Source organism: Nipponia nippon, unplaced genomic scaffold (assembly GCF_047370975.1).
Source record: "Nipponia nippon isolate SJK-2023a ecotype South Korea unplaced genomic scaffold, ASM4737097v1 scaffold_1, whole genome shotgun sequence".
In the NCBI taxonomy this organism is placed as follows: domain Eukaryota; kingdom Metazoa; phylum Chordata; class Aves; order Pelecaniformes; family Threskiornithidae; genus Nipponia; species Nipponia nippon.
The window spans coordinates 49,078,435-49,150,523 of NW_028262290.1; positions in this window are offsets into that span (position 1 = coordinate 49,078,435).

Genomic DNA, 72,089 nt, shown 5'->3' on the forward strand with positions numbered 1-72,089 from the left:
AGATATTGTTTCAAATTAATTTTTGGTGTCCACTTCTCTTTAATGTCTAAAAAAATATTTGGAAACACTCTTTGTTATGAAAATCACTACTTGATATATGCCTAGGAAAAAGGAATCTGTGTTGAGAACTGTTTCTGACATAGAATTTTTTTTCTTTGTGGTTTTTATTGAAGTCATACACATACATTGGGGTGCAGATCATAATAATGTATATTTACAAAACACATTCATCAGATGCACTGGAATCTTCTCCTGTCTTTCATAGCAGACTGAACCTGGCCCTGACTCGGAATGCTTCCAGATATTAATATGGATTCTGAATGCAAGTCCAGCCTTTGAGTTTCATTCTATTATTGTTTAATTTGGGGACCTGTGTTGAATTTATACCCAGCTAGCTTTAAAGTCATATATAAAAATTATTTAAATGATTTAATTTCAGGGTTTTTTCACAGTCTTGTTAAAATGTTAGTACAGAAAAATGAAAGCCAATATTTTTTGTTTAGAGAGGTTCAAATGAGCCCGCTCTGCTGTTTCAGTTCATGGGTGTTCACTTCACCTGAATTTCACATCACAGCCTGAAACTCAAAAATCTAAAAGCCAAAACAAAATCAGAAAAAATCTTTATCCAAATTGGGACTGTAACATATGAAATCTCATGGAATAAGTACAGTGAGAAAGACAAGGTTCTTAATATGATAATGTCACTGTGCAATACTAAGCAGTTAACTCTGATGTTTTTTATACAGAGACCTCAGCTTGCTTCACCTCATGAAAACAATGAGCACAAGAAATTTTAAACCACTTTTAAGCAATACAACAAAAAATGGTTAAAGCTGTTTACCCTGAATGTAAAGAATTAAGCATTTGATGCTTGGAATTAAGAACTGGCTGCTCACAGCTTGGATAAGCTCACTCTGCGCTGGGTTAAAAACTGGCTGGATGGCCAAGCCCAGAGTGGTGGTGAATGGAGTCAAATCCAGTTGGTGGCCGGTCATGAGTGGTGTTCCCCAGGGCTCAGTGTTGGGTCCGGTCCTGTTCAATATCTTCACTGATGATCTGGATGAGGGGATTGAGTGCACCCTCAGTAAGTGTGCAGATGACACCAAGTTGGGTGGAAGTGTCAATCTGCTGGAGGGCAGGAAGGCCCTGCAGAGGGACCTGGACAGGCTGGATTGTTGGGCCAGGGCCAACTGCATGAGATTCAACAAGGCCAAGCAACCCCATGCAACACTACAGGCTGGGGGAGGAGTGGCTGGAGAGCTGTCGGGCAGAAAAGGACCTGGGAGTGTTGGTTGACAGCTGCCTGAACATGAGCCAGCAGTGTGCTCAGGTGGCCAAGGAGGCCAATGGCATCCTGGCTTGTATCAGGAATAGTGTGGCCAGCAGGACCAGGGAGGTGATAGTGCCCCTGTATTCGGCACTGGTGAGGCCGCACCTCAAGTACTGTGTTCAGTTTTGGGCCCCTCACTACAAGAAGGACATCAAGGTGCTGGAGCGTGTCCAGAGAAGGGCAACAAAGTTGGTCAAGGGTCTAGAGCACAAGTCTTATGAGGAGAGGCTGAGGGAACTGGGGTTGTTTAGTCTGGAGAAGAGGAGGCTGAAGGGAGAACTTACTGCTCTCTACAACTACCTGAAAGGGGGTTGTAGTGAGTTTGGGGGTCAGTCTCTTCTCCCAAGTAACAAGTGATAGGATGAGAGGAAATGGCCTCAAGCTGCGCCAGGGGAAGTTTAGGTTGGATATTAGGAAAAACTTCTTCCCCGAAAGGGTAGTCAGGCACTGGACCAGGCTGCCCAGGGAAGTGGTTGAGTCTCCATCCCTGGAGGTATTTAAAAGACGGGTAGACGTGGTGCTTGAGGACATGGTTTAGTGGTGGACTTCGCAGTGATAGGTTAATGTTTGGACTCAATGATCTTAAGGGTCTTTTCCAACCTCAACAATTCTATGATTCTATGATTATAAGCAGAGATTTCACTCCATTCCTTTTTCCATTCAGTGATATATTTTTATAAAAAATCCTTACTCTATTTGACAGTCTTATAGATGGTATTAATGTCAGTAAGTATTATCCTTTCTTGGAAAGGAAGAGAAATTTATTGAGAAAGGCTTGAGCAGTTGTTCTTCTTGGAATTCAATCTTATGTCCTGAAAACAAAGAAAGAAACCAAGGACAAAAGAGAAAAAGGGGGGGGAGGGGGGGAGAAAAGGAAAAAAAAAAGTAGAAACATCTTCAGCTTTGGTCCTTGATTCTTACTTACATGGTTGCTGCTAGAAAAAAAAAACAAAACAAAACACCAAAAAAAACCAGGCATAGGATGTGGTTTTATCAGCTGTTCCAAGATCTGGCAAACTTGTGTCAATGTCATAGCATTTAAGGCATTGCTTTCAACTTCTTTTTTGGTCCCAGGCTCACAGCAATACTGCAAAAAAATCTGTCTTGGCTGGCAAAGTCAGACTGTTTTCAAACAGAAAGCAGGAAACAGAGATAGGAAAGGAACAACTCAATAGAGAAGAAAAAAAGATAAATTAGAATGGATGTGAATTAGAAAAATAAAACAAAAGAACAAAGTAGTAATTCCAATCACAGTGCCCAGGATAGCATCGAGGGTTTAACCAAGGCAAGTATAGGTATCATAACCTTTGGTTTCCTTTCATTCCCTTTCATCTTATTTCTAAATATTGGGGTGGTGGAGGCTTATGATGTTTGGAGACAACTGTTGTGATGCCAGGAAGTGATGGCAGAGAAAGACTGGCATGTAGTTGGCACAGTGGCATAGCCCACCTCTTCCTGTGCATTAATTCTCTCCAAATCAGTCAAATTGTGAGTTGTCAAAGGGTTTAAACAATACTCCAGTCTCCTCCATTACTTTGTTTATCATTAAAGTCTAAACTTTAGACTGTCTGATTTTGTCCACTGTTTTCTGGTCCCCTCTTTCTCTTATTTACTAATACTGACCAGTATAAATTATCCCTGAAACTATGAGCCATTAGATTAATTCAGTGTTTTAGGTACTCCAACAATTTTTGTCTTTCAAAAACAATGTGATGGGTAAGATTGAATTTGAACTTTTTTACCTTGAGCAATTTAGAATATAGACCTAAGGCAGCTGAAATTAGGACAAGTCCTTCACTTTCCAAGTATTTTACACTGAATAAGACACAGCTTTTGCTTTGGTCCTAAAAACTGAAAATTGGCCAATTTCTCCTGAATTTTGTGTTTTATTAAGAAGTTTCATACATCTGTAGTCACCAATTTCAAAAAGGAGGTGACTGTTCACTGCAGTAAGGGAATGAATGAAGAAGGCGTAATTGGCTCTGACAACATAGTCACTAACAGAGATAGTTATTGCAATATACTTTGTCTTGCTGGTAAAATCCCATACATTTCTAGTGCAGAAAAAAAAAAAAAATAATCCCCCCAAAACTCAGAGTGTTCTCAGGACCTAAAGGAAAAGTCCTTATAGGGGGTATGTAGGTCACTTGGCATTTTTTCCTTTTTTCAAATAAGCATACGTGACCAGTTAATGGCCATTAAAAACTCACACTGTCTCATTGCAGGCACTATTCTTTAAATTATTTTCCATCATTGAAATCACAGACGACTAACATGGAACCACTGTTCTTCAGAGAACCTAAGGATGAATGTCAATAATCTAGGGAAGCCACTGAAAAGGCAAGAAACTGAATACTGTCTTTTCTTAACTTATCCCACCCATGAGACAAGTTACTGGTAACTGGATGCCTCCAGTTATAAACAATATTTATTGTATCACTATGATATATCACAGCTACTAATAAAACCTGGGATAAAACTGTAAGGTAAAGTCTACCTCCTGAAATGGTTCATGATCTGAATGAAAACCTGCTTTATAAACAGAAGCTGAAAGTGCCAGAAAGGTATAAGGTGCCTGCTGGAGTACTGCTGATTTGGTGGAAAATTGCTTCAAAGAATGAGCTAAAATGAATATGTTCAAAGTAATCTAAGATGCAAATGTAATGCATTGCTCCAGGAACTCTCTACTTGTTTTTCAGCGTGACAGTTCACTGAACTGTACTGAGTGGTAGTCAGAAAATGAACAGATCTATTTTACCTTCAAGCAGATCTCAATGGCTGCAACTGGCAAAAAGATGATTCTTAGCAGTTGGAGGCAATGTCCTCCTCCTTTGCTTCAGTAAAGCAGAAAGGATTTGGAAAGCAAAAGTAGACCTCACTATATGTATCAGACATGCAAACAGAAGTAATGGGGAAAGCTTTAATCTAGAAGAAATGTTAAAAAGAATGACTTGCCATAAAACTTTGCTGGTTAATGCTGAAAAAAAAAAACAAACCCCATACATTTTTAAACACAGAAGTTGTGACTTTAAAACACAGAATATCATTAATCTTCCATTGAAACAACAACAAAAAAATGAAATACAGACACTTTCTCATTAACAGAAAAATAACGAAATAGTCACATTATGCTTTCGTTTTGAAATAGATTCTTGATACTTTTATCTATTTTCAAAGTACTTATGAAGCTGGTGGAAACAGCAATTGAATATAGTACTAGTTAATGCATGTAAAGACATCATAATGTATCTCATAAAATACACATAGTAGTGAAAATACATCACTTTCAACAGCTACTGTATATGACTCCAATTATATTGGAAATACAACCTCATTTCATTGACACCTTTAGGACATATTATCAGAGTTTCTTAAAAATCTCCATCTGGAATATTATCAAATCTCGATCTTTTCATTTTATAGCAGCTTGTAGCCAAGTAAAAGGCTGTTAGGTCAGTTTTGTTCACAGTAGGAGTCACAAAATAACAAAGGACTGGATTTACAATTATGAAGGAGAAAATATCAAAAGATGGAATCATTAGAAAAAATCAGAATACACAATACATGAATTTCAACATTGTGTTTTATCTGGGCACTTTATAATTAAAAGACAGAGTTTTTTCAGCTTTAAAAGACTGATCTAACATTCTGTAAAGAGGTAACATTTTAAGATTGTTCAGGAAATATTTCATGTGAAGATCACGTTTTATATAATTTGCCAAATATTTTTATACTTACTCTCTAACTTCTAGAGAGCATTCTAGTTCTCAGATTCCCTTGATTCCTATAAATCCAGTTTTACAACAAAGAACAGTTTCTGACCTTCATCAGTTTTGCTGATTACTTAATAATTATTACTTAATAATGTCCATGCTTAAAATTCATCAGCTGATTTTCCTACTATTGACTAAATCCTGTTAAAATATATGGAGAAGCCACTGTAGGTTTTCATGTATATGAAAATGTACTAAAAATCTGTCTTGTCTGAGCTTTGTGGCGTAGTTGGCTAATACCCTGGAACTGAATAAGAGAGATATCTAAAGAAGGTGCAACAGAAGAGTGAAGTCTTGCAATGAGACTGGAGAAAACAATATAGGAGAGAGGATCAGCTACTTCACCTGGAAGATTTTGCCTGCTATTTTAGACTTTGTTTTAGAGCATGATGACTTCACTGGACCTTCAGTTTCTGATTGTGCATTCCAGGTAGCAACAGTAACTTAACTGTGCATGCTAGCAACAACACCTGGCCTGAACATTTATTTGTGATATATGTCTTTATAGGTACAGCAGGTATTATATATGATGTCTCACCTTCAACTTAATAATGTCTTTTTAAAGTCCATTTAAAAATCTTGTGCTAACTTGAGAGAAAGGAATACAATCTTCTTACATATCACTTTTTCCGAACAATTTTTTTTTGCTTGAAAATATTCAGGCAAGTAGGGTTTTACAGTAGGTATATGAAATACTGTTTGCTATACAAGGGTGGGGGAACTTCTCCCACAGAGACAATTAAATGAGCCAGACAAGGATCAGGCTGTCATCTTTATAGATAGGACAACATATAAACTCTCACATTTAATTGGTGAGAATGTGACAAGAGAAAGCTGAACATAAGGTCTCTAGACAGCCAATAAATCTGGCTTGTGTCTTTCTCCCTCAATCAAAGACAGAAACTGGCTATTTTTATATCTTGTGTTCATGTACAATATTTTTTTGTGTGTGCAAAAGAGAGCAAGAAAGAAAGCTTTTAACTGGTCAAAAATGCCATAAACTTGCTTGTATTCCTCTAATGCCCAAAATATTCTCTGAATCCAAGGTCCTTCTGAATGGATCAAAACTGCTGTGATTTTTGTTTGATTTTTAAAATCTCCTCCTGTTTATTAATTCTAGGTCAGACAGGCCAGAAATTTATCATTCTACAGACATTTCATTATTCATTTTTTGTCTTCTGTTAGGCACTGTACATCTCTAAGATAATATATGGTCTCTAAAGAGGCATAACATACATAGAGCAGAAGGGCAAATGAAGGCACATACCCAAAGAACAACCTGCCCAAGGTCAAAGAGTGGTTGCTACTGACAGAGGAAGAAATAAATCCCAGCTGCCCTGTGTTCCAGGCCAGAACCAGGACACTGAATGTATCACTTCTTTATCTGATAAGGCCATGATAAAATTTAAGGAAGCGTGGGAGCAGAAGAAATGCTGAATTTTTGTGTTTTGACATGGCTTTGTCTCTCAGCCTTTTCCAAACAGCTCATACAAATCACGTTCATGATTAAGAAGTGCCCACTAGATGAATTCCTGTTGATTCATGGTCTGTCCGCTCCTACAATGCCCCATAAGAGTGTGTCATATTCCCTGTGTGTAGAGTAGCCTATATGGGGTATCCTCCATGGACACCACAAGATCTTTCAGCAGTCAATGTAGAGTGGAATAAGAGATAGAAAACTCGGGGTCACCAACATCATCACGGGAAATAAAATAAACCATCTGTAGAAGTGATACTTTAAGTAATACGTCATATAATACTCTATATAGCTCTATAATAAAGCTATCTTCAGTAAGTTTGGCATTTTGTCTCTCAGCTTAATACACACTAGCTGAAACATTTGGGTTAAGAGTCTTTGAAGTTCAGCGGCAGTAATGTAGAAATGGAAGCAAACCATTTTCACTTTGAACTTGCTCTCCTAGGTTCAGATTTCAGTGTCCTTCCATTCAAATTTCTCATTTCTTCCCATGGGATGAAATGCCAATGAAAGGAAATGGAAATGGAAGAAATGGAAAAAGCGACTTAGTCTGGTGATAAGAGGGAGATCAGAAAAGTTTCTGTTCAGGATGACGTAGGAAATGGGGTAAGATACCCTGTACATGAATTTTGGCAGCAAAATGACCTTTGAATGTACCTAGATTTCTGGATAGCTGTATTTTAAATATTTCAAAATAAATAAAGGTCAATAATTCATAAGGAATAGAAGCAATTTCTGTTAATCTTCTATTAATTATTTAAGTATGCCACCTTCTTTTAAAGTGTTTCTGACAATCCTTTCTGTGAGCTAAACAGTACATTTGAAAAATGAGCCTTGAACAAACCCAGTAATTTTCATAATATTCTTTTATTCTACATGCACTCCTAATTCCTGTGATGAATGGGAAGTTTTGTAGTGTTAAAAATCATTATGTGAGGTAATAACTGTGAATACATACTGATATTTTCCTATTTGATAGTCATATCTGCAGCAACCATTCCATAAACCACAAAAACTAGAAGGCAGAACTTAGTTCAAGCTGGTAACTGAGCAAACAGAAATACTATTTTTCAGAAATCTTTGACTTAACTATTTCACCACTGAAAAGAATTTCAAGCTAAATACTAGTCTTGTATTGTAGTAAGGACACCTTAATCTATTTTTCCTTCGCTGTCCAGTCAGCATAGAAGTCACTTGACACTATAATTTCTGTAGCCTTGCAATACTACTTCAGTTGCTCAACTCCTGCATAACATGCAATAACAGATGGAAAAATTGCTTCTTGCTATGGATGGACTGAAAACTTTAGCCTTTGTATTCTCCTTAGAATGAAGGATGCTCTTGTGAATTAGGCAGGTCTCTTAACTTTGATAACCTTCTTAGACATAACATAGCAACTTTCATTCTCCTGCCAGAGAAGGGAGAATATTAAGAAGGGGAGTTGCCTTCATCACGTCTGGGTTGCCATCATCATGTCTGGGTGCTGTGGAATGGAATTCTTATGGAATACTGACACATACTTAAAATTTGGTTATCTTTGGAAATGGCGAAAAGAAATCATTGGAATTTTTACTTACATACTCTCACGCCTGTAAATCAATACCCTCTTATCACATCTTCACTCTCCTGAAAGAGTGAAATTGGCAGTAAAAAATAAACACAGGATGTTCAGAATAAATGACAAACAAAAAATAAACAAAAATGTTCAGATCTTTCTCAGCAGGAGGCTGTGTGAAACTAGACATTTGGCCTAAGTTTCCTAGAATAGAAGAAAAAAAGTAAAGGAAGAAAATAAGGTAAAAAGTAGAACAAGCAAGCAAACTAACAAGCACTGCTTCAATCCAGTGCTATTAGAGAGCCTGAGAGACAGAAAGGAATAGGCTGGTATGATTTATACACTTAATATTTTTCCATGGATAAGGTATTTCGTGGCAGCATGTGCATTATCAATAAGCAGAAAAGTATCTAAAATCCATATTATCTCCACTTCACAGGGAATGTAGTTATGAGGTCTCACACTATAAAGGTACTTTGACTTTTCAAGAACTTATGTTAGCATTTACGATTTCTGTGAGTCTTCAGCTGCTTATTTGTTGTTTGCACATGCACTTGATAATAAGTGATGACTCTGCCAGTATAAATTAATAAGGTTTTACTGTATTTTACTGCTTTTTCTTCCACATTAAGTTTTAACTGTGATCACATAATCAGAAAATTAGAATGTATTCAGATTTAGTTACTTTTTTTACCATTTTTATACTGGTTCTTGGAACACTTTATTAAATAAAAAAAAGTCAGAGTAAGATAAAATATGGACAGCTGAAAAATCTTAATGGATGGCTTGGCCTTGACATTCTGCTAAGCTCAACCTCTACTAAAGCTGCAAGTTTTGCATTAAAAGCAGTGAAGAAAGCTTTGCAGTCCAAGAAATGAAATTGTAACAAGGATATCTCGTATCTGAGGTACTGTTTCAGCATGATAAAATGGGTATAGTGCAAAAATAAAGCAAAAGGATTCCAAGAGGACAAATATTTTTTTTTTAATTTTATTCCATCTTTCCATGCCTCATCAAAAGGTAAGATTGACATGCATTTTGACAATTATATTTTAGAAAGCTAAATTTACTTCAATAGAATCAACCTCTAAACCCAAAAACTAGTTAGAAGCAATGGATACATTCTTTATTGTAATAGTTTTATTTGGTCACTGTTTGTATAATATCAGCTTTTCAATAAGGATTCTGAGTTACAAGAAAAAAACTGGAGGATGAAAAGGTAGTAACGTATCTTTGCAGGGTGGTAGGTCATTAAACTCCTAGAAGCTAACCTCCCTGCACCATTAATACACTTTTTCCAGTTTATGTCATTTTGTTCAGAGTTTTGTAAGGTGGATCTCACTGAAATATAAATTTCTTATTCAGTGGGACTCAAATACAGTCATTGAGGATGGTTTTCAAGACAGATTAAATCTCAGAACTAGGATCATCAAAAACCTGAAGAACTAGGTACTCTGGGTGTGAGGTGAGATGTGGATTCCAGCTCATGACACAAAATGTAAATTTCAGCCTATTTCTTACCTCCAGAATACACTCTGTTGCTTTGGAATGTCTCAAGTCATGACGGAGCTGTATTCAGAGCACCTCAGAAATACCTGGTCTCACTCAATATACAGGTGTAGCAGTAAAGTGAATTAGAGAGTAAAATGGATATTTCTTCTGCAATGCCAATGATTTTTGTGCAAACACAAGACACCAGAAAAAAGAAATCATACTTTTACTCAAATGTTATGAGTATGAACAGTTGGCTACCTGTCAAGCTGTATGAGCATTTACATGATATTATTTATGCTGGCCTATAGACCTGCAGGTGTCCTATGGAGACAGGAGGAAGCAATTAGAAATTTTGATAATTTCTTAGTACCTAATTTACCTACAGAGTTATCACGTATCTCTTAAGAATCTAGGCCTAAGAATATGCAATCTGTTTTGAAATGGAGTTCACATTTTTCAAGAAGAATATCCATAATCTGAGATTTCAAAATACCACAAATTCAGACTAGCTTTCTACAATACCTACATTATTTTGAAAATCCTATTTCTGAGTTATGTGCTTGTATAGAATATACTAAGTGAGAAATGTTTTCCAGTACTGCTGTTTGTACAGAAGACTAAATAATTATATTCCCCCAATACTGCAATGAATATTTTCTGTTTACTCAACCTAGGGGCTGCTCTAGTGCTTCTCACTTAAGCAACGTGCAAGATTTCGGTGACTGAATATATATGCAAAACAAAATAGTGGGAAGCAAAGATCAGGAAAATGTCATGATTTCGTTTTTCTTAGAGAGGTAACAACTTTTAATGTTTTGAAAGGCTGTCAAACTGATATTTTGGTAGCTGATTCATCCACTGACTCCTGGCTTTAACACTTCTTCCACCACCAAAGGCTGAAAATTCCTCATTAACACTACTGTGACAGATCATCATACCAGGTGGTACCACTAAACAATTAGGAACTCATTCAAAGACTGTTATTTATAATTTATTTCATTAAAATCAAAGTTTCCTTTCAGATTATGCAAACCATAGTAATTTCCACTGATGTTCTATTCTGGAAAATACGAAATATGTGCAACCATTACACAACCAAGAACACTTACAAATGGGCAGAAATATAAATATAAAGAGGCATTAACAGCAGAAAACACAATGTATAATAAATAGAGCATGTAAGTATTTAATGAGTCAAGTCTTGCTATGAATTAGTGACTAAGTCTATTACTGAGTAAAACGGATATTTCTTCTGCAACACAAATACTTTATGTGCAAACAAAAGACATCAAATACAAGAAATCTAATCTTTATTCAAATCAAGCTGAAGTCTGGTCTTACTCTTAAGTTCAAATATTTTACCAAAGCTATCAGTTTTCTGACTTTGAGGTTTATTGCTTCTACAGTGGACAAATAATTTCTTCTAAACATAAGATCTATGTGCAGGGTGAGAAGGGACTGTGTCTTTATTTTCAGTATCACATATCTCCTTCTCAAAGAGGACTTTTAAAGGCTTTTATGAAAGCAATGTTTTATAAAGTGAGAGTGTGAGCATATTCTTACTATTTTGGTAGTGTTTATGGGGACTGGGAAGTAGAAAAAGCAGAACATTAGGAAATATACATGTTTCATAGTTAAGTGAGGAAATTAGGGTTATATAATGGAATTGATTTTGCAGACATTTAGATTTGTCTACAATGGAGACGTCTTTGCTTAAGCATGCTGTCCAAATGCGCTTATAATCGATAGAGAGAAGAGGTTTTGTAAGCATGGTTCATCTGACCCATTCTACACACACTAATCTTTGAATAAAACAAATTTTTCTCTGGAAATCTCTGCTTTCCTCTCAAACAAAGAGAGGCTAAATAAAGAGTTCAGATGTAGTCATATACTTTGCAGTCATGTAGAGAGAGGAATCCACCCAAAGTTTTGGGTATGGTGAAAGAGGGGCTTTTGGGTATAGGAACAGAGAAGGTAGAGACACGTCAAGAGCAAAAAGACAGAGAGAGAGGAGAGTTATTTTAGCTACTATATAGCAGATGTGTGGCACAAACCTGTGGGAGCAACATGCCCAGTTGTCATGTCTTGCTGCCAGTAGCTGTACTGCTCTTGGGACTGAGTTACAGCCTTCAGATGGTGCTGCAGCCTCTTGTGTAGGTACCACAACTCCTTCAAGGATCTCTAGCATGATAATTCACAGAGGGACACAGGGAGATTTCACAGTGGGAACCAATGAGCATTTGAATCTGGTGCCAAAGTACAGTTGCTGCAGAAAGATGACTGCCATGAGCTTGTGGGTGTGCTGCTGCATATGCTCTTGAGCTGACAGCAGGTGTTCAGCAGAAGGCAGAACATTCTGCCTGACTCATATATACTTTTCTTGGAGGAAAAAATCCTGGAAGAGACACTGCAGAGGTAGCATGGGTGGATATTTCTACTTCTCAGTAGAAATAATGGGCCTGTATACAGTGACGGTTAGCATCTATATCAATGAAAAATGTGTCAATATATGAGCAGATGCTAGAAATTCATATGAGAATCATCCTGCAAAGGTGAAAAGCCTCCATACCAGGACTGTGTGACAGAGAACTCAGGAAGAACATGATAGCCACCAAAACCTATGTAATTTCTTACTCCTTAGAAAGGTTCAAGCTGTTAAATATCTCCTGGATGCAACATAGAGTGCAGCTTCAATGAACTGTCTGGTTTGTACCTCACATGTACAGCTGGTTTCTGGCACTAACTTTTGGACCAAGTAAAGAAAGATCTGGAACAAGATCCTTGCCAAGTAAAAACTGAGTTGTTTTTTTTTTTTGAAGGTTAAATCCACTTGCAACATGTGCACAATCCATCTTTCTGCTAGCATTAGTTGCACAAGTACTAGCTCCACCACAAGACCCTGAGCCAGTATTAGAATGGAATCGTCAACAGGGGGTTGTTACAGGATTGTAGCAGCAAGCAGAAAAAAATCCCGTGATGACATTTGGCTTACTACTGAATCAGAGAAAAAAGAAAAACTCTTTTGAGAAATACCTCTTCACAGAAACTCATCTGGAGGAAAAATTCTTCTGGGAAATGCATCTCAAGACATCCTTGTGAAAAAAATGTTTGGGGGAGAAAGAAATGCAAAGAAAATTTTTTTTTTTATATAAATCTAAGCACAATAGACATACTGAAAAATAATTGAAGTTGAATAGCCCTAAGAATGTGTATTCATAATAAACTCAAAAGCTGGGCAAACTAATGAACGATTGAGTGATATTATGCATCAAAACTTCATCTGTTACAATTGACTGACTCATGTGAGCTGCAAATCCAGCCACATGAACTTCATTTCTATGTTTTGTTTTTCATCTCTTAAGTGCATATTTCCCACTTGAAATTTGTTTTCTGGAAACACTGGTTACAATTTGCTATTTTCACAATAAAGTATTAATGGCTATGCTTGATGAAATACCTTTACAAAGTAAACACTAAATTGTAAGTGAAACAAATCTGTAATTTTTATGTAAATACAGTTTTTGCAAAGACTTGCGTATGTATCAGTAATTATACTGAAACTATGGGCATGTAGAAAACAGACTATATCAGGTTTTCTTTAAAAAATCAGAAAATTTTACTCAGAAAAATATGGGGTTTAAGTTCTGCATAAACTATTGAGGCTATAGTTTTCACTTTCAGAAAGAACTGTTGACAGTTAACAACACCACTTGCTTGAATCTGATTTATTTTGAATACCTGATCATATAATATTATATTAATCAAAAGAAAAGCCATAAACCTAAAAAATTACCAATTAAGAATCAAGTTATTAACAAAATGCTGGCAGAATGCTTAATCTAAATGACAACCCTGCAGACACCAATGTCAATAAATATATTTGAGTTTTAATGGCAGGTACTCACTCATCAAATAGCTATGTCTATGCATGATATAAAACATTTATATACAATTGCGTTTGCAACCCATACAGACTGTTGCATCTCATTCTACATTACTGCTTGTGAAAAATGATCTTTAAATATCACTGACATAAAAGCTTTTGATAATTTTGGTTTTTTATGAATAACATTATTGTAAATTTAGGCTGTTTACCAGGCATGTTTATATATTTGCTATAGCCTTGCAATGGTATTGAACTTTTTATCATGAAGAAACAAATAAGATAAAATTGTATGTATAAATGTTCTTATATTTCAAAGGGACAGCAGGCAATGACAAGTATTTTTTACCATTACTATTGTGTCTGGGAGCCTTAGACAAATAGCCTGTTGTGCTAAGCACTGTATAAAGACACAACAAAATACAGCCTCCATCCCAAGGAACTGATAACATCAATAATACATAATATTAAAAGATTAAATGGGAAACAGAAAGAAGAAATATATGAGATTCATAAAAAAACATATTTCAACAGACCATCAAATTATTGTAGGTATGTCTCCTGGTTTTTCCATACAGGCAAGTTTTCATAGATTACATATTGTCATTATGCTTTCAAGTAGTAACAAGGAGTCATGGAGACATCAGAAGATGAACAGACAAATAAAGTCTTCAAATTGCTCATTAAAAATGTATTATGAAGAAATTGCACCACACGTATTCAAAAGCTTGCAGAAGAGCAACAATATTGACTTTTATCTGACTCTTTCACTGCAAGTAAAATTGCATAATTTCTACATGGTAGGTGATGCTGGATATTAATTCCTGTACATCACTTAGAACTTTTATCTCTAGGCTTTTCCCCCTAAATTAATTTGAGAAGTAGTGATACTTTTATCATCTTAATCACCTTTTTTTTTTCTTTCTGCAGAAGAGATTATATTATTTTTTTTAATCTATCAGCCTTCTCCCCTGAAAAAATATCTCTATATCTTTGCCAAAGCCACCTGGAAAACCAGACACTAGTGGAACTGATCTAAAAATGAAAACTCAGTCTTCAGAAATAACTAAAAATACTAGACTTTGTTTCAATTGTCTCGCAATGGATACATTTTCAGCCCATAATTTAATTTAATTTCCTCCCCCAATGTCACTGTTTTATTGAGAAAATTGTCATTTAGTGAAAGCCAGGACTTTTTTTACAGGAAAAAAAAAATGTTCAGTGATGATTTGATAACTTTTAATCAAGTAGTTCTTAATAAAAAAAAAAATCATCACTGAAGCTATTATTTTACATGGAAAAAAGGTCCAAAAAGGACCTTTGTTTTTGGAAAACAAAAAATAATTAACCAGAATGTTGACAACAGTTTCAAAAGCTATTAGTACTTTTATGTTTATATTATTTTAGATTAAAAAAAGGAAAATGAGCTTTAACACTATTCTGCCTTAATGGATGTACTTGTACTTGCATGTCCTACTACATGCAAGTAGCAACATCAGAAGACTGGCCAACATAGAATCATAGGATCGTTTAGGTTGGAAAAGACTTTAAGATCATCAAGTCCAACTGTTAACCTAGCACTGTCAAGTCCACCACTAAACCATGTCCCTAAGCACCATATCTACACGTCTTTTAAATACCTCCAGGGATAGGGACTCAACCACTTCCCTGGGCAGCCTGGTCCAATGCTTGACAACCCTTTTGGGGAAAAAGTTTTTCCTAATATCCAATCTAAACCTCCCTTGGCACAGCTTGAGGCCATTTCCTGTCGTCCTATCACTTGTTACTTGCGAGAAGAGACCGACCCCCACCTCACTACAACATCTTTTCATGTAGTTATAGAAAGCAATAATGTCTCCCCTGAGCCTTCTTTTCTCCAGGCTAAACAACCCCAGTTCCCTCAGCCACTCCTTGTAAGACTTGTTCTCTAGACCCTTCACCAGCTTCCTTGTCCTTCTTTGGACATGCAAAGCTATATCAATATATACCAAACAATAACAGTTGCATTTCTGTTATGGAAGGATATTTTACATGTAAGAGTAATTTTCCCTCTATTCTGATGATACTTTTATTCAAAGACTAGACAAAAAGGACAAAAAGAATCAGTTCTAGACATGATGGCCATAAATACTTCAAATTATTTCCACGTCAGTTACTTCCTGGCTTTAGTTATTCTTTCCACTTACTGTGTGTTTTGCAAATGTTTGAAAAAAAAGGTTGTATAAGTTTGGAGGCCTAGTCCCCTGAAATACTCTGTAGCCCAGGAAACTGTAGTACATGAATACATGCATACACACACCCATGCACATATACATACATTTAGATAATGTTACAGTATGTTACACATTCGATCCAGGGCAAGTCCTGCATAAACTAGAAATTGACTCTACAATTCCAGTCAAGTAAAGTTCTTAAAAAAAAAAATCTAACACACAAAAGATCTGCCATAACAACCACAAAGAGTGCTTTTCAGGTTGAGAGAAAGGGTTATGGATATGAGAATGAAAAAAAAGTGTGGAATTTATTGTAATTTGCATTTATGATGTGACTGCCTCCAGTACAGATTAAAATCAGAACCCCTACTAACAGTCACTTTCTTAAAGCAGCTTGTGGTATCAGGAAAATGTCTTCTCTTCTGATCCCTACCTATTGAAAGAATACACAGAATACACAGAGCTCAGGATTCAGTGTCAATTAGAGAGCAACTCTCTTCAGTTTACCCCTGTAGTAGATGTCAAGCAATGAAAGGTTATCAGCTGGCTTTGCAAGAAAAGAGAATAATATGTTAATAGGGAAATGTGTCTGCTGTTTAGTCTTATTCTATATTTAATGAGATTATTGTAATGTGGTTGCTATCTCAGGCTCATAAGAACACCGAAGGAATATCTTCCCAGAAGCTTTTCTTTTCATGGAGGAGGAAATGCTGACTCTCCATAAAACACCATTTACCCTCTGTAACAATAACACAACTGCCTCAGAGTTTCAGTGTCATCTTGATAGAAGTCTAGAATTTGATATTCTGCAGTGGTGCGATACCACCTTACATTGTGCTGGAAAAACACCACCCTGAAATGAGAGAGAAGGAAGCCAAGTAACAAAACTTTGAAGCTTTATAGCTTCAAAAGAATGGTTAAAAATGTGAAACATGCCAAATCTTTTTGTTTGTTTCTTAAATATGTAGAAATTAGAGATGACCTCTCTAAATCACACAATTTTTATTTAATTCATTTTTGGATCTGTTCTCTGACTTACTTCAATTATTTCATGATCCCTAATGTACTTGTGCTGTACACATGGCCATGATAAACCGTAGTTAAGGGCTAACAGCTGAAGCACATTAGATGAATATCCTTGGAATTCAAACACTGCTACTTGTAAAGTCAGAAATTAAATCCTATTCAAAACAACCACAAGTGGATGATCTTGCATTTTTAAAGCTGCAAAACCCAAAGGCTCAGCTTGCTCTTAGTCCCTTTACTGAGATCATTATCTTATCTAATGGCCTGAAATTGCTTTTCATATAGTCAGTCTGGTTCAAGCAGTTATAAAATCCTAACTCTGCTAACACTGCACAAAATTGAAAAAGGCTGGCCCATAAAGAAGCAAATTTCAATTAAATTCCAAGAGTGAAGCCAGTGTGTTGAGAAGTTTGGAGGCCACTATGGGAAAGTATATACTATGTTGCAAGAATAAAACCTAGTCAATAATCTGCTTTCAAATGATAATGTCATGAATGAGAAAGGAAATTAGCTCTTACATTAGGTAATAAACAATATCTATCCTAATACTTACCCTAATAAACAATAACTCCTAAAAGACATTGCCTAAAGTTCTAAATATCCCACCTACCTAAATAAATAATCCATTTTTCTTACTATAAATTGCTCATCTGTACAATTACATCAAGCTTATTTTGCAATAATTACTTTTTTTTGTGAACCACAACTTATTACAACTGATTCTAGTAATACAAGCTGCTGTATGAAGGTAAATCAAGGATTGTTTATGTCGAAGCATAAAATATTGCTCCACTCGAACACAAAATCAGAATAAAGCATCAAGTAACCTGGTTTTGTATTACATGTCATCTGCTGATACATGGAAAATTATGAAAACAATAATGCAACCTTCAGTTTTCTTTTTTCTGAAGTTCCAGAAATAGTAAGAAGTTGTAAGCAGAACTCTTGTTCTTTAAAGAAGTTTATACATCCTCACACATCACATTTACAAAATGAAAAGTCAGCAAATGTACCTACTGCCAGCAGTGTGGCAACACTTTACAATTGGACAGTTGCTGAGTAGATACTTTTCATAACTTGAAGGTAGATTGAAATGGTTGCTCTGTGAAATTACTCAGTCATAAAAGTTATGATTGAAATTACTTGTGGCCTCAAAACTTAGTGAAAGAAGGTGTCTGGAATCATTAAAGGACATTTTAGGATGCTTTGCATGTATTATCTTTTTTGTCAGTACTGTGTTAAAATTTTTTTACAAATATTTTTAATGGAAAGCTTTACAACAATTTATTTATCTTTTTGTTTGCTTGCCATGTAATATGTTGGGATATTGTCTTGTTCAGGTTTCCATGTTCAAGTGCCTGAAAATGAAGCATTTTAAATTTCATCTAAGAACAGAAATATGTTGATTTTGATTGTACTTGGAAAAGATCTGAAAGAGCTGCAGTTTAGTTGTGAAATGACCTGTGAACTGGTCTCTCCAGCTGGATTTCAATTTCTGTGAGCAAATCAGTCAGTAGTTTTCATGAGTTATCACTTCTTTTTTCAAAGCACAAGTTTTGCCACATTATGGGAGGCAAAGTGCAACCACAAAAAGCATCCTTGAGTCCATCAGCTACTGAAAACAGCATTAAAAAAAAAAGTAATGGATTTTAGTTTAGCAAATTTGTGTGGTTTTGTTTGCTTGTATTCAGCAAGTTGCAAACTTTTGCAAGAAAAAGAAACCAAGAGGTATCCAGTATATTTTCACTTTTCAGTTCAGTGGTGGTCAGAATTCGTAGTCATATGGCATTACATCTTTGCCTGTTTCAGTTCTTGAAGAAATGTCAGCACGGTCAGGTTTATTTTCTAATCTTGCAACATGAGGTTTGCCCAACATTTTGAAATTTTGCTGATTTCATCTATCTCATTGCTTAATCAGTCTTCTGCAGTTTGGTTGTTGTAACACGAGTTTCTATAAAAGAGAGAATCCCAGTGTGAGTTACATTTTGTTGGTGGTTTATAAATTTGATACCTCCTTTTATAATATAAGCATCTAAAATACACCTAAAATGCATTAACATAACTTTACTGAAATTTCCTAGATTTGCTGAAATCAGTGGAGAGATATTAATTTACTCTGCCTCTGGTACTAGTCTGGTAGCTTACAACTACTAGTCCCCACCACTTATGGCCTCTGACCTGTAAAAGCAAATGTTCATCTTTCTCCTCAAACCCTCCTGATATTTTTCAATAACAGCATAACCTTTCATTTGGACTAGAAATGCTATTTCTTTCCCAGATAAGAAATGCAGCTATTTACATTAGAATCTAGTGAATGAAAAAAAATTTCGGATACTGGATTGCAATACAATAGCATCGCTCAAAATCAGAGCTCCTCCTGGGCTGTAGGACCATCGTATATTTTTGTATGTAAGCAGTTCTGACTTGTTTCCCTTTTGAAATGGAACCCTTGAAAGCTACAGCTGCAACTATGAAAATGCATGAGGAGTTTAGAGTCTTTATGAGATTTCATTCATCTCCCTTTGACAAGACAGCAAGTTGTTTGTGAAAGACCTACATCAGATGCTTATGCTTATGCTATGCACTCCCATGGTAATAGGTTTCTCATTTTATTTCAAGGTTTATGTTTTTCTTTCCTTTTACAGTCATCTTGAAGTTTCAATAGAAGGAAAAAGTTCCTGTGAATATTCTACTTGCTGAAATTTGAAATACAAAGTATAGACTTCTGGTAGCAGTTTGCCTTTTCCCCTACGGCTGGGGTGACAGGACAATTAGACAGTGAATTATTATTTCAGTGGTAGAAGTGAGAAACTGTTGACATGAAAAGAAGGCTCATTCCCTGAAGTCTCCCCTGACAGTCTCACAGTGGGATCCAGAAAGGAATAGAAATTGCAGTTCCTATACAGAGAGAAAGTATTAGGTGAATATGCACTATTCTACCCTACAATCTAGAGATCCCACCAGCCTGGAGTCCCTGGAAGACTTATGAAAATGGTATAAGCTAAAAAATATTTTCACGCTTGCTTCTTCATACCTAAAACTCTTGACAATCCCACTGTTTGAGCCACGTGCTGATCTCCAAGGCCTAGCACAAAAGAGCACAAGTGACACTGACCAAGCATAGCAAAACACAGAAGACAAGAAAACCAAACCAATCACAGACACCGGGTAATTATGAAATCAATAAGCAATTTGGTAATCTGGGAAAATACTCAGACAATCTTCCAGAATAAAAGCCAACATTTGAATAAATACATATCTGTATAAAGATAGGTAGTGTGTCAGATCAAATTGGGCAAGCTGATAGAGTCATGATAATTGTCTTTATTGTACATGAAGATTATTGACTGATGTCACCAAATAAAAAAATAGTAGGGACAATTGAAAAAAAACAGCCAGGAAACAAATGACATAGACACAATAATGACATTCACTGAAGTCAGAAAGGATAGGAATATAATTCTGCACTTAAAGAGCTGCAAAGAAACCCAGCTAAGTTCTCAGTTAAGTTCAAATCCTTTTTCAGCTTGGCTTGTTTTTGTGTTCTTAGACATGCCTTTAATTTCTCTGTTCCTCTCCTGTAATCCAGAGCTAAGAGCTTCTAGAGTTGACATATACTGTGCTCGTATTTAAACAGTAAGCTGAGGAAGTTCTTTTGCTTAAAGACATGCAATAAAGTGTCCTGGCAGGTTAGTCCTGCCTCTTGAAAAGAGAACCCGACTATAGACTTTGTTTCCTTATTCCAAAAATATTAGAAATGTGAATCCATTCTCAGGAACACTTAACTTTACTTGCGAATATGTTGTCAACTGTTCACAGACAGATGTTTTGTTTTCTTTCTGGATCCTACATACAACTGTTTCCTGTACTAGAGATCTTGGCCTTGTTGTATTAAAGTATGACAGGCTAGGAGCCGTCCAGATGATATGAAGGCTGTGGAAGCTTTAATTTCTTTTGAGTGCACTGTAAAAGTACCATGAAATCTCCTATTTGAGCCAGCTGTGAAGGTTCCAGAGGCTTCCTCTACAGCAAGTGCTGGGTTAAGATTAAACTAGGCAAAATGCCTGAAGAGATACTGAATAGGTTTGATACAAATTACACTGTCCTGCTGGTTTGAAAGTACACATTACTAGAATCATTAACCATAATCATCCTCAATTACAAGCACTGTAAGCACACATACAGCAGACCAATAAATGAAGCCATTGTTTGCATGCAATGCCCATAATTTACAAAGACATGGCTACCTCATCCACAGTTTGACACAAAGCTGCAATCTCCAGCAGAATATTGTGAATTATTTTTAACTTCTGAAATTGATGCATCTTTTATGCCTCTTTGTCTCCTAATTCCTACTAAGATAGTCAGTCTTGTTATGTTTCATTATCCTAGTTCATATGAAAAATGCATTTTCAGTTTGGAGAGGACTCGGGGTGCTCTTTATGAATACCTGTAAGCAGTCAGCAGGGTTCAGCACTCCAAAAGTTTTCTCTGAGAGAAGCTTTCATTAAGTAATGTTGTTGACATGTTTCCACAGTCAAAACAGCAACTGCAAAAGGTACAGACCATGATAACAACAGAATGAAAGATCTTATTATTAGACTTGTTATCCTTTTTGGGTCACCTCCTACAGTATTACAGTCTTTGTACCAGTATTGCATGTGTGCAATGCTTGCAGCATACACAGCTCATGTCCAGATGGAGAACAGAGTTAGAGAAGGTTTTAATAATGTATGACCTATTGTATGGTGCCAGTAAGTAATATTATAGTGGGTGCTGTTACAGTAATCTTTAAATTGTCTCCTACTACTTTCTCTAATGAAATGACAGCTTTGAGAAAACAATTTCTTATGGTAATGGGAGGTATTAAAAAAACCCTCCTTGTTTCACTGGGGTATGTAAATATATCTTTTGTACTTGCATATAATATACATTACTGCAGGTAGGGCTGATAACACTACCTATTATTAGAGCTGCCAGGTATTTTATAATAGAAGGACTTATTTTCAGTTGCTTATAGCTTTACAAATTTTACATATTTGGGTTAACATTTCTTATGCTTTGTCTGCCACAAGATCAGAGCTTTTTTCCCTATTTGGTGAATATTTTGCTTAAATGCTTTAGTTGCTTCAAGAGAGGGATTAATGATGTTAATTCAGTCTTCTACCTATCTTAAAGCATAGGTACTTTCATGTCCCCTCATGGCTTTTTGAAAGCAAGATTTGAAGGTGGTTTGGGGTCAAGTGTACACATTTTGTTATCCCTGTGGAAAATCATCAAAGGTTAGCCAATTTATAAGGTCTTTAGAATTGCAATTTGAACTCTGTTGGAGAAAATTTAAGATTTAAGCAAGTATCATACTCTGAACCTACCTTGACTATGCCAAATGATGACATTTTCCCAAAACTGAGGTTACAAACTCCTACAGGGCTGGCTCTGACCTTTATCTGAGCTCCAGAGTATCTACCTGGCATTCACGATGTACTGGTGAGCAATGCTTTTTATGCTATCCCAGATGTGCTGAGTTTGGAGAGCATTGACCCAAGCTCTGATGTGGATAGTTGCTTAGCTATTGATGTCTTCTCAGTTAGAAAGAAGTGGAGGAAGGTGAAGCAGAAACGTCGTGTTGCCTCTGAAAGCCAAAGCCATGTAGTACTGCTGTTTGGAGGGGACGTCAGCTCTGATTCTCTCTTTGGCTATGTACGTAATCTTCCCACAGTGAAAATCTTCCATAAATGCGAACAAGCATGCTACGTATCATGGCCAGCTCAGTAAGTAAGTGAGGTCTTGATGTATTGAGGACTTTCTGATGAGACACATCATGTGTGAGAACATAGGAGCTCTGGAGCAGGGATCACAGCATCATGGTCAGTCTTGTGCTGATCTGTGGGAAGCAGCTCTTGGATCACAGATTACCACCAAACTGCCTAAGAAGGCGCACAGGGAAGAGCCAGTGAGGCTCACTGCTCCTGAATTTTTCTCTCAGAGAATCTTTCACTAAGTTTTCCTGCAGGTCACTCACAACATAAAATTTAAAGTTCTCTAAGTCCAGTTTGAACTTGGCATTTGGCCATGAGGATCCTCCAGCAGAAACTTACATACTGCTAGTGCAGGATTCCTGAGTCTCATGACACATTTGGGAGCTCTGAGTTATTCTTTTTGCTTTTAAGAGGAAGTTATGACAAAAAGCTGAAGCTAGCTAAGCACAATTTGATACAGTTAGAAGCCTTTTAAATAACTCTTTCCAACAAGCTTTGGGAACATATTAAAAGACCTTTGGCCATCAGCATAGCTGTTTCTGAATTTAGCAAGTAGTTACTGTAAACAGGAAATTTAAGCTCCACATTCTTTTTAGCTTTACATCATCACTGAACAGATTTCAACATAATAATCATGTTATTTATTGCTTGGTCAGAGTTAGGATTAGTTTGGCACCACAGAAGGGATAGCTGAGAATATGAGATGCAGTTACAAATTACTTCCAGGGGCTTTTTGAAAGTTAATAGTCTTTAAATTGAATCAGGAATACAGCATTTGATATTGGGTTGTGAGTGGGGCAATAGTATATGGGAGGATTTATTTTCTGAAAAAAATTTGGAGTTACTGTTGTTCTTGACTTTGCTGGCTAGTTACTGAATCATTTCTGATTTCACTCTAAACCTGCAGAATGTTACTTCCTGTAAGTTCAGGATATTCCCAAGGTGAGCAGTAAGCTTGCCTCAGAGCCGAGTTCTTGATCTTTATTCAAACATAGATGAGTTTTAGCTAGATTAAAAATATCAGACTTTCCCTTAAAGTATATAAACTATGCTTTAACTTAACTTTGGTAGCTCATGTTATCTTGCAAATGATTTATTAATTCCTCTGGGAATTAAAGAAAAAGACGGAAAGACTGTCAGTACCACAATGTCTGCCTAGGTCAAACCTTTCACTTATTCCTGAAATAAATCTCTTATTGTCATAATCTGGTTAGATCAGCTCTGTAGAAAGACCTTTTGAAATTTAAGGCCTCCACTAAAAATGGACAAACATGGTGAGACTAAATTATTCTATTGTTTTCAAAGGTATTGCACTAATTAAGGGAGCCTGCAGAATCTAACAGTTTGAGATTCAAAAGAACAACAAAATCAATCTGCCAATGCAACAAATGTACTAACATGTAAGCAAAAGGTACCTAGAATAAACTCTGATTGTTCCTGGATTACATTAGTAGCTGTGTGGAGTGAACACTCAACTCTTAGCTATCAGTTCCCCTAAAACTCTCACCTAAGAGTGGTAGTGACACCTGTCAAAATCAGTATTATTTGGCATTCATATAGTATATGTAGGTGTGTGTTTCGGAGGCCTTGAGAATCTGCAAAGACCCCAGATAAAGTCGTACTTTGAGCAATATTGGAGGGATCGGTATGGATTCATAGCTAAAGATGATATTTGTCTTTTAACTAACTGTTTAATGCGGTATAGGAAAACTGTGTTTGTTTTACTAGGCCCTGCATTACAAGATTTGTAATAAGCTTGTTTAAGTTCAATTGACAGATAAAACTTCTCTCATGACACAGTTGGGAGTAGTGTACAAAAAATGTGACACCATTTTCTTCAAATATTTGCCAAGGACATACAAAAGGACTCCTGTCAAGCTTGCATGCTTTTTTATTAATGGCTATCATGCCCCTACCAGACATTTCTGGAGCTAAAATCTTTCTGTCACATAGCTCAAAAAAATGACTGACTGTAGCTTTGCTGAAAGGGATGGCATCTTTTGGATGGATCTCCAGGCACCAACAGCTGCAGATAAGGGCAAGGAGACACAGTCACGTTCAGAAGGGAGTGGGTGACGTAGTTAACAGAAGGGGCTTAGCTGAACAAACTGAAAAACCAAAAACTCAGCTGTGCTAAGGGGAAAAGAATCTATTAACAAAATGAGTGCCAGACTGTGCAGATCATGATATCCTTGTGAAATGAAATCCGTAATCGTGAAGAATGAGTTGCAAAAGGCTCAATATGTCTAAATCCTTTTCTGAAATGCTGTTCTGTAAACTTCTTGACTTTGCAAAACTGAACAGGAAATATTGCATGCAAAGGCCTTCCCATGATTTTCTAACATTTCCTGCTTTCAAAAGCAATGAAAAAATGAGTATTTTTGCTCTGGGATCAGAATGTAGAACTATAGAGGTGTCTGAAGTAAATTTATCTCGATTTTGTCCAATATTTCAATCACAAAATTGGAGCCAAGTTTCTTATCAATTTCTAGTTTTTCTATATTTGTTTTACCACATGGAATCTACAAGAACTGATCAGAAGGTATAGTTTTTATTTCCCAAGAAATGGATTTTTTTTTTTCAAAGTGGCTTAAAAAAATTTTAAAAAGTTTGTTTGCTTTTTTAAAGAAGATTAAACCAAAACCTCAAAATAATTAATTAAATGAAGCCTTCATTTGGAAAATGTTGAAATGAGATTCCACTCATTAGACAAAGGTCACAAAGGTTTCAAGTGTCTTGTTCTTCATCAGTGAATAATGCTGTGATACAGCTCTAGAGGTCTGTGGGCTGTGATTCCCAGAACTTCAAATCCATGTCTTAAATCCCAAATGACTCAGTGAAAGGAAGATTCCCAGGACTTCCAGGGATTTTGTTTTGGAAGAAGTGTTCTCAGGATTTCTTACCTTCGTGGAAATCACTGTGGTCATAAGCACTGAGAGTTAGCATTGTGGGAGCATTTCAGAGTTGTGGCTTCCCATTCAGCAGCCACCAGACAGTTAAAAAAGTGGTCATGTTTTGTTCCAAGTGCACTACATTCAAGAACAAACATTCCTTTGCCTAAGAGTTTATCTTTTTCTGAGAAAACATTTAGCATGAGGAAAAAAAATATAACTACTAATCAAAAATGTAGTTCTTATTTCTTATGGAAATACAGTGGATTATTTAAGTAAGGTAACCAATTCTAATGCAGAGATAGAAATCAGGCCTGTTTGTTTCTGTTGTCTTGCAAACTGTACAGAAAGGATCTCATTACCTCATGAAAATGAGGTTCAGAATTATTCCTAAAAACAATGGTCAATTTTAGCTTCATTAAAGTCCTGAATGACTTTTTTATATCAGAACAGGGGGAAAAAAGTGTCGCAGTTAGTGTGGTTTAGAATATAATCATTTAGACCATGTGATGCTCTCTCCAAAGAAATTATGGAGGTCCTATCACTCAAGTTCTTTGTAAATAGAATTAGGAAACAGGAGAATACATTGTAGGGTTAAAGTCTGCAAACGGCAGCTGGGAATAATGAAGGCTGCTCCTTTAATTCTAATTCTATTACTGGAACTATAATGCAACGGGAAGAGCAAGTCTTCTTTTAAAGAGAAGCTTTTAATAGGTTGAACATCTGAAAGACATATCCAGATGTATGACTAAACTGATCGCGTAGCTATCAAAGACAAATATGTGTGGGTAGTACCAATTTCCTCCTACTCAGAAGAGTGTTAATTCCATTCAGGCTCCATGCACTGTCTCTGCCAAATATTCTCCATTATTTGTAATCCTTTTGCTTTTTAGCCAAATTTCATATGGCTAAACAGTATATATTATTATTACTGGCTATGCATGTGTTGTACGTCTGTTCTCCCAATTTCAATAAAATTGGAACAAGCAGAATGTGTTGTGAAGATAATTAATGGTACTAGAAGAGGCATGAAAATAGGTGGGAAGAGAAGAGAAACTCTGTTAGTGTCCCATAGACCCAGAGCATACTTACAAGTGCCAGAATCACGACAAAACCTTCAAAACAATTCTTATATCTTCTTAGCCACCACAAAAGACACAAATCTATGGGTAATCGCATTCACTAGTTTGTATGCTCAAAGAGCTATTTGTATTCTTTTGTATTTCTCAGCAAATGGCAAGCTTGCATGCAATTTGCCCTGAGGTTAACATTAAGCTTTCCCAGAAACAGATTAGAAAGGAGTAATTTTTTTTTTTCAATATAGGTATGATCTGGAATTAGCAAAGAAAGGATCAAGAAGTTAGAAACTTCAATGATTTCTTTCTTTCTGAACTAAACCTATGAATAACCATGCCAAGGGAATTTTCTTCTCCTGTGAGCTACTGTAAAAATGTATGACTTATCTAATATCTATTTATTGTCTAAGCCTACAGTGCCCAGTCTCATCTTCTAATGGTAACACAATGGTATCCTCAATATCTGACATCTAGATAACTATATCATGCTTATTATTGGCTGCTATGAAACAAACATTCATGAGACATCAGCCCAGATTTCAGCAAGCTTTTCTGGAGCAAACTACAAAGCTTACAGACATAACGAAATATTTCTACAAGCAACTCCATAATTATGACTGGCAGTGAAGAAGAAATCAAACAGCAGCACAGTCACATAGAATTAAAAGACACAAACAAGTAGAAAATAGGAGACACTTGAGTTGTCAAAATTCTGTATTTCCTACTACTGAGACCTATTGTATACTCTGGTGATATCTTTTGTGAAAATGTCCCTAAACTAATAGATGAGCTAGCGTAGAGCAATCAGCTGGGGTTTTTTTATCAATTTGGAGAAAGCAGGAAAGAGCATAAAAGGGGATTTCAAGTTTGCAGTTTAATAACTGGGTTTATTAAACATTCAGCACATCAAACAAAGATGGAGCAGAGTTCAAACTAACACCATTGAAGTAGGAAAGGATCTGAAAAACAAGTTGCACACCCGTGATAGGGCTTGAACAACCACCCTACTTTCTTTTTGTTGTCCCTTATAAACATTATATACTGGAATTATGGTTGCAGCCCCTGTACTGCACCATGGGTTGCAATTTGGCTATTACCTGGGCCTATGTAATCACTCCACATCAGAGAGATGGCTATAACCTACAGTAAGTGTTGAATGCCTTTTACATAGTTGCTACATCAACATCTTCTCCATCTTTGTTTTAGTTGTAATAAACACTTAAATATTCTAAATACTTTTGCACAGTTTCATCCCCTTATGTGTATGTTTGATATGCAATATTTAATCCCAGAGAGACTGAGAAAGAAAGATTTCTTTTTCTCTGTACAATTATGGCTTCCATCTCTTATTTAAGGCTCTAAAAATCTTAACCTCATTTTGCCCCAAAGAGATATTAATTGTAATCTTATGCCCAATACATTTTTGGGCAGAGTAAAGTGTCTGTAAATACATTGATCCTTTCTTTTTTTAAAGTCACATTTGCCACCTGGTAGCATGCAGTCATTAAGAAAGCTCTTGCCACCTTAGACTTCTCATATTCATTGAGTCATTCTTTCCTGGCAGTGAGATGTTCTGTCATTTTAAAAGGATTACACTGCATTATAATTCAGTGTCAGTGTATCCAAAGCTATAAAGCCTTCTAAGTGATGGATCTCTGCAAATCTCCTTTTTTTTTTTTCCATTCTATATTGTCACATTGTCAATCAAGGCACTCTAGACTCTTTTGGTACATAGGAACCTGCCTCTGAAACCCTCTTGCAAAAAGCGGAGTTTTAGAAATATATACATTGATCGTATGACAGAATTTTCTAGGAAATTCACCATGGGACTGTATAGCTCATTTAGGCTCATAATATGCTGCTCAAGGAATTATAGTAGACTGGTTATGTGAGAATCCATGCTTCTCAAAAACTATAGTTTATAAGTCAGAGATCATGGTTATTTACCTACCTTTGAGGAAAAAATAGCTATGAGATCAAAATAGATAACACTGCCAATGACATTGAGAGTACTAAAAAGAAGGTGATGAAGGTTTGCATTTGTGTCTGAATGAGTCAGGTCTTGGGACATATTGCTCCCACGGAAGAGGATTACATCTAAGAAGTAAGTTTCCCCTGTATACCTCATGCTTTTTAAATCCCAGATAGCTTTACCTTTCTGTGTCTGTGAGATTTATGATGACCCTGTAAATCACAACAGGCTGAGTTTCTGCATGCTGTGGCTCGCAGGTGTCAGCAGTGCGGCTCACTGATTTGGCAAATCCCAATAGAGTCCTCTGCTACAAAATAAGCAACTGGTAGGAGGGTAGTATGTGCCCCATGAGACCAACCACCATATAATGTATATTTGCCCATTGCATGCTGTTTTGATCTTATGACCTTTTCTTCAGTGGATTGCACCTCTCTCAAAGCTCCCCTGCAAATGACGAAGGAGAATTGCTATCAGAAAGTGACCCTCTTCCCCTTTCTATAAATGTAAAGCTCCCTCTGTCCTCAAATAAGAGCAAGACTTGACCTCTCCCTCTTCTGGTACAGTGTTGTGGTGTTTGGGTTTTCTTTTCTTTTTTTTGGGGGGTAGGGGCAGGGGGAGAGGGAGGAAGAAAGAAAGCGAAAAAAACTTATTCAATGCATCTGAGTAACACCAAGATCAGAATTGATCCCTGGGTGTTTTGTCTAAATTAAGTCTTTTTTTGTTTTGTTTTTTTTTTTTTTGTCTCCAAACATAAGACTTGTGGTGGGTTGACCCTGGCTGGATGCCAGGTGCACACCAAAGCCGTTCTATCATTTGCCCTCCTCAGCTGGACAGGGGAGAGAAAATATAATGAAAGGCTCATGGGTCGAGATAAGCACAGGGAGAGTTCATTCACCAATTACTGTCACAAGCAAAACATACTCAACTTGGGGAAATTAATTTATTACCAATCAAATCAGAGTAAGGTAGTGAGAAAATAAAAACTAAATCTTAAAACACCTTCCCCCCACCCTTCCCTTCTTCCCAGGCTCAACTTCATTCCTAATTTTCTCTGCCTCCTTCCCCACAGTGGCACAGGCAGATGGGTAATGGGGGTTGTGGTCAGTTCATCACACATTGTCTCTGCTGCTCCTTCCTCCTCAGGGGGAAGGGTCCTCACACTCTTCCCCTGTTCCAGTGTGGGGTCCCTCCCATGGGAGACAGTACCCCATGAACTTCTCCAACGTGCGTCCTTCCCAGGGGCTGCAGTTCTTCACAAACTGCTCCAGCACAGGTCCCTTCCATAGGGTGCAGTCCTTCAGGAACAGACTGCTCCAGCATGGGTGCCCCATGGGGTCACAAGTCCTGCCAGCAAACCTGCTGCAGCGTGGGTTCCTCTCTCTACAGGTCCTGCCAGGAACCTGCTCCAGTGCAGGCTTCCCGTAGGGTCGCAGCCTCCTTTGGGCATCTACCTGCTGTGGCCTGGGGTCCTCCACAGGCTGCAGGTGAATATCTGCTCCACTATTAACCTCCATGGGCTGCAGGTAGACAGCCTGCCTCATCATGGTCTTCACCATGGACTGCAGAGGAATCTCTGCTCCAGCACCTGGAGCACCTCCTCCCCCTCCTTCTTCACTGACCTTGATGTCTGCAGAGTTGTTCCTCTCACATATTCTCATTCTTCTCTCTGGCTGCAGTTGCACAGGTTTTTTTTGGTTTTTTTCCCACCGTTCTTAAATATGTTATCCCAGAGGTGCTACCACCATTGCTGATGAGCTCAGCCTTGGCCAGTAGTGGATCCATCTTGGAGCCGGCTGACATTGGCTCTATTGGACATAGGGGAACCTTCTAGCAGCTTCTCACACAAGCCATCCCTATAGCCCCCCCGCTACCAACACCTTGCCATGCAAACCCAATACAGACTTTACATAAAACACAAGAAGTCAACAACACAGAATGTTTCTATATTGCATTGAATCATTTTTAGATTTAATTTCCAGTATTCATTCCTTACTAGAGGAACTTTCTAGGTTATTCTCTTTAACTCTTCCCTTTTGGTTATTTATGTAGATAAGCAAGTTATTAACTCTTTTTTAATTTTTAAGAAACCCTTTGTTCTGTTGGTTTTATTTGCCTAGGTGTAAAATTTATTTTTGCATCTATTATTTAGATTATTATTAATTTATTTTTATTAATTTTAAACCAACGTATTATTTGTTATTGCATATTGTTTTAAAAGTAAAAAAAGTCCAGATCATTAATATTTATTTTCTTTCCTGAGGAAAATTACTAACAAGTATAATGTTGGTTTTTTTATTCTGATACTTTCCTTCTGAGACAGAAGAGAATTTTATATAAGAACTTACTTGAAGTTTTTGTTCTTGTTGCTGTTGGATTTTTTGAGCTGCTCTTAGGTCCTCAGACAATTTCAGGGGAAAACATCTGACGGTTTTTTTTATTGGACTTTGTTGAAAAGTTTTGATTCTATGCATGTCACATCAGTTTAAGGTGTTTCTTCTATCTGCCGACCTTGGTCTAAATAATGTTTGCATCTGAAGAGCCTGAAAATGCACTATTTTTCAAAAGACTTAAAGAAAAAGTTTTGAAAAAGAAATGTTAACAGTTATTAAACAAACAACAAACAAAACCCCTTGAACTTCATTGGTGGGAGTGTTAATTATTTGCAGGACTTGTTTTTTAAAGAAAAAATGCCAATTCTGAAAGTGAACACATTTGTGGAAAAGTGCAAAAAATATTAAATGTGACAGATTTCGTGCTTGAAGAAAAATTTGAAGGTAAAGATTAAAAATCAGTGAAAAGTTGTTTTCACATTTGCTAAGTAAAAAGTTCATAGTTTTTAAATTTGTAGTCATATGTCCTATTACATGTTAAAATAATTCTAATGAGAATGTTACTAAACAAAAGTTGAAATTGCAGCTAAATTCTTTGAAAAGATAGACAACAAAAGTTTTAATCCATCTGAGCTTCTTTTATTTATAATATATTAAATTTATATATATATTTAATATGGTGAGGATACCTATTTCCTGATCTTATGATATTGTTTACTACCATCTCACTAGAACCAAAACTGTGCTCTGTCCTCTGACTTGCAGTGAACCAAAATGGCGTAATCCTTTCACTTAACGTGTCAGACTGGGGGTAAAACAAATGATTCAGATGAGGAAATCTTAGAAATTAAGAAATAATATGCTATGCTATGCTATGCTATGCTATGCTATGCTATGCTATGCTTGGCCCATAATAGCAGACTCCATCCAGTACCTTCCTGGGACAGAAGCTACTTATAGTACTAATTATAAAACAAGTCCCATAGTTAAGGTCCTGTACTTAGGACACTAGCCTCAGGCTTGATTTCAAATTTCTTGACTTTGCATTTAAGCCATGTAAGCTTGTATTTTTCAGACATAACTTTGATATTTCAGGTCTTTGTCTCTAAATTTGTGAAAACAGCACTTCCCCATCTCAAAGAAGTATCCAATAATAGAATATTGTCTGACAAATTTAAGTATAAGTTATATAGTCCTATAAGTTACAGTTCAGCTTCTGACAGTTTCTTTCACCGCACAATGTCTAGCACTCTCTAATGCTGAAGAGTGTGTCTACACTTATCCCCTGCATACCTGCACAGGGAAAGACAGACATCTCCTCCATAAGAAGGCTCGTTGCATGGTAGGCATTCATTCACCTACATTCTCTTTTTCCTCTGAACAACTGTGTTGTTCTACGTGTCAATCCACATGTAGGATGCCTTTATGGCTTGACATACTGAATATTTTTGGCAGTTAGATCCCATTATTATTAGACTTAGATGCAGAGCTTATTCTGGGGCTCTTTATTGTTGGATACTCTTCTGGGTTTTATTCATTCTTTATCACAGGAGGACTATATTCTTTGTTTCCTGTATAGTGCCACTTCCATTAATGCTCCCCCAAATCCTACACGGATTAAGAGTAAAGCATCTTGCTGTCATCTGGGCCTGCAGTTACAGAAATACACAGCCAAATCTGAAAGTTTTTTTCATCTTCTTGTACAATGTACATAAACACCTTCTTGCCAAATATGTTTTCTAATATTCAGCCTATTCATTCTCAGTGTAAGAGTGCCAGAGAGCTACTCTTTACTGCTGCACTGTGGTTACAGGACTACACTGAAATGCAACACTATCGAGGAATGATTTAGTATATTAAAAGGTCAAATGTACATTTTTATTGGATTTTATCTTTGCTAAAATATTCTTGAAGTGATAAATACTTGCTTAACATGAGTAATTCTATGCCTTCTTCAGCTCATTTTGACAGTTGTATCACTGTTGAGCAGATTGCCATTAGATATTACTCTTCATGAAAGTCTTAAATATATTTTAGTAGGTTCTTTTCTTGAATACAATACATTTCCTTTACATTAGAGAGGTTCAAATTTTTATAGAAATGTCAGATACCATAAAACTGAAATTATTGATTCCATCAGACAAGATTTCACAGTCTTTGTAAAAATAAATTGTTCCAGGTATTTACTTGTGTTTTTAAATGCACAATCTGATCTGAATTTCACTTCCATGGACATTAGCTCTAACCCTTTCTAATCTGATCTTGTTTTGTGGATATTAACATCTGTTGCAGCATTATTTTTTCATTATTAGCTACCAAGATCAAAATTAGTCAGTTTTAAAAACATTATTGAAAATGTGTTAAATATGTTTGTAACTGACTGGTTTTTTTCTGGTAAATAATCTGAAAACAACAAACAGCTTGAGATTGTTTATTAGTTCTTCTAAGTACGGATTTACTAAATATAACATGAATTTATGAACTGTATGGCCATTATGCAGCTGGACAAAGCATTCAATGCATCACACAATGTTCTTAAGGTGTGGATTTTTCAAATAAATGCTATGTTTTTACTTACGGGAAATTTTGTCTTTTGAGAGATGCAGGCACCAACAAATTCTTTAAAATACAATGCTTGCAGCACATTGAAAATGTAAAATATATTAAATTAAGCAGAAAGAAACAGTCCTCGGGAGAAAAAGACCCACTCAGTTCCAAGTCAAACTCATCCTCATGCCTTATAGAATTTAATTATTAGTCATTTTGAAGATCAGTCTGGCTGAAATGGTGCACATGTTCTAAAGGGCAGTCAGATCTAGGGTCTGGTGAGTAACGTCTGAAAATAAACTCCATAACTTCTCTGTGTATGAAGAATTCTTTATGCCACGTTAGGAAGCAGATGTGATTTCTGAGTTCTATCCAATTTTTTTACTACTATGGGTGTAACTGAATGCAGAAATTAACCTTGCGTGATTTAATACTCATAAAAACTAGTACAGGAATTTTGCATCAATTACAAATGAACTGACTCTTTGATTCATGTTGTTAAATGAAATATAACAAATGATTATTATTCATAGGTTGAAAAAGAGGCCTTGGCTTGACATGTGTAAACAGAAACTTCAGTAGAAGACCAGAGGAATCTTATTAATTTCCCTGAGCCTGATTAGGAATTCAGTATAGAGAAAGAAAAGTCTGAGAAGAGATATGGCTGCATTGTACAGACCAGGGCAATGTTTTAAATCCTTCAAACAGAATGTATCCACCTTGCATTTCATGTATAAAAGAGGGTGGAGAGGAAACTAGTCTCAGAAAACAACCTCTTCACACTTCTTATTCCTCATATCTATTAGATTACTGAGTTTAATATTAATCTTTACTGATCAAGGGAAATTCTCATGGGCATCTTAATGAAAACATCTGCCCAACAAGCACTAATGATAAAAATGATGCACCACAAACTGAGATTTATTTCTAAATAACTGTGCCGTGTGAGATGGTTATTGACACTCAGTTTCTTCCTACTGCCATTCTGCTAGATGCTAATTCCTGCCCAGCTCTGTAAAAGGCCTGGAGAGACTGCTCCTTAAAGCACATCATTTGAGAAGGGTTACCTCAAATTATGTTAATTAGCTGGTGAGCTGTGGTAAGCAGCTGGAAGTGTCAACACCCAAAGGTAGTGCACACAGCTGGATCTGGAAAAGGACATCTGGTAATGGTCTACAGATGTGTCAGGAATAGGACAGAAAATAACTGAAATTAATGTAATCTTATATCAAAATCAATTGCAAGCTCTCTCTCTAAATTCTTTATTAATTAGTGGAGTCCTATCTCAACAAAGGCACAGAAGGAAGATTTCAAAGAAACATTGCGGATAAATAAAAGTACAGAAACACTGGTCCATTAGGAGGGTTTTAAAATATTGCTATGTGAAATTTAAAGAGGCTATGGAAAAGATGAGATTTAGTAAAAGTCCCTCAATTTGGAATTAATTATAAAGAGGTATGCTATTTTCCTCATGTGCTTGTGATTCTCTGTGATGTACATTTAAGAGCAAGGAAAATTTCAAATTAAACAGAAGAAGAGGTTATTCAACTGGGATGGACTTGTCTGTGAGTTGAGGGCAGGGGAGGATTCAACTCAGTTTAAGACACTGAGACTGAATTTATCCATGTGTGCAACAGGAACTCAGTTGAGGTATTTTGTACTATAGCATAGTATTCCCTGCTGTTCCAGAAAAACACTGCTGTCATCTCAGATGGCACTAACCAGCCATGTGTGGGCAAATGAAATTTCTCCTTTTATAGTACAGGCAATGGAGTCTAGAATACCTGCATTTTACCTGTTTGCCTATATTTTTCAGTAGAATATCTCTCAAAACTCAATCAAACTCATTTCAACAGACTGCAATGAGAATTTAGATACTTAGTTACAGCATTTTATGCCACCTTGAAAGCCTGTCTTCATATTTATATGAGATTGACAAAATAGAGTAAATTATCCACATCACAAATTAACTTGAACTCCTGTAAAAAATCTGAAAGAGAATTAGATATTTAGAAAGATGATGAAGTATCCACAAGACATCAGAAATAAAAGCAAAATATCTGGAATACCCATGAAATGTCCTGCAGAAGCTGATTTCTAAAGTCATTACTTTGGGAAAAACTCTTACCCAATTGCATGTATCAGTTGTGCTCCTTGAATTTCCTGTTTTGTAGCACTTGATGAAGGGGAAGAGAGAGATCATCAATAAATTCCACTTTTTCCAGTGAAAAAATTCCACTGCTACAAACACGGCATTGTCTTCTAAGCTTACCTTGAAAATGTATGAATAATTAGTAACCTGTGGTGATAAAAATAGTTGAATCCATGACTAGTAGAGTTTCCCTGTACCACATAATAAGGTACTGTAGATATGTTGCTGTTCCTCAAGGTGTGCGTGAGGAAGCAAGGCATTTTTCTTTCCTGCAGTAGGATTTTTTTTTTTCCTGTGGCTTTCCCCAGGGTGCTTTATGACTCTGCATGAATCCCACTTATGGTGCAATTGATCCCAGAGGAGGTAATGTAACAAATGCTGTGAAATAGAGAGGTGTGCATTTCACATTTAATGCCAGAGAGTCATATGTTCAGGAGTTAATATAAAATGGTACCCATTTCACTCTCACAGAGTTTCGATCAAATCTTTTTTTTTGTCTGTGCTAATGTTAGGTTGATGGTAACTGAATAGTATCAAATTTGTTTTCATCATGCTTTGTCTGTGGAGGTGCATATGTGTAATTGAAAGATTGACCATCTTTTCATTGTAGGAAGACTAAGCTCATCCATCAGTGCCAGAAGCAGGAAGTTGGTGTCATAATCAAGCGTCATTTAGCACATGCACATCATTCACAGAGATCAATTATTATAATATTTATTTTAAACGTCACAGATTGGAACCAAGAAAGTGAGACATCCATCTTTATCAGTTACATACATTTAATTCCTATGAGTGTTAACTGCAAATTTGGTGGTAAAACCAGTCACACTCTAAATTTTGTACAAGTAATAATTTTTAATTTCATTTAGACACATCACAATTTATCTTCATTGCTCATTTCTTAGAATTCAATAAATTCTTGTTTTATGAAACCAGTCAGAAACTCCTTGCTGAATAACCCATAATAACAGCAAGCTGTTTTTAAGCAAGAGGTGACTGTATTAGCTCATTATCACTGCTAAGTCACAAGCTAAAAAAAGAGGTTGAAAAGGTATTAATTTTCCTAACCCCTCTGTACCTCGGCACAAGCTAGACTTCAAGATTTTCCCACTCTCAGTGCTCCTCACTGTCATGATCATCCATATATTGGAAACATGACAGAAACAGAAAAGCATCTCTACTACAATCTAAAATTTGAAGTAAATTTCTGATCAATTAATTTTCTTTTTATACACTCATAACTCCCCCCAACCAACCAACTCCACCCATTTCTTTCCACCCACTCTTCAGTCCCCGAGCTTGTCCTTCTTTGCTAGTGGAAACCCTGACATTTAATGTCAGGGAGCCTGCTGCTAGCTTTGATGTTAATAATTTATCCAAATTGACAACAGATATAATCACTTTTTAAGTGTTATCAAGAACAGCTGCTGTGAAGAAATTCAGTGCATAAGATGGGGCTGCTGGTAGAAAGGGAAGGTTGGGTTATTATACATGCACAACATCCACAGTCATACCCCAGGATAAAGTGAAAGATTCTCTGTCCTGCATTTATGCACTAAAAGATAGCTAGAAAAGAAGTAGCTATCACCCTACTGAGAAAACTGGTAACACACAAATTTAAGAAATGAAAGCTCAAAATTCCCAAACAGTCATAGACGAACAGACGGGACACAAAAAAAATGTGAGCAGATCACACTGAAGTCAGAATTTAACCTGTCTGAAGAAGAGGACAGAATTAAAATGAAAGCAAAAGTTGCAATTTTTTATGTACTATGCTCTTGTGAATGTGTTCTTATACAGTTGGGGGGGGGGGTGTGTGTGTGCACGCATGTATGCGTATGCCTGTGAGTATAACTCACATTGTTCAGCCGAGGAACTGTGGAGCCTCATACCCCCATGCTGTGTGTGTAAAAGGTGCTTCTAACTGTAGGGAAGCCGAGGGAAGCTTTCTCAGTTCCCACCTTTGGGAACAAAAAGAATGAGAATTGGCAGAAAGACAACTGCCATCTCCCAGAGGTGTCTCACTCTGCAGTGTGAGGTGAGTCAGAGCCAAAACCAAAAAAAAATGAAATATGCATCACCAGCCATAGGAGACTTCATCTCCCTCAGTGCCAGCTCATTTAAGTAGCTGGTGTTTGACAGACTGAGGTGACAAATTCCAGGCTCTGTTTATTCCCAACACTTAATTCCTATTGACCTTATTGGGATGACATCTTGTGGCAAGATGGGACTGGTAATTCAAGTCATCTCTTTTGGCTGTGTAAAAGGGTGTCAAGCTCACTGGAAAGAGGGAAGCAGAGCACTGCACATAAAGGAGTTTCCCTCCCTGGGTCCTTCCCTTGGCAGCGGTTGAAGAGGGCAGGCAAAGCCCAAGGACAGAGTACAGCCCCACGCTACTCCTCGCTCAAGCAATACACGAAGGCTTAGGCAAGGCTTCAAATATTGCATAACGACATTTGGCAGAGAATATCTATTAGAGGTCCCAGGAAAGCTATGTTAGCAAGAGAATTTGCAGCCAAATCCTACATGAAGCATTAGTTGTGCTGGATTTGGCAGACCTTTCTAGAAACCCTGAAAAATGCTGAGGACTAACTTTGCCAGCATTTTGAATCCAGGGTTACGAGTGCAGTACATCCCTATATTCCTGGCAGAAATACAGAAAGTTACGTTTGGCATTTTAACCTACATTCCAGTGAGAAAGTCCAGTTTTCTGAGGTTTCACAAGTTCTGAGGAACATAATACTCTTGGGGGTCTTCAAACCCTGTCTTGGATTTTAATATCCATTAAGTGATTGCTGCAAAGAATAGGATACTCTGAGCAGCGGGAGCAGCATTCACCTGTGAACTGGGCACTTTCCAACTATGGGCAATAACAGGTTAGATCAGAAAAGGAGGTCTTATAAGAATGACATAATAATATTTAAAAAAAAAAATACAGAAAAGGAAGCTATAAACTGGCTGCAGTTCAGGACTGCTGACCTCTTGGTGTTTTAAAGTTTGTTGACCCTTTTTATCTAGAATGACCAAAAAAAGATGAAAGTAAATATTAAATACTTATATTTGATTATTTAGTTCTACCTGCAGTTAGCTGAAAAATCTTGATAAAAATAAAACTTCTACAAATAATTAAGAATATTTCCAACTATTTGAGTTCTAATAAGATAGGGGTTTTTTTCCACAGTGCAAAGAGGTTCAAGTACCAGTACAGGGATATTGCCCATGTTTCATTAACAGGTCATCTGTTCCTCCTCTTTTAAATCATTTTAGTCACCTTTCCCAGACTACTGACTCTCACTGTGTTATCTTACTTCCACCCAAGAGGAAGGTCATATCTGTGACATTCTGTCTCCAACTGACATTAAAATTTGTCCATAAGCAAGCTGCAAAATAGTTTTCAAAAGTAGTATTCAAGCACCATGTGCATGCATGTGTGTATTCATAAAATCGAAAACAAAACACTCAGCTGCCCACACTTCTCATCCAGTAGACGGAGGGAACAAATGTGTGATAGATGCTACTCACCTTGATCAAAGCAGTACTGAAAGCTTTCTAATATTACAATGATGAGCATGCTCTAACAACCTACAGAGGACAGATAAACGCCTCTTCAGTTCATGAAAGAAAACAGCACCTTTACATCTCAGGAAACAGCTCGGAACAGCAGAGCCTCCTGGCAAGAAAATAACAAGCTAGCAAATTGGATAACAGTTGAGCACATATTTTATTCCCTCCTTGATTAAATAACTTAAGTTTTTCTTCTAGAATTCAATTAAGGAGTTGGCTGACCAGCTGGTCATATATATGTTACAAATAAGTAATTAACCACTTGATGGCAAAAAACAATGAATAGTACAGTTTATGATTTCATAATGTAGTTGATTACCTATAGAACAAATGAACAGAAGTTAAATTGTACCTGTATAGGATTTGCTCAACAAGTAAGACAAAAAAAAATTGAGCTTTTAAAGTATCCTTAGTCAAAATGTTACCATTTTTCAAAACCATTCAAAACTCTCTTCTGCCAGGCTGATATAGATTCTTCACAAGATTTTTTTGCCTTGATTAGACCAGAAACATTATTGAAGTTGATTTTAGATAATAAGATTGTGGTATTCTTTGGACATGTTGGCTAGATGCCAAAAGAAGTTCCAAATGACCATTACTGTGTCGTAGAGTAATGAAACTTTGTTCTGAATAGGCCCTACATGACAAAGGAAGATCAAACTTGTAATTACAACTGGAACAGCTGCAATGAACCTTATGCATGAACAAACATGCACAAATGTATGTGTTAATGATCTTTTCTGAATACAAATCAGTAATTGCAGTCATGTGCAAATAGACACTAACACAATATCGTGTTGAGTATCTGAATATGGTAATATTTCTGGCACATTAATTATGTCCACTTCAAAATGCATTTTGTAGGTAAAAAATTGTTGTTTTGTCTAGAGTTTTAATTTGAAACCAAATTACCAAAAAAGAAAAAAGTAGGCTGCAGCTGAAATCAAAATGTCTTTATTGTATCTTTTCAGAAAACACATTTCAAAGTAATTCATAAGTTTGAGTGTATGAATGCATTTTTTTAAACTACTTTACTTGCCGTAAAAAAACTTTCTTTAAAATCTGAGTGCAAGAGGCATTGCTCAAATTCACATCTTTCTGATATTACATGGATTAAAATAAAATAGTAAGTTTAGATAACATGATGTAGAACATTGCTCATTGCTCATTGCTATGAAAATAACTCTTTTATAGGGCTCTTTGCACACCTTAAAAGAGATATGATAGGAACTGGCTGGAGACAGAGTTACTCAGGAGGTCAGTTGTATTACCCTAGTCACTTGCACCCATCAATGGGTCATGCTGCCTCTCCAAGTGTTGTTTCTGTCCTTTCTCCAGAATTTTGTTGCTAAAAGTCAAAATACATTGTACTTCTCTAAATATATTAAAAATAACCTTGAAGCTAGCAGTGCTGAAATTGGCTCCATGCTTACCATCTACTGTTTGTGGGAAGTAAAGGAAAGACCAAAAGGAGACTTGGCTGCCCTCGACGAATCCAGTCCTTCTTGGACAAGACACTCTTACAGTGCAAGATAGATGTAAAGGCATTTTAAGCTGTTTTACATGACTCCTCCATCCACTTAGAATTGGAAGGGCAGGTAACTAGTGCAGGAAGCAGCTATATCATCTCTCTTAACTTTTTACCTGTGAAAGTGTGTTAGCCTCTGACAGACTCCCCTCAGGCAGAACAAGGCCAGTTTTTACCTCTTATGATAAAGGACTTCAGCACAGCACTGCAGACCTGGAAACATGAGAGCTTCCCACAGAACGTATTGAGTTAAACTTGTATAATTTGTTAAAATCAAATTGATTTTTTTTTAAAAGTAAAACAAAGTATTTATATGTTTCTAAAACAACTGTATTCTTACATGAGAGAGTCATCCAACATGTGATAGTCCATTAAGTTGCAAGACATTTGTATTCTACACCTGAAAAAACAACTCAGATCAGATGAATCCCCTCATTTTAAACTTTCATTAGAATACCTAATAAAGTATTGTGGGTTTTTTTCCAGACCAGGCTCTTCCCTATGGCAGGTATTCTAATAACTTGCCATCTTAATAAAGATACCATACTAGAATATAGTAGTAATGATAGTAAAGTCATTTTCCACTCAAGATTGTATGTTTGTACAGTAGGTTTTGCTCTCGAGGCAAAAAGTGCATAATAATATTAGATAGATATCCGACCTAACAACTTTAGGTAGCATTATATGAAACGAAAGGTGCCTCAGTTTAAGCTGAAAATAAGCCAGTTTGATAGAGTAGGGTTCAGATTTTAGTGCCTGTTTCTCATAAGAGGGATGTTTCCTTTTTGTAAATTAGCAATAACTTTAAACAGCTGCTGGGGCCTTGTAGAAACCTGACACTATCTAAACAGTCATTTGAGGAGGGCTGCTGAAACTTTTCTGGCTACTCCTCAGCTGTTGTGAAGCAAGTATGTACATGAGGTGCGTTAGGAAGTGATATTCTTTTGCTTCTGCAACAAAGAGAATTGCTTCAGTGCCTTTCAGCGTGGCATCACCAGGCTGGCAGTTTGCCATCTGGAAAACTGACATTTGCCTCCCCTGGGTCTGCTGAACAGCACTGCTGCAAGACAGCATTTGTACCTAAAGAAAATGGAAAAGGGAACAGCAAGCTTGCTGAGCACAAATGAGAGACCTGCTGATGTTTTACTTTTAAATAGCAAGAACTGTTGGCCTTTCAGAGTGTTTTTATTCAGCATCCTTTTTCATAAAGGTTCTTTTGCATGAAAAGAACACTGAATTTAGGTATTACATACTGGCCATCTCCTATTCCATCAGTCAAGCAAGAGTTATTTAAAGGACTAGTCTACTTTTTGAACAACTTATAACCTGAATCATTCAACATTCTTTTTTGTAAGAGACAGCAATAAGGGGAACATCAGAGTTTAAATCTGACAATCTACATTTCAAAAGGAGTAATTTTGGAAGGAGTTCACTTTGTGATAAAAATGGATTGTAATAGGATAGCTGTAGAGCCAAACATCATGACTTAGACTGAACTTTGTTTGGGTGAAAATTACTCCTTTGCAGAGCATTGAGAGTTCTATTACCTCTTCAGGTCTCAAAATAGAATTAGATGACATGGGTTGACATAATGAGTTAAGTGCTGGAAATAAAGCTGTCATGATAAAAAAGCTTATGATGCAAACACTGTTTAACTCCATCTCAGCAGTGACAAATTTAGCTCTGGATTAATCAGGCTATTTTCACGTGCTTTCAAATGTACAACCTGTTCATCATCGCACAGATGCCAAAACTTCTTTACTTTACATTTGCCAGTCATCTAAATGAGATGTAAGTAGTTCATAAGATGTGTTCTAGTTGCAGTGAGAGAGTAAATTTGATCCTTAATTTCTTTTTGTATTTCAGATTCTTTGTTGAATTGAACTGGGAAAGCTTCAGTGCACAGTTTACCTTTTTTAAAGAGAAAAGTTCCGATAATATCACTTTTGAGTCCAACGGGCAAGATTTAAAGGGAAAGGTGTTATATCTTTGTTACACCAAAGTACAAACATTTTTTTTTTAAATATGAAACTTCTGAGTCTTTCATGGGCACACTACTTAATACTTTTCATTTCAAGGATTTTTCTACTATTCACAGAAAAAAAAAAAAAAGACTGTCTTCTACTTCCTAAATATGTTATATATGCACAAATGTCAAGTCAAACCATTATAGCACACTCGGCTAGCTGCCAAAATGGTTGCATAACAGTCTGGTTTTTTCCTTAGAATGAGGGTGAAATGCATTTTAGCAAATAAATATAAAATAAATATTTATTTGAACACAGATCCAGATCATTGCAGGCCACCCCAGTCAGAGTGTAAATAATATTGCTTAGTTGCATTCTTTTGCATTGGTAGTCTGCTCATCCTTTTTTTGTTGGTTCTACAGACATAGGGTCGTCTGATACTTAGTTTATTTTTTATACACACAGAGCAATAGAACCAAAACATTTGTGACCCTGTTTTCAAGGAGTTTTACTTTTTATTCTGAATCACCAAGCTCATCCCCTCATTTCATGTCAAGCTCATCCATCCATTGAAACCTTAAACTGAATTTCCTTAATGTCCTGTGTTTGGAGCTACCCTGCTAAGCTTCCTCAGAAATATAAGATGCTCCTTTTCTTTGTTGTGTTTTCAATGTAAAAGAATTCAAGCTGGGTTAGGGACTGAAGACAAATGTATTTTTAACTGGAAATTGTGCAGAGCGCTGGAGCTTTCACCACATTTATGAAGTAGACATTATCAGACATGTTTACCTGGGATTTTCATATCATTTGTCTGACAGACTTTTAGGAGATGAAGAATGAACTCATCTATAGCGGTTTTTAGACCAGTCTTCTTGAGGGGATTTGAGGGTCTCTAGGTTTGATTTGGGTTAATTAATTTGGTTGGTTAAACTGTAAGGATTCTTCTACCTATTACTAAGTGAAAAAAGGGAAATGATTAAGTCTCCAGGAAAATACTTTTAAAATAAAAGTAGAAGCTGGAGGCCCCACAAAGGCTGTTAAACCCTGGTTTGTTAACTGACTATACAGTTACTTACAGAAATCTAGCTCCTGCTTTCAAATACTATGATCTAAAATTCAGATAATGCCTTTGAAAGGGAAGAAACAATCAAGTTTTTTAGTAAAAAATTGTTTGATTTCAGGTGTAGACTCATTAGGTAGCACTATGGATAGCAGTCCATAATCTGATCCTCATTCCAAAATGTCTTCACTCATCAAAAATAAACTGAATCATTCTATGAAGACAACATAGGTGGTTGGGCAATGCCTAACTTTGTCTGTATGTGTAAAAGAATAGATAAAATGATAGTAAGCAAAGATCAAAAATACTCTTAGGAGCTTTATATATGGCAGGATTAATAATGTAATTTAATGTTGGTTTTTTTGTAGATTAAGTTTGTAGTGTAGTGTTTGAATGTATGCTGCTGTTTGGGTTTTCTAGGAGTTACCACACAGTATACTTAACTCCTGATATAGTAGAAGAGGAATAGACACAAATAGATATCCAGGTTGCCTAAAGCCCAGAACAGGTGTTCTTTTATGTTTAACTGTTTCAGTACAACTAAGTAAATAAATAACTCTCAAAATTCACATACTGTAATACTTTTCTTAAGAAGATTTGCAGTAGTTTTTGACATTTTCTTTAAGCTTCTTCTATTTTTTATTGTTTGTGAAAGAAATTCTGCTACTGAATCATGACTATCATTTATTAATAATTAAGTTACATTTCCACTCAACTTTATTTCCATATGAACAGTGTGTCCTACCTGGGATTGTCAAGCAGGCAGCATGGCAGTCTTCCTTCCTTCCTTCCTTGCTTCCACCCACCCACCCATCCATCCGGTCAGTCTCCTCTCCTCTCCTCTCCTCTCCTCTCCTCTCCTCTCCTCTCCTCTCCTCTCCTCTCCTCTCCTCTCCTCTCCTCTCCTCTCCTCTCCTCTCCTCTCCTCTCCTCTCCTCTCCTCTCCTCTCCTCTCCTCTCCTCTCCTCTCCTCTCCTCTCCTCTCCTCTCCTCTCCTTCCCTTCCTTTCCCTCGCCTTGCTTGCCTTGCTTGCCTTGCCTTCCATTTGTTCGTCTGTCCTTCACATCTTGGGAGATTAAGTCTAGATTCATATGTAAGGATAACATGTTGCACATGCTAACATCTATATCTGTTCCCCAACATGCATCTTTGGTCTGTTTATGAAAATTGAAATTTTATGAGAAGAATAACTACTGTAAATGTAAAAGAAAAAAAATAAAAACAAAATCAGACTTATAAGAAAGCCCAAAATATAATTTTACATGGTAAAGTAACAACTAGAAAGAAAATTCAGAACACTTGTTCAACAGCACAGCCAAGAGTGACTTTTCATGCCTCTAGGAACTTCATGAAATGTTCAAACTTGCAAGAAGCATAACTGCATGACATGGGAACACTAGAAACTAGATAGCTTTGGTTGAGAGATCAACTAATATTAACACATTCATTTTGGAGTTCATTTTGTCAGTATCAATGTTTTTCTTAGAGTCCTCTCACTAGTGCTCCTATCTGCTGTGTGGTACTTTACTAGCTGGAAGGCAGGAGAGCAGCACCCCTGCAGAGGATACTGATGCTGCTCTGTGGATGGTCAGGCAGGGTGTACTAATGAACAGTGCATCTGGCACTCTCTCTGCTGAAGCGTGACTGTGTCAGTGTTGTGAGACACTGTGTGCCTCATTATATCCTCCGTGCGTGCATGCACATGAGTTTCCAATCCTACTCTCTTGATTTCAGCTTTTTACAGCTTAGATGTACTAATCAGATTCTGAATATTGGCCTTTGCTTCAGCAATCACTGCCTCAAAAGAAGGAAAGTGACAAGGCGGAATGATCTTTACCATAGGGATGGAGCATGCTATGGAATCTATAAATGGCACAGCCAGGATGAATAGTATCATTGTACTGGATTTTGCAGACAGTGCCAGTTGCTGCAGTCAAAAGGACATTGGAGTAAAGCAGTTAATAAAAGAGAAAGGAGGAGGGGGGAAGAGGTAGTGTTGAAAATCATGGAACTGAGAACATCACTGAAGCTTAAATGCTTTTTTCTCAGACAATGAACTGTCTGCATCAAAGTTAGTCCAATTGCATTTAGCTTTGTGCCTGCTGCCACTGTACCTGGTCACTGGATAAATAATGAATAGTGAGTGCAGACAAGGCTTACAAGGGCTCTATTATTCCCACAGTTTAAACTCTTCATTTAACAGAAATTATACAGGAGAGGAAGAAAAAAAAATTCCGAAGGAGCTAAGAAATAAAGATATATTGACAGACCAGAATGGTAAAAAATACCTCACAGAAAAAAATTGTTTCTCTTCTGGCTTGGTTTATTACAGAAATAATTAGTACAATAGCATTCTATAGCATTTTTTCATCCAAGGAGCTCAAAGCAACTTATAAACTATTAATTAAAGGTGAAAGTTCCTAACATATATAAAGCGCTCTGTCGAAAATATTCCATTAGCTCTCTTTGAAACTTGAGCCCTTAAATGATGTTGCTGAACCTGAAATTTTTAACCTAAATGGCAGACTTTTACAGGGTGATACCACAGATAGTACAGTAATTTCTAAGGTAGCTGCAGATAAGCACCCTGTAAACATTAAGGGGGAGGAAAGAGCACTCTGATTTTTATAGGCTTTGGTTTAGCGGTGCTTCCATGTATGATTTTTTTGGCTTAAGGGTTTAGTCCAAAACCACACCAAAAACAGCATTAGGCAAAAACACTGAATAAATGACTCCTAATTACCGACTCTATTCAGTCCAAATTTCCTACCTTCTCAGTGTCTCATATCCTCTTTCTTTTCTTCTATGAATAAACTGTACATGTATGTAACATATGTGTTTGTGTACAAGGAAGGAAAAATACCATTCTTTGAGATAACTGACGATGCAGCTTGTAGCAAACAAAAGTAACACCTCAGGACTTCATGATGAGGACCATATGCTCAAATTAGGTTAAATGCATTGTCTTCTTGGATTGTGGTATTTCCTCATGCCATCACCTCTGCTTTGCCATTTTTCAGTGTTTGTCACATCATGGGAAAATCCAGACCATGTACTGTTTTAGGATAGTGTCTCCCTGTATTTTCATTGTGGTATGTTTAAAATCCTTCTAAATTCTGGAAAAAGTTAACACTGACCGTATGACTTTGGAGCTCAGGTTTCAGTGAAAATCAAGACAGATCCTTCACGTGTAGAGAGTTAACTTCCTTTCATTACTGTGGGAATGAAGCATGGGAGAATTATTTATGCTTCACAGTGTCTTTGAAAACCTTCCCAAACTGATGTATTCTCTTAGTTGTTTTGGAAGGAAAGCCCAGTCCCTCCCCCTTTTACTCTTTTCTAGTCATTCTTTTAGGAGTGGTCTACTGTATAAAACCAAGAGCAATACTGAAGCAGAAAATAATTTTTCCCTTTAAAGTTCAAAGTTACTTTGACAAGGAAATTTCACTATTAAAAACAAACAAGCAAACAAAACCAGATGCAACTGGAAGAAATACTGTAAAAAGCTTTAGAAAGCCTGTAAAGGAAGCAGACAGCTTCTCTTGAAAACAATTACATAACTGTTATAATGCATGAACCGTACTGGTGCACTTCTAACTGTGTGCAAGTTCTGTGAGCAGATCCCTCTCTTGCCCTTTCAACAAATGTTATCATTTTCCAAGGAGCACTATCTCTGCTGCAATCTGCACTTACTCCACACTGACAGCTCTCCTGTCCCCACTGAGCATGTGCAGTGCCATTTCGGATACTGTCCTGTGTCCTTCCCTCTGCATCTATTGACAGATCTGCACTATTCTACTATCTCAAGTAGCCAACAGCAGGACCTGTCATTGAAGCAGAGAGGCTGTGTGTATCTGAGCTACTATCATGCAACCCCTTTTTTGTCCAATGACAGTGTCTTGTGATAAATGTTTCAGAAATGACATTTGAGATGACAAAGGAGGAAAACTCTTAAGTAAGAGATTACAGCTCCCAGTGTCTCCTGAGACACAGTGCTGTCAATCAAGGAGGAATATTTGCAAACAGATTAGAATGCAGGTGGTCCAAAATCAATGTATTAGAAGCCACAAAACACTTTCAATTTTAAAAAAAAAAGTCACATCAATTAAAAAAACTGCAAGGTATGCTAGGATTTACCTTATCAAACAGATCTGGGGAACTTCTAAAGCTAGTGCTAAATCTTGGATTGGGAGGAGGGTCTGTGATACAACATTATAGGAAAAAAATAAAGAAAACCATACAACATTGGAAGAAGGGAGACGTAGAAGAATTAAGTCACTTATCAAAGAGTTGAAGTATGGTAGCTGGCTAATAGCATAAGCAAGCAGAACCAAGGTTTGATTGTGCCCTCATGGTATGGGCAGAATGTGAAGTATAGCTGTGCTGTCCCAGGAGGTAACTGTAGCTTTCTGCAACACAAGTCAATCCTAACTGTTGCTTTAACAGTTCAAGGCTATCTGATCATTTAATTTGGCTTTCCATAAAACAAATAACTGACAAAGTCCAATCTGAAATTGCTAGTATGTGTGGCAAGTGGGAAGATACTTTGGGCACCTAAGAAATTCTTAGATGCTTATTTTGCTGTTTCTTTTTTTCATCTAGTTTATACACAATGCTGCAAGATAATTGGTCAGTCTGGCATTAATAAGCTAGTTGTATAATAACTGATTCTTAGCACACATGAATCATACATTCTTATCACTTTTTTGAAAACTGGTATGAAGAGGAGGAGTTATCTGAGGTAGAAAGAACACATTAATTAAGAATTGTAATGGGAACGGAAATCAGGGAAAACTGGAGGGAAGGGAAATTCAACTTCCAGAGACTGCAGTGTGTTATATTTCTATTTGCATATGATACCTCAAATCCCTTGGCAGAGGTTAATAGGAGAGGTAAAAGCTATGATAATTGGAGTCAGTCATGGACAAGATTTCTAAGTGAAAAAATAAGGAAAAAGTTCTCCTGAAGGGCAGATTAAAAAAAATTTAACATTCCAACCTGGACAAAGAAAAAAGGGCTCCTCACATCCCCGGTGGAGAGTGAGCACAGGAAGAGAGGGCAACTATACTAAAGAAAGGAACAAAAGAAACTCCCTAGGGCAACACAGACCCAAGCTAAGAAAGGCCAAGTTAACTGAGACATTGCAGTAGCTAATGAGGAACCTGATTGTTAAATATGCTTTGCTATTTTATCTTTTTTTTTTTAATCTGTTCCAAATTTTTCAGCTAAATATTCAGTTTTTACTTTTAACTACTCACACTTTTTCTATCAGCTTATCTGATAATAAGACTGAACAACCAATGAAACCCTTTAGGACTGCCCATTGTATCAGGTGATCTGACCTATTGAGGCAGCACCTGACACCCCCAGTGAACTGTGGTGTGAGCAAGAATGGGGTGCACTTATGTCCCAAGGGGCTGCACTTTGGGATTTGAGGATTGCACATGGCTGGCTGTAGATAGAGACTTTATTGTTCCAGAATATGCACATGGGCTGGGATGTCAGCCAGGCTTTCCCTAGTGAATCATTACCTTACTTTTGGTTAAAGCACACTTCTTCAAATTGTGTTTTATTTTGACTTGAAGACATTGAGAGATGGAGAATCTACCCATATACAAGTGCTGTCCAAGCACTTGCAGCTTATTGTGCCCTTTACCAATGAACTTAAGAGCCTTTTATTACCCTTGGTTTTATTCCAGTAAAATTGCATTGTTATTAACAGACCTCTCAGTATTGCTTTCACCAAGATGTGCTCCAAAACACTCTCTCTCTGCAAGGTATTTCCCAGAGCTTTCATGACGTCTTTCTTTACAATTCCCCTCTGGGCACTCACGTTTGTCCAGTGGTCCTTCTAGGAAGTGCTATAGAAACATGGTATCCTCTAGGCTAGGCCAGACTTCCGCAGCGGGGCAGTTGGGCCATTATACAACTCACTTCAGAGACTGGAAGGAGGAAGGGAAGAGTCTGGCAGGGAAATGTCCTTCTTCCCTCCCTGCCAGTTTGTCAGGGACTTGGTGTGCAAAGCAAGGTGAATTACATCCCAGTCTGTTAAACTGGTGTGTACCCTGTACTTGAAAGTCACCTCCAGTGGAGCTCTTCCTCGTCATCAATGAAGCCTACTTGCTCTGGAGAAACAATAGATCTTTACCTAGTGTCATTATGGAAAATGTCAGGCACAGCCACAGGAGGGAGCAGATTTAAGATCAAGGTCATCTAGAAATGACAGTCAGATCAACAGTCCATTCAGGTTTATATCCCATCTATATTTATTCCAACAGGGTGGACATTTGTATGGGCATTCTGTATTGCTTTGCTCTTAACGAGTATTCTGCATGCAGAGTCACTACAGAATCAGCCTCCTATATCAGTCTGAAAAATAATGTACTTTACATCCTTTATTCCTTATTTTCCTTTTTGTTTGTATGTAACATAGCCAAGCACAACCTGTGTTCTGGGAAAACAGTATGCTTTCTGTTCTGTTAAAAACAAAATCATTTCTGAACTATCAACAAGTTCAAAAAAGGAGAGAGAGAGCACGCACATGAGGAGGGAAGGACTGAAATATGTGAACACCATGAGGAAATATCTGTCTTCTTATAAACAATAAAAGAGAATATTGCTAAGCTTTCCTTATGCAAAATAGTCTACCTTTTGGATGCAGGGTCAGCCTGATGAATTTCACTGCATAAGGCAATATTCTGTAAATGGATAAGAGCTTGAAAATAGGACTTTGGATGAGTTTCCTCAACCATATTAGAGTCCCCACTGAAAAGCTTTACTGTCATGGCTCATCTCATTAATCTAGTATATACATTGCATTTTTTTTTTCTTTTACTGTGCAAGACTGATGTGATTCTATCTTTTCTAGTGATTTAGCAAAGTGATTGTGAAATTATTTTGCAACCACGAAATGGTTCAATTTCAGTTTTCTGTTGTACTAGGAAGGCAATGTCTAGTTATTACACTGACTTTCAGCATTGGGGGGAAAAAGTGGAATTAGTTGCAATACTAATTTACTGGTTTGTAAAATCTGGAGAATTTTTTTTTCCTATTCCATATCAGAATAAACCAAACAATGTTTTCATGATGGGGGGGGGGGGGGGAGGGGCAGTTAAGCAGCCACATGGAATTTGGAAGATTTTTCTCTATACAATCCATGAATGTCTTTTGAGAAATTATGGCTTCCCATTAAAAAATATAATAATAATAAATTGATTGCTATGTATGTAATTTTGTCTTTGTGACTCAAATTGAGATTAATTCCTATTTTAAGCCTAACTATTTAGTTTGACCCAAGCTGAGTCAAAGCATTTCTGTGTGACTTCTCACATGGAAGTTTTTGGATTTTGCCTACAGTTGGATTTTGCCATTCATATAGCTGATTAAGAAGTCCCAGCTTCTTTTATTTTATGAAATGTGACTTACATTGTTGACTGTCCAAAAATTAAAATTTCTAATCTCTGAACCTTTTATTTCAAGAAAACAAAATTTGATCTTCTAGCAGCAGTAGGAAGCATCTAGTTTGGATTGAAAAGATTTGTTACAAAGCCTGTTTTGCCTGCAACAGGGAAAGTAGAACATGGCAATGACAGCATTTATGCACAGCAAGAAGACTTGAGAGGCAACAAAGAGCTTTTCAAACTCACTTATTCAGTTGACAATTCTTTTAGCAAATGATGCAGCCGCACAGATTTTCAAGGGGAGAAGATGATGTAGCAAAAAAGGTCAATGAGGACTGCAACCAACTGCTGAGTCTTATCCAGCGATCAACAAGGAGATATTGATTCTCAGGAGGGAAAACAACATTCTCATTTGATTACAGTGTTGCAAAAAAGTTTCCCCATAAGGTTTACTGAGATCCAGGATCAAAACCTCATTATTTTGCATAGTTTATTTTTGTTTCAGGATTTTTGAAATGTCTTCTAAAGAGGACCCCCTCTAGCTACAGCTTTCTTCACGTCTGAAGCCAGCTTAGTGATAAAAAATGAAAAATAATGCTTTCTGCAAGGGAACATGATACAAATATTTCCATAATGAATACCAACTATCATATGCTAGCCTTTGTTATATTCAGGTTTCCTTTCCTGACCTTAGGGGAAAGTACATGGCAGCTGACCCAAAGCTCCCTCTGGGACCTGGGACATCATTTGTAGAGCATCAGTACTTTGACACAGGACTTCGGAAGCCAGTACCTGTTAGCAATCACATAGGAAGTCAATTGCCTTCCTCCTTCCACTTGCACTGGCTGAAATTCCACGAGGTGCAATGCTGGTTTTCCCTGTCAAGCCTGTGGCATGTGGCAGAGCTTAGTTGCCTCATGGGATATGTACAGTGTAAAGTTATGCATTAATAAATGTGCTAGCTGTATTAGCACAGTACTCACACAACCTATTTGGCTGTACTAAGAACTAGACCTTGCTAATGAGGCTCTCCTTGCCCTAGTACTAATTCTTTCAGAGTTAGCTTGGGAATTCTTGCATGTTTTGCTGTGTCCATTGTGATTACTCTCACCCCAGCAGAGACCAACTGTCATTCAGCAGATAAAATACAGGTTTGAATCTGGAGCATATTTTTCTGAGGTGAAGAGGATGGGTAGGATTTGATCCACAAATAAATTCATTTGAAGATGTTTTATTTCACTAAGAAAACATGGAATGTGTGTGATTAAAGCAAAAGACCAGAACACAGTTCAGCCATTATCTTTCTCAGATGTTGGAAACACTTTAATCCTGGTACAACACTCCCAGACTGCTGCTTTTAAAATAAACTATCATGTGACTCCACAAGACACAGACTTCAATGGAAAAGCCATAAGGGAACCTTTCCTTTGTCTGTGACCCTGTTCCTCTTCACCTGATCTGCTATAGGTATTTCCAGGGTCACCCTATAAGCCAGTCCACCCTACAAATAGTGATGGGATGAAAGTAATCTCTTTGTTTCTAGGACTAGTTTTCTAAGCCACTTCATTTCAATGATCACCATCACAGCATTGCCAAAGAAGCAGCTAGCATGTGGGAGCCAGTGAATGAGGATGCAATGGCAGAGACTGCTGAAGATGACCTGGTCCCCAAAGGCTGTGCTCTGTGCAGCAGTAGAGGAGGCTGCTACAGCACTTCCACCTCCACAGAAGGGCTCATGAACTGAGACAGTGTCCAGAGCCTCCCTTCTTTCTTTACTCAACACGCCCTTTAAGTCCCCTTAGATATCTCCCATGAAGGAATGCACCCCTTGTAAGTATTGTCTGTAACTTTCTACCTAACACTTCCTAAATTAGAGACTTTGGAATTATTTTCTTGAGGAAAGGAAAGGACTGCTGAGGTACATTAGGTTCAAGGTGAAGAAACTAATGCATCCTACTCATTGTTATACTTGGAATAGTTGCTTGCCTCGGCTTCCCTGGTGATTACTATAACTGGCAATATATTAAAAACTTAGCCTGAGTACTTCTATGCTCCCATGCATCCTGACCTTCAATCAGAACTTCAGACATAATTAAATGCTTCATAAAAACAATTCAAATATTATCTTTAGCCTCAGCTTGGGGCCCTACCAGTTATTTTGGCAGTCCCACAAGGGAAGAATTGCTTTCTGAAAGTGACTTTACCAGGGTGAATTTAAGACTAGCCAAAATAGGGAAATGCAGAACAGCTCATGCTGAGATAGACCATACATCAGAAAGAAAAAAAGTCACTGCCATCAAATCCCTCACAATGTTACCACTACACATTATCTTGTGTATAATCTCCATATGCTGTTGTGTAAAACATGAGAGTATAAAAAAGATCTAGCTGTGGATATTCCACCATATTCACAGTCATTTTTATTCAGTTTTCAGAATACCAAATTTGTATAGCAGTTAAATGATTTAAAAATAAAAGTTTCTGAGGTCATGAACCAGAGGAAGGAGTACCTGAAGAAATGCTCTGACATACAACAGTATAAGAGGTCTGTAGATATTTTTCCAAAACTCTGCCTTAGCCATTGGAAACCTCATTTGAAACATGCTGTACTTTGTGTGTCTGCCTTTCTCAAAGATCACACAGAAGTCAATATACCATTATATCAAGAGCAGATCAACACGTATCTTACCTGTCAAGCCTGTCAAGTCCTTCACTTAGTTTTATTACTGCAGCAGTTGAGTCAATGTGTGAAAACAGTAAGAGCATGAGCTTGTTCATGTATGGGCTAGACGATTGTGTTGTGACAGTGCTCTCTTTAACTTAAAGCCAACTATTCCTCAGAGATCCTTTCCTCAGTTCCTACAGCTAGTGAACACCTTTCATTCTTGGTGTCTGTTGATGTCTTTGTTGCGGAAATTCAAAACATTTGAATAATAAAATATAATTATTAGTCAGGTCCAATAGGCTCTCTGTAGAGTAACACTGTGATTTAATTACTTTTTTAAACCTGTGTTACAACCAAGTTTCCACCCAGTTTCCCAGCTTGGCTAGCCTTTCCCAGGAAAGAGAAAGAATGCTGTTTTCAGAGACTCACCAGGACTTTAAACAAAACAGTGAAGTTTTTAAAGTCACAAGTGACTCCAATAAGATGTAAACCCTAGACGAAATGTCTGGTTATAAAAAGATATATTTACATATATTTTAATGGCATTTAAAATAATTAAAACAAGAACACTCATTTATTCAATCAGACTCTAATTTGAGTACATGCATATTTTTTGAAAATAGTTTTAATTTTTTATATTTTTTACCAATAGATGGTGCTAGCAATTTCTGCATTTACTGAAATATCTGTACCCATTTTACTCAGCTCAGGCCCATAACAATCTTCTGGAACTGCTAAAGACAAACCATCTATCCATGTGCCAATTAAAGTAGGAAATGCCAGCTCACCAATACTCAACATTTTACATATTGAAAAGGCTAGTAGAGCAGCAAAAAGCCATCAGTAACTACCCACTGCAGAATATATGCAGTATGCAAATGAGATATCTGCTGTTCTCACTCCTCCAAGTATTTTCAAGATTTCTCGAATAGTCGCATCATGTTTTGCAGTCATTAGAGTGCATACTTTTAGCAAAAGGGATGCTGGCATCAGTCAAATTAGCTCCTCCATCAGCCTTCTACAGAGCACAATGAAAACTTAATGTCTTAAGCCCAAATCCTGCCAAGATTTTGCGCACATGCCTCACTTTATGCACTGGGAATAGTGCCGCCAAAGTCAATCAAGATGTTCACACCATGTAAAGTCAAGTAAATCTGTGATTGTCCATGATTTTGGAGGTATATGTAGTGTTTGTAGTGTTTGGAACTGAGTGTAGTGGCTCTCCATGGAAGTGGACAGATGTTTTCTGCAGCCGTTAGGAGGATGCATCCAGCATGGAGCATATTTTTACGAGATCCCACCTGCCCTAGACATCTAGGAAGATCACATTCAAAATTCACTGTTTAATTGTTTCAGTTCTGTGGATCAGTTTGGTTTGTATGTGTTCAGAGAAAGTATATTCAAGGTCAGTACAAGTGCAGTTTAAAAAAAGAACAAATTAAGAATAGGTAGAAACAATTTTCTCTGCATTTCCAATTTCCTCTAAAAACTTTGGTATGTCTAAAAAAACCCCAAAGAATGTTCCCAATATCTCACTGTCATCGGCTTTATTTTTCATCTTGCTTACAGACATTCTCAAAATATTTTGAAATAATTGAAACAATGCTGCTCTTCAGAGAAAAGTTGTAGCCCTGTGCTCCCCAGTTCATTTCCACGTGTAGTACACACTTCAGTGTGAACTGGCTTTACATAACATGGAATTAAGCCCTCCGGAATAACAGATTTTCACAAGGAGGTTGCAGCTTACAGACTTTGAGCTCCTGGGGATTTTGATTACCTGCAATTTCCTTCTATGACCTCCACTGTTTTGGGGGACCATAAAAAGGAATTGTGGACTTCCAAAATTTATTTATATATGTGTGTGTGTTATATATGTATAAAATATTTAATATATTGCTATATATTGCTATTACATATAATAAATTTTATTATATATTAGATTATAATATATATTATATTTAACATATTGTTATAATACATTATTATATATTATTACATATATAGACATGTGTGTATGAGTAGATATAAATATATATGTATACAAACATAAATAAGCATATATGCATATATTGCATCTGTTTATAAATATGTATATGTATATGTATATCATATACATTATATATATTGTATTATAATGCAAAGAATATTATCTTCCCTCTCCACCCATATTTATCTTTAAGAGAATGCCACCCTCTGGGAACATGTACATAGCAGCTCACATAACTTATCACTGTTATCAATATATGTCTACTTTTTGTTTAACTTATCAAGACATCATTACATTTATAGTAAGTGTAAAAGAAACATGAATTATTTCACTTTTCACATCTTTTAAAGGAATCGCAAATCTGAAAAGCTCACTCTAGAAAATGTTATCACTTCCATTATACATTGACATAGTGGAAAATGCTTTGGGAGATGTAAATGTGTTCTTGCAAGCCCAAAAAATAATTAGTATGGCCGAAAAGCTTAAGCTGATCCACATTTTATTCTTTTTTTTCCCTCCTCTCTCTTACTTGTAGTAAAACAGGTCTTAACATATGAACCTTGATCAAAAATGTCTGTGTCTGTAAATTGGTAACTGATGTAAAAAACTAGTCCACAATAAAACCAGAAAAATAGATAACAATTCTCTCAAAAAACTCAGTAGTGTATAATTCAAAAATAATGGTAATGAATTTTGTACATTAGAAAACACAAAAGGGTGTTCTGGATCTCCCTGGACATGATGATTTATCTTTCTGGATTATGTCAAAGGCCCATGCATTCTCCAGGTAGTTTGGGAGGTCCATTTCTGCTGTCATCATTGTTTCCTCAGTAAGAACCATTCCTCATGTAGAGGATCAGTGATCACAGCAATACATAGATATTTTCAGCTGTACTTCTGCAATGAAGAATTGTTAAAGAGAAAGCCAAACCAGCAGCCCACACTCTGTGTCATAAGCTCCCTTACAGAAGACCACTGAGAAGGTGCTCCAGTCACTTCTACTCACCATGGATAATGAATGATGCTCCTAAGCTGCTTGTGAAAGAAGGTGGTGCCATGAAAAAAGTTCATTTCCCATTTTTGCACTTGTTTAAGAATATCTTAATCTTCTTTCAATAAGGCTATGATTCCTTAATAGAATACAAATATTTATCCCTCAACTGGAACCCTGCTACCTTTTCTCACTGAACTGCAAACATCAAATTCACTCTCCCATGAAGTAGCGTTGTTGCTATCACTTGGCAGAGAAACAGAGCACACAATGCATGACTTAAATTATCCTAGGTTGCATGGTGATTCAGCACTGAACAAAATAGCTGTTTAAACACAAAAATTAAAACCAGGTCTCTCATTAGCAGTATCAACATTCAGATCCTTCATTATGGAACAAACTCTATGAACAGTATGCCTGTTTTGTAAAATAGAAGACATCACACATTGGTAAAAATGAATAGATGTTTACCAAGCACTGGATTCTGTCTCTTTAACAGTAGATTCCAATTAGTCCCTTATTATGAACAGTCTTTACATCCAAATGCAAATCACTGATTTTTACTTTTTTTTCGCCTTGAAAAAAATTTTTTGTAATACTGTGAGTTTAATATGTCTCTGAGGATGAGTATATATTTACATTCTTCCAATGTTAGTCTGAAACATTTGGGAAGCTTTAGGTCAGATGTCAGATCCAACATTTCAGGAGTGACTGAAGCTGAGCAGATAATTCTGTGTGGTTGAAAGCCACTGCTGTAGCTATTTCATGGTCTGTAACAATACTTGCAGGTCTGTAACAGTGCACACTATGTCCCAAACATGGTTGCTGGACCAAAATACCAGTGAGCATGGTATTTTGACCTAGTAGGAACAAATCGCTAAAGAGATTCCATGGCTTTGTTTATTTTATTTATTTAATAATAAACTAAACAACAACAGATTGTGCAATGGATTGTGATAGTCCATACTGTTTAGTTCCTACTACTCTTAATACTTGCCTTAGCCATGACCAATTCCAAATGCCATATTAACAAATAATGTGAAGGACATCTTGGGGGGTAGAACTTATCTGAGATTATTTCCATTAGTCTCCCTGGTTTAGGCAGGAAATAAATGTATCCACATACATGTAAGCTATTTGTTCTCAGATCCAGAGAACAGGATGTGACCTGATTTATTTTATAGGTATGTATAGATATAGCCCATAAATTCCTCCACATACCATCTGACAGTTTCCAAGGAGGTATAAATACAGTCTTTAAATGGGTGCCAAAAAGAACCCAGAACCTCAAAGAAACATTATACCAACCACCACACTTGTTTGACTGCTTAGTTTAGTGGTCAAAGTATCCTCCAAATCATTTAGTAATTATAGGCTCATTTAGGTTGGAGGCCACTTAGTCCAGTCCTCTGCTCAGAGTAATTTGAGTCAGATTGGGTTGCTCACAGCCTTGTCCAGTCACATCTTGAACAGCTCCAAGGACAGAGATGACAGGTCTCTTCTACATCAGCCTGAACAAGAAAAATAAATACTTGCAAGCTAGACCAAGGGTGTGATCTACTCATTAAAGTTTTGACTGCAATTACTGCTGCAATACCCTATCTATTCCATAAAACATCATAGCAAAGGTGAGTTGGAGAATTTATCTTCCGAGACTCTTATTATAGATGGGGTCTCCAAGGAACTGAGAAGAATCAAGATCTAAGCAACTCCACATACTGAGAGAGTCATACTGAGAGGGTTAGATAACACTGAAGCATAGGTTTTTGTAGCAACTGTGCAAGTGCAAGTAAGTGTCTAAATTCTAGATCAAAGCTAATCGATAATATCTGTTTTTCATGCATGTAATTAAAAATCACGAAGAGTAAGAAAAAGCCTCTGTCTAACAGACTGAAGCATCCTATTTAAGGATCTCTGACTTCCATGTGAAATATTTTAAGGGTTATCAAGGCAAAATTCAATTAACTTAAAACCACCAGTAGTATTAAAGCGTGAATGGGAGGGGCACAAGTACCCAAACTACTTTGCTATTGATCAGATTTTAAAAGTGTGAACTCTATCAGAAAGCAAAAGATAGCTAGTCAAAAGGCACAGAGAGGCTGGCAGGTTTTTGTCTAGCTTGTTCATTTATGGTGGTGTTCTTTTTTCAGCAGATAAAATGCGTTCAGACATTCCCACAAAGGAAATGATACTGTATGCCACTTTTTAAATAAGATAGATTAAAAGAGCTACTTTCACCACCAGTAACTGCCATTAATTGGTATGCTACAAGGGAGCTGACACATCCCTGGATGGCACATCTATTAAGTGTAGACTGCAATCAGTAAAATAGGTTTTCCAACAAACAACTTGTCAAAGCCTTGACACAAGAATTACTTATGCTTGTAGTCAGTCACTCACTTTCTCCCAGTTCAAATGCTCATCTTCTGCCCCCACACTGGAATCTGAAACACAGTGAAATGTGTTTCTCCATTTTTGCTTGATTAAAGTGCTAATCCATGGATAAGAACCGGATCAGTGAGTGTCCTAAGGACAGCACAACAGAGTCAGGGTGGAAAAGCAGCGGTGCAAGAATGCATCAACTTTCCACTTTTCTTTTCCAGAAGCTGTAATTCCAAGATAGTCTCAGCCTTTCTGTGGTAATAGATGTGAACAGAAAATGTCTTCCAACTGACAGTTCCACCATCTAAGCTTACTAGCTCAGCCTGGGTCCCTTTGATCTTCAGTCTTTCTGGAACTAAAAATCATTATCATGCTACCTAGCAGCAAATGCACATGTTTTACCTAGATAAATCTCTGGTAACATTCAGTGGCACGGCTGCTATTCATTGTAGATGCAAAATGTTCATTTGAGAAACTATTTTTTTTTTCTCTTATTTTATACTTAAATCTATGCATTCTTTGGCTTAAGTACTGAATTGTAAGTCTACTTCTGCATCTGGAGGTCTGAGTGGACAGGAATGATCTTTTAACTAAATTGGATAAGTTCTTTCTTAGAATGTGTGTGACAACATCTCAGAGTCACTATTTACTCCACCTTGTCACCTGGCTTATGCCTGACAGCTATTCCTGGGACTATGCATTGTAACACAATATGAAATAATAAGGCATAAGTCTGCTTTTAAGAAGCTCTCTGGAGCACTTTAAGGAGACCTTGTAATAATGAATACTAGGGGATAGGAGTCACCTCCCCAGAATTTAACATTTAGTACTTACATGCCTCTCGTAAGTTAAAGAGAGAGATTCAAAAGATGATTCATTTTAGGATGTCTCTTTAGCTGGTACCTAAAAGATTAACCACATACCTAATTGCCATGCTGTAAAGGCTAGAGAAAGTGAACGGCAGTCCTAGATAACTATTTTTAATGCTGGTTGACTCTCACCACTGGGGCGGGGCACGGGGTTGTGTGGCTAAAAAGCCAACCCAGAAAACCCTAATGAGGTAGATTTAAAAAGCTAACTTCACTGGGAAGGTCAGATTTTCCTAGCAAAGTCTCTAACAATTTGCAAGATTTAGGTTTCTCAGGTTCATTTCTAATGCCTTGATTTCATTTTTTCATACTTTTATTTTCACACGTAACTAACATATGCAGCCATGGAAAGGTTATGATTTTTCACTGGCAGACCCTTTTTTCAGCTTGAGAAGCTTTATAAAACTAAAGGAAGGAAATGATAATTGAATCACAGTAATTCCTTACAGAATTCTGTCACAAATAAAACTGAAAACTGGGTTCAACTAAACTTATACTGGACATGAATGCTTATTTCCACAATTCTGGCACTAAGCAGGGACTCTGTTTTTTGTTGAAAACTGGTAATTCTGGGGTATTCAGTTTTCTGAAACATTGGATTTTTACCAGTTTGCTGTTGTTTTCCTGCTTGATATATGGATGTAAGATACTTAAGACTTCTGTAACAAATTTAATTTTTAATCATGGATTTTCCAAAATAAAAATGAACTCTCCATAATATCAATAAAGCACATGTTAAATGGAATAAGCACTGGCTAACTAACTGTTCTCAAAGTAGTTGTCAAAAGGGAACATCTCTGAGCAGGGATGTTGCTGGCACTGTTTTTCAGTCATTAGTATTAGACCTGACCTTGTTCAATATTCCTCTCAGTGGTCTGGAAATAAATATCAAATCACTGCTTTTCAAATGGCATATGGATTTGTAGAGTTTCAAATAATGGTGCCTAGGTGTTCATTCCAAGCGACTGAAACTGTTGAGTACATCAGATCCTGACATTAAATGAGTCCTAATGTAGTCAAAGAAACAAGGTCACAGAGACTCTGAACTAGAGGCTGTATCTCTAGCATTTGCAACTGTATCCTAGAAAACTATGACTGTAGAAAAAAATCTAGAGTTCATAACAGAAATAAAACAATTCAACATGATCTCCCTGTGGGAGGCTGAGATAAATTGGGCTAATGAAATCTTTGGTGTTGACTTCCAGGTAGAGGCATGGCCAGTTATACACCTGTTCCTTTTTTAAGCTTGTCCCTATGAGTAGTCACTTGATAATTGAAGTTACTACTGGGGTGTTGAACATTTTCACAGCAGAAACTAGACAAGATGTGAATTAACTGTCTCATACTGCTAAAATCTGGAGAAGTTCTTTCATTAGAACAAAACCTACCAGTAATTTCTTTTCACATGTTCATGGTTTGGCAGCAACATGATAAGTGACAGATATCATAGATCTTGTCTTAGAGAAAAAGCTCCAAAGAAACACCCCTCCAAAATTTTGTCCTTTGAATAACCTATTCATATAGTCATGTAAAAGCCAGGCATGGTCATGTACCTTCCTTTGTTTTGGGGGTAACCTAAGCACTGGTAAGTACACATTACAGCAGCATTGACAGCATTACCATGGTTGTCATGTTTCTCTAAGTTAATCATGCAATTATCAGGACACCTAGTGTCACAACAACATTGGTATGTTATCTACACACATTGCAGACTAGTAGGACAGTGTTTATTAGCCCAGAAGACACAAGCTAAATGCTCTCTTTTAGATTAAAGGTGAATCATAATTTTTATTACCCTGTATTTTATTACCCTGTATAATAAAATCCCCAGCTAACAAAATCCCTACTTCTTATAGGCTGAATTCCTTTTCATTTCCATAGTAAAGGGGCAAAAGAATTCATAGTCAATTATTGAATTTTAATAGAGAAGCATCTTTCAGTACAGAGGTGTTTCTCTAAATGTGATGTTGTCAAGACTGATACTGGAAGGGTTCCTTCAGCTTTGGTGCCTACAGTTTGAAAAAGGGTATGAAAAAAGCTTAGAAGAGCAACAAAAGTGATGTAGAAAGTGGAGAAAAAAATGCCTTTGAGTGAGAGGATGATCTTTTTTTTATCAAAAGGAAGAACACATTACTCACTTTGTGTATATATATTGTGTACGTTCTTCATAGGAATAAAAAAATCTAAAATGGAAGTCTTTCATCTCACAGAGAAAATCATTGCTGGAAGCCTCTGGAAATTAAAGATAATCTACTTTACATTTAAATGAAACACTTTTTGTTTTTAAACAAACAGTGATAAAGCAATGAAAATACACTACCTAAATACACTGTCTAGGAAAGGTGCAGAATTTCCATCATTTGATATTTTCTAACACATATTAGATAGCCATACATTAGTTAAACAAAAGTAACTTGCATAGAGAGGAATAAATGAATGAAGTTCTATGGCATGGGTCATGCAGAAGTTCCCAGTAGATGTGGTGGTATCCTTCTGCACTTGAAAACCATTTAGTTCCTGCGAATTCATGAATGTCAAGCCACATGAGTTAGAGTCATGGGCAGAATAATATAGCCAGGATTTTAGGAAACAGAGATCCATCTGAGTGCCAAAGGGATATGGGAACTTAGTTCCCTTCAGATATACTTGAAAATCCTGTCAATACTATTAAGAGTTTGAACTGCTTGGATTTATGGTTGTAAAATGTTGGTGGAACATTTCTGAAGATTTAAATTGTTCAGGTTTCTGAGCCCTGTTGCACCGGCCATTAATTCAAACACCTTTAAGCTCAAAACACCAGGGTCCAGTCAGCTTAGATCAAGAGGTCAGATGACTGTATTGACATAAATTTTGTTCTCACCAAATGTTTGTGCACAGTACACCGGCAGCACACACCTAAGCACAAGCAGCCTGTGAGAGAGGAAGCATGACTGGATTTTGCAGATGTGCTGTAGATCAGTGTTATTTACTACTGAGAATATTTATTTAGACAAAACCACTCAGTGGTTAGAAAGGATCTAACCATTCAAAAGACCTTTTCACCGTATTGCAGGCTCCACTCATTAACTTACACAAGACTTGTAATTCGCTAGAAACAGTCCTCAAGTAAACATTACCCTCTCTTAAAAAAACTATTTATATTAAGATTTCTAAGGAAAATAATGGAATGTGAATTTAGAAAAAATTCAGTCTTGGCTTAATCCAAAATAACAGTTTTTCTAAGACTCCATAAAAATATTCATATTGTGTCACGAATTCTTTCAGATGTCTCCTCCAAAACTGAGTGATCAGTGTACCATTGGTACTTCCTTTTCTTATTTTTTTGTTGGAGTGCTGTGGTTTTTTTTTCATTGGCCCTTGTTGTGGGAGATTCTGCATTCCAAGTGCAGTTAAGCTCTCACAGCTACTGGTTTTGCTCTCAGTCAGACTAGTATACACCAAATAATTGTGACCACAGGAGCTGACCCTGGAATATTCCCTAAATGGTTAGCTGAGAAGAATGGGACTGTTCTTCAAACTGGTTTCTGGTTCTTTTTTCTCTTGTTATTAAAAGCAAGATAAATTAGATCATTTTAAGCTCCAAACTGCTGCTCAATGTTGTCTCAATGCTACACTGCCTTGTGCAGTGGAAACACATTCATAGCAAAAGCCCTGAACGAACAGTACCTCTTTGATTAACTGTGCATCTTGGTCCCAATCTTGCCCCTCCCTCTGCAGCTCTGTCGTTAGAGAAAGTGCTGCTCTGTCCACTTTACATGGTTTTGGAATGAGCATTGCTGACTTCCCAACACAATGGCACTATGCTTGACTGTGTGCATATGTACACAGCAAAAAGGACACAGGGAAAGCAGGACCACAAGTGAGTTAGTTGCAGAAAGCTTTATCTTGCTTTCATCTATGTCTCTTCTACATTGATATTCTTCCTATCATTTAATGCTGGGATTTTAAACAATATATTTGGAGTTTGTTGAAACATAGGCTTTTTGTTTGTTCATTCTGTTTTCATAGCAGCAAAACACTGGGATGCAGGTGGTGCCACAGTGGGGTACTCAGTAACTTAAAGTGCATAAACAAAAATGATCAAAGAGCACTGGGGACCTAAAGTAGATCTCACGGTTACTCTGGTTAAAAACTTAAACTTGTAGATATGCACAACATTATGGGATTACAGGTCATGCCCTAAAAGGAAAATCAGAAAATAATTGAATTCAGACTAGTGCTTGTATCTATTCCAATTCACATTGTGCTTCCTCATAAAAAAGAAAGCACCTTCAAGGAGAAAGGCAAAGCAAGAGAGAAGTATTGTTCTTTTCAATACCAACAAATAGCTACTCTAAAAGAATTGTTGCCTGTATAGATGCTACTTTTCTACATGTAATATTAGTGGTAATCACTGACACTGATATTTGCTTTTAACTGACAGATCCAGGGTGACTTCATTGTTTTACAGAGGCTTTTTTCCACTTGAATGGTAATGCCACTATATAAATTCTTGATTACATTTTCTTGCTTTTTTGACATTGTGTTCTGTATTTGTCATTTGTATACATACATATGTAAACAGCTTCATGGCAAATTCTATTTGCTGACTCACCTTGAGTGACCCATAATGTATCTGATTGCAGGATATGCTACTATTTGGAAAAGCATATGAATTTAATATAGCCACTTATTCCAGAAATTATTACAGTCTTTAGAGAAAAAAAGGTAGGAGGAAACATAAGAGTTTGGAGTTGATATGAAAATATAGGAAGAAGGCAATCAAAAAGATGAACAATAAGACACATGACACCAACTCTGAAAAACACATTTATTGGTTATAGTAACAAGTAAATATTTCCTTTTTTTCCTATAGATAAATGAACTCTTATGTTACATGTGTACTTCCATGGACAGCTTTGAATTCTCAAGGGACAGGAAGCTGTGGAGCATCAGAACGCTGCTTCCATGAAATACCATGGCGGTGGTTCACCACAAGCTTATCTGGTTATTTACATTTGTGTGAAACAGGAATAAAATGCTATGTGATCACAGGTCAGCAGAGGACCAGGTACCACCAGCCAGTGGTAAGAGGAAAAACAAGTTATTGGCACGATTCCTGTTTGAAATGTGGTCTGGGAGGGACATGTCTTGGTTTAGAGTCTCAGACAGACATACATTCTTGGTTATTCCTAACTTCCTCTTTCAGCTGCTGACTCCAGAGGTGATGACTTCTCAAGCAAATGAGTCCTTGAAATACTCAGAGAAGCCCAGACTGTCATCTGTCCTTTGTGGCTGGTGACAGAATTAGCCAGCATCAATTGTGACTGTAACTACCACTCATGCCTTGGATTGGGAATTTTCTGTTTTAAAAATACTCTGCTTTACATCTGCTTCTGGAAAATGCAATGACTTCTTTAGAAACACTGCTTTCTTCTACCTTTTTTGTTTTCCCCCCTAAGTGATCAGAAAACCAACAAGGAACAATCGATGTCTTCATGTACTCACCTGCAAACATCTTAAGTTCCCTCCTCACTAAGTTTTGTATATGGCTAAGTTTCATGTAATTAGTTTTACAGTCTCATGATTTATTGATTTGTTTCCATTTGAGCATACGTATACAAGGTTGTGTCCATTTGGCACAATGAGAGGCTTCCCTTTTGAAAACTGTAGAATCAAAACTAACAATAAATTTAGCAAGATCAGAACTTGATCTTAGAAGGCATCTTTTTGTTCATGAAACATATCTGAGAGTTTTTAGATGTCTAACTGTCTCTGTTCAGTTTCGGATCTTCTGTAAAGTAGATTGAAATGGGAAGAGGAACAATGAAGCACTCTTAGCTTTCCTTTTTTTTGTGTGAAATTCAAAATTTTAAATTACACATTCCTACATTCCAGTAAAGTATTGAGTTTCAGTTTTGGGGAAAGCCTCATTATGTTATTTCTTTTTTTCGACCAGAGCAAGGTTAAAAAAAAAAAAAAGGCAAAACCAAAACAAACAAACAAAAAAAAGCAAAAAACCCCACCACCTGTTTTTTTATTCTGAAATAATAATGGGGTGTCAGAAACCTACCTGAAAACACAGACTTTTCTTCCCTGTCTGAATTTGACTCTTTCAGAGTTCTGCAAAATGTCATCTACCTCTCAATATCTTTGTAAAGTTGTTAGCAGGGACAGCGTGCAATCATGCATCATTAAGAAATGAATGGTATCTAGTTCTGCCCTGCTTTTGTAGCACTCAGCAAGATTGGTGCCTTCATGAACCAATGTCCTTTGAAACCAAACCTGAGTCAGTGAGACAGGAAGACGGCAGGAAAAAGTAGAACTTTTTTTTTTCTTTTTCAGTTAATTGGCATTATAATATCTCCTGTCAGAGACATGCTGGCCACACACAACTTAAAGTTTTTTGGGCCTCTCAATTGTACTAGCTACCCAAAGGCACAAGTCTGAAAAGGCATCATTCAAGAAAAGGGCAAATCAACAACATCTTATGATGCGTGGGGAGCTACAGGTATCCATTAATCTGTTATGTCTGTATTTGATCAGTGTACATACCCTGACCATAAAAATAAATTCATGACACTGGGATTGTGCTTTTGAATGTTTAACACACATAAAGGGCTTGGATTTCTTTAGTTTATGGAGTTGTCTCCTCAGTTCTGAGCCCTCTGACTCAAGTTACCACATTCACATTATTTTATATTGTTTGGGTAATCTGAAGTTGATGTGGTAGAAGAAAAGAACGATCAAAGTTAAGAGCTATCTAATAAAATGGGATTGCTGTTTTTTCTCCCATGCATCCTCTTGTTGGTTACCTTTTATATTGAACTTCAGAAAACAGAGCTGGGACATGTCTATCTGGAGAAAAAGTAGAAGCATTATAAAATTAAAGGCTGTATCTGTATCTTTAACTGAGGTATAAGGCGCTGTCCTACCATGTTCTTGTGAAAGCATTTATTATGCATGTGCTCAGATATCCTATAGATCAAATCAGCGAAGTATCTTTGGGACACAATAATGCAGCTTCCTCTCTTGTTTCTTTTAGAATTGGTTTGTTTGCTATAGATGCTGCTTGTTACAAGGTGTCAACATCTCATTAGATTCTCTCTGACTTGGTATGATTGTTTTAGCGCCTTCACCACTGTCCTAATAATTGGTCCAGTGTGATTATTTTGGACTACCAACCTGTGAGTTTACATTTGCTATTAAACAAAAAAAAAAATAAGGACAGAAAGAAAAAAAAAGCTGTCGAGTAAGAGCCATTTTCTGGGCACCTTACTGATTCCTATTGGTAAATACATAAAGCATTTGCAAACTACAGAAATGCTTCATCAACCTTTTTGAGACATTGACAGAATTACATTAACAGTTTTCATTCTTTTTTTCATATTATTGTATCTTTTCCCTAGTCTATGGCAGGTGTATATGGTATCAGGACTAATGGATGCATTTATGAGGATAATTGGATGCACCTTTTAGTAACTAGGGAAAAATGTATAGTAAAATATAAAATACAAATATTCCATGATATACTGCTGTGACAATGAGTCTTCTTGTCCAATTAGCATAGGAATGGCATTCCTGTCTATTCTAGCTCATGGGGAAACAGTGACTGTCAGCAAAAGGTAAACTGTGTCTAATCTCAGTTTGAAAATAGCCTGCATATATTCTATATGGAAATCAGTAAACCAACCTCTTCACTTTTGCTAAAAATATGACTCTATATTATTGAACCTTAAATATGCCTACATTTTTCATTTTGAATACAAATACATTTGTCAGTAAAAACACTCTAAGTTTGCATTTTATATACATAAAATCTTTGGTTTGGAATTCATATCCCAGTGTGGTATTCATCCTTCCCACCATACAAAGCAATATATGGTGAGTTGGGGTTTTGGTTTGGTTTTTTTGGTTTTTTTTTGCTTTAGTGTCTTCTGAAAAAATATTATGACTGATAAGCAATTGTTAAGTCCAATGAAAAATTTCAACTTTTTCAGTTTGACTTCCCTTAATTAAGAAAGAGACAATTCCATCTACTACATGTCCATAGCAATGAACTGTACATTCCACAGTTGCCAACACTGACAAGGCATCTAGAAATTATCCCACCCTACCTATCGGTAGGGTGGACATTAGCAAAGGCATGCAGCCACTCTGTGCTCCTGCATGCTGACTGCACAGCGGGCAGGTATATGAGCTGTTTCTTTCCAGGAATTCACAGCTTGCAGGACACCCTCCCCAGAACACGCAGCTCAGGTAAACAGGACACGACACTAGGGTTACCTCATTTTATAATCAGAATAAGTACAGGTAGGCACACTGTAGCTGACAGACTCTGTGAGCGATGACTTGCATGTCACTGAGGCTCCCTTCCATCTTTTCAGACATTTGAATTTTATATCCAGTGCTATGAGATACTTTTTCCCTCAGTAACTGGGGGTGGGAAGGCCACAGAAATATTCATGCTTACTGTTGTTAGATAGGGCTATACATGGAGATAGGCGTATGAGTGTAACTATTTTGCTGGGCTTCACACATCTTCCTTCAAGTCAGAGGGTATTTTGGTGAGGAAAGAAGTAGCCATCTTTTTTTATCCACCTTAGAAGTGCTGCTTAATACATGTACTTAGGAGGTGAGATACTGAAATACTACACACATGGGTGGATGAGTGATACTGGTGTTCTGTCAAAAGCAATTCCTAAATGAGGAACAGCAACATTCAAGAGTTTAGAAACCACCCCTGCCTGAGCAGACTTGTACACCAAGCCTCAGAATCACAAAATGACTGCTTGCCCTATACCCACGTTTCATACCGTTTCCCTAAGCATCTGTTCCTGGTCACCCTAAAGGATAAAACAGACAAACTTCTACACCAGCTAGAGAATGGTGCTTCTTTAAAATATTTAAGGACTCTTGCTAGCCCTGGATGTGATACAATAAAACTATTTTTGTCATGGAAAGTATCAGTGAACAAAATATTAAGGGCTATAGCTTCTTATTCTATAATATTAACCCAATAAGCAGAACTGCCTGTCAGTCACAGTAAGTTTGGAGTTTCTTTTACAGGTTTAGCAGGTTATCGATCTACTGGCATGACCATCCTAGTTCCTGTCCTCCCTTTTGACTTGTCTGAGTGGGAGAGGAAGGATCCTTACATAAATTTTACCCAAATCTGGGCGGCAGGCATGCTGTGCAGGTAGCAATTTCGTGTTTCAGAACCTCCCCTGATGAGCCCAAAAATGAGCTGACGAAGCTACGGATCTGATTTCTACGTGTCACTGGGAATAGACTGCATTTCAAGGGGGAACATGTAAGAGGAGTTCCTTAAGAAAACTCGGTGGAGTCATAATCTATCAAAACACTTCACATATGAACTGCCTTCCAGAAGAAAAGAACATGCTCCATTTCTACATTTTGTAAATGAAGTGTTTAGTATTTGGCTTAAATGACTTTTCATTTCACTGCTTCTTTTGTATGCTCTAGCATATTACAAAGTAGAAAAAAAAAAAAGCCATCTCATTCAAAATAAATAATATTTAATAAAAGAACTGTTGACTTCTCTGCTTTTTTCACTGGTAAGTATTGAAGCCATACTTTGAAATATCAAAATCCTTCCCAAAATGGTCCAGGTGATTGATTGCTGTATACTTAAAACTCTTGTGCTCAGGCAGAAACAGCAAACTGAGTTTCCCTCTGACTAGAGGAATGTTTACTCCCATGGCCCTATTGTCAAAGAGCTCCTGCAATGCACAGAGCTATAATTAATGTACAGTTGCAAATTTGCATGCAAATTGTATTGGGTGTTGGTGCCCAGGTGCTGGCAGTGGCAGGCTGCAGGGGTGGCCTCCACGAGGAGAGGCCAGGGCTGCCCCATGCCAGACAGAGCCGGTTCCAGCTGTATCCAGTGGACCCACTGCAGCCGCTCAGCCAAGACTGTGGCACTTCTGGGGAAGTGCGTTTAAGAAAGGGCAGACAATGCTAGGGAGAGACAGGGGCAGGAAAGAAAAGAACAAGAAACAGCAGGGGGGACACCAAAGTTGGAAGAGGAGGTGCTCCATGGCACACCTCCAAAGGGACAGTGACCTATGGAGGACCCACACTGAAGCATAGCAAAAGGATGATAAGGAAAGAGCAGCAGAAACAAACCACTGTGCCCTGGACACAATCCCCTTACTCCACATGCCTCTTATTGCCTCACTGAAGGGACTGAGTGTAACCTGTGGTGATAACGAAGCAGGGAGGAGAGGCGTCTGCAGTTGAGGAGTGAGGTTGAGCCTGGGAGTGAAGCTGAGGAAACTCACACCAACTGAAAGTGAGAGGAAAGGTGTTTTCCCTATATGTGTAAATACTCGTTTCTTTTCTTGTTTGCTTTTGTAATCCAATATCCTAAGGGCTACTTAAATATTTATATTAATTGAGGATAAATGGAATTAAATTCCTCAAAGCCAAGCCTGTTTTCTCCACAGCAGTAATTGGTAAGTGATCTCCCTGTCTTTTTTCTGACCCTGTTGGGGAATTTTTATGGTAACATGTTTGTGCTTAAATATAAAAGAAAAATTTAATGAACAATGAATTGGGCAGAGTCCTACTGCTATACACAGATCTACATGGAGTCTGCAAAGACACGTCACAAGCAGATTCCTTATATACACTTGCACCAGCACCACTCCAGATAGCGGCTGCATGGGTCACCTCAGCCCAGCCCTGGGTCCACACCCCAGCCCAGGCCTGCTGCTTGGGCCCCTGAGTGCTCCCATTCCAGGATGGTCTGCAAGACAATGCTGAAGGGAACCTTCACTCCCTTGCAAGGAGTCTGTTCTGTCTCTGGCATTCCTGCTTCCAGCCAGTTTAACCCCTTCTTGCAGTTGGGCCTCCTTGCCCTCCATGCCAGATCATTCCTTGGTCACAAATTACCACTGCTGAGCAGTTACTATTAGAATTTCACCTTCAATCCACCAGCCTTCTCTCTCTCGCTCTTGTTCTTCCTGTTTCCTCCCCCTGCCCATGCTGCCAGAGGGGGCAGGGGTCAGCAAGCAGCTGTGTAGGTGCTTGGCTGTGAGCTGAGGCCAACCCACCACACGTATAGCAAAGCTATTTGTGCTTGCCAAGTATGCATTTCTGGTCCCAAATTACTTGCTTTTGTTGTGGAGCCATGGGTTCACTGTTTAGTAATCATGAACTGGGGACAGTGTAGATATGCTGATGCCTGTCCTTTTAGAAGGTGAGAGGGTTTTGAGTACAAAGGGGTGCAACTCTGACTTTGTCATGTGCATGCTTCAGAAACAGAATTAAATGTGGTCCCAAGAGAAATTCCTTACTGCATCTTGTCTTTCTTTTTCAACAAGACATAGCAAAGACATTACTTGCAACATACAGCAATCTATAATATTAACAGCTGTCAGTGCATTAAAAATAATTTAAGCAGTTGCCTCTAGATGTTAAGATTTATAAAGATAAGAAGACATTGAGGGTGGGGAGAATTACACAATGGGAGCAAAAGCAAAACAGTTGCTCTGACTCCATAAAATCAGGAAACCCTGAAAGAGCAGTTTTTTCTGTAAAGCATTTAGGATCTCGATTAAAGCCATTGTTTACAGCCTAGCAAAGATACTATTATATCAGCAAGGCCAGTTTCACTATCAAGCTCATCAGCACAATATGGCCAGCAGGGACATTTTAAAAGGGCTCTTCAGTTATGCCCTAAAGTAGTTTCAGTATCTATACTTTAAAAATTTGATCAAGAATGTATAAAAATCAAACCCCATATTTCATACTGATGTGTTCTAGTGCATTACTGTCAGACTTTAACCATGAAAGGAATAGCCCTTTTGTGCAAAGAGAATAGCTAGGAGACGATTCAGGGAATAATAAAAGAAGCTCCAGGAAATGGTTATGAAATACTGGGTTTATCCAGAAAATATGAACTCAGCTTAAGTCTATGAAGTACTTGTGATTAGCACTGCTGTTCTTTCTAGCCCAATAAAAATTAGCTTAGCTGGCCATTAGACAGACTAGTTACTCCCTCCTTGAAACCCTCCACTGGCTCTTCAGCAAATCATCTCACAATTTCTTGACCTTGCTTCAAGGTCCTATGATGAAATTTAAGTTTCAGCCTACATTTCATGTCTGTTTCTGCCACCAGGAACACCTACTTTGTGTGTGAATTAGGCCATCTTCAATAGTCAATTCTCAGACTACAACCTTTGAACTTAACAC